Source organism: Thamnophis sirtalis, unplaced genomic scaffold (genome assembly GCF_051295495.1).
Source record: "Thamnophis sirtalis isolate CommonGarterSnake01/CBP01778 unplaced genomic scaffold, rThaSir2_p1.2 scaffold_9, whole genome shotgun sequence".
NCBI classification, from domain to species: domain Eukaryota; kingdom Metazoa; phylum Chordata; class Lepidosauria; order Squamata; family Natricidae; genus Thamnophis; species Thamnophis sirtalis.
In genome coordinates, this window is record NW_028261389.1 from 5,944,258 (window position 1) to 6,016,346 (window position 72,089).

General features: G+C 44.1%; 2 protein-coding genes across 2 annotated transcripts in view; one reads left to right on the forward strand and one right to left on the reverse strand.

Annotated features, from left to right (window-relative positions):
• Positions 1–954: 954 nt before the first annotated feature.
• Positions 955–43,673, reverse strand: SFMBT2 (Scm like with four mbt domains 2). The gene is given in 21 exon segments (XM_087722708.1): positions 955–2,416; positions 4,601–4,726; positions 6,377–6,604; positions 10,935–11,116; positions 12,925–12,955; positions 12,957–13,101; positions 15,154–15,263; positions 16,027–16,166; positions 17,687–17,754; positions 18,481–18,523; positions 19,233–19,349; positions 20,333–20,459; positions 21,218–21,300; positions 24,723–24,870; positions 26,080–26,181; positions 26,930–27,027; positions 30,377–30,623; positions 30,919–31,007; positions 35,777–36,017; positions 39,094–39,191; positions 43,463–43,673. Coding segments are annotated over 21 exon segments (2,673 nt in total). The 5' UTR covers positions 43,572–43,673; the 3' UTR covers positions 955–2,275.
• Positions 43,674–61,157: 17,484 nt separating this feature from the next.
• LOC148044026 (store-operated calcium entry regulator STIMATE-like) overlaps positions 61,158–72,089 on the forward strand; it is a 32,903-nt gene continuing 21,971 nt past the window's right edge. The window contains 4 exon segments of the mRNA XM_087722527.1: positions 61,158–61,305; positions 66,667–66,715; positions 67,880–67,975; positions 69,724–69,845. Coding sequence (XP_087578653.1) covers positions 61,158–61,305; positions 66,667–66,715; positions 67,880–67,975; positions 69,724–69,845 — 415 coding nt within the window.

Genomic DNA, 72,089 nt, shown 5'->3' on the forward strand with positions numbered 1-72,089 from the left:
GGGTATTTTTGCCTTTCCCCAGCCCTGCTGAAGCCTGCAGAGTGCTGCTAGGGGCTGGGGGAAGGCAAAAATGGAGTGTTTTTCACCCATTTTCTTTGCAAAATTGGGATGCGGGGACGGGCGCTTCGGGAGGCCAAAAATGGCTGTATTTGGTGTATAAGATGCACCAACATTTCCACGCTCTTTTAGGAGGGGGAAAGGGTGCGTCTTATACTCCAAAAAATATGGTAGTAACACAGTTGTTAAGGGAATCTGGCTTCCTCATTGACTTCCCTTAGGCACAGAAATAGATGCTCTTTCTAGCTAATAGCTGTATTTCTTTTAAATCCAGCCCGTGAACACCTTCAGTCTTCCAGGGTGAATAAAGAAACAACAGCAAAAAAGCATAATCTCTCAGCCAAGATTTTACAGAAAGCAACCGAGTATCCCTATTTCCCTTATACAATCTTCTATATGATCATAGTTGTAATGCTTATAAGCCTTGTGTGTGTGTGTGTGTGTTAATCTTTAATCAAATGTGGCGGTCGTTAAGCGAACTCATGGCTCACGACGGTGCGTTTCTGCCCAAAATCAAAATGTTTTGGTTAAACCATCGTAAAACCGAGTCACATGACTGCAGAACATCACCAAAGGCTGTCCTTGGGGACTGTTTTGTGGGAAGCCTGAAATGAGGTCATGTGACTGTGAGGTGATGAGGGTGACCGTCGTAATTTTGAATCCAAGTCATAGGTCCCCCCTTTTTTCCCCCAGGACCGTCATAATTTTGAATGGTTGCTAAGCAACCGGTTGTTAAGTTGAGGACTACTTGTAAGAGGAACACTAATTTCGGAATGGATTTTCGGTCAGAGAATGTGGCAGCCATCTTTGCAATCTTCAGTTGATGCACAAAATATATATATATATTGCAACGAAGGGAGGAAGACGATGGAGAAAGAAGAGAATAAGGAACACAGATGCTTTTGAAGGACTTTATTAACAATTCAGCTTATGCCTCTCTCTCTTCCAAGTAAAAATTTGGTCTGAATAAAAATTAAAATATAACTCTGAATATATAGACCTCCCCCTCTATTTACATAGAATCCTATTGGATAGATTTGTGTCTCTTTATTTACAGATATAGAGTCCTGTACAAAGAATTTTTTTTTAAAAATCAGATTTTAACAGCACATTTTGGTTGTTAAAATGAACAACTTGCTTTTCTGTTGCTTTTTTAAAGAAAATGGTGAACCAGTCTGTCCTTTCATGCTTACTTTTTTGTTTTTTAGCCAAAAAATTTAAGCCCAACCAATTCGTCACCATGTCAGCAAACATGCTTCCTGGGTTTTTCCAAGGTATTTTAAACAAAGACCCCCAAGCAGAGTAAAAAGTGCAATTCTAGACAGAGAGAACAAAAATAATGCATCTTTGCATTAAATTTAATAGGCACTGCATCCCTTCAACTATTCCACGTGAAGTTTTAAATGCCGTTAGATCTCCAGGCAAGGTAGCCACTGCTGAGAATTCTGGGAATTGAAGTTCACATCCTTCTATCCTGCTCAAATAGGGCAATTTTTCTTTTCTTGCAAGTTGCTTTCCTCTCTCTCTAAAGTTAACATCCCCATCAAAAACCTAGACACACGAACTGCATTTGAGACCTTAATTTCCCCCTCAAACTAATTTTTAAAGTATCCTAAAACTCTGGCCTGATTGCTTTCAAAAGTTGTGGGGGGGCTCCGTTTCTGGAAGCTTTCAAAAAGAGAACCATTTGCCTCCTGCTTGAGCAGGGGGTTGGACTAGAAGACCTCCAAGGTCCCTTCCAACTCTTATTATTCTGTTTCTTCTTCATGGGGCCCTCTTCAATTTGTTAAAGGCAGGAACTTCAACATGCCCAAACCTTGCAGGATTTCAATGATGTCTGATGAAGATTTGGTTGAAGAAGTCAATTATTTTAGGATATGTTGAGTGAAAATGCCAATGTTGGGGTTTTTTTGGGGCTAGGATGACTGATGACCTTGGGCACGAGTTAATCTTGCAAGCTTTGGTGAATTTCAAACTTTTCTTTTATTAAGAGCCGGTTGTCTGCCTGAATCACTTCTTGGTCATACAAGGGTGCCCAGCACCTTAAAATATTTTGGCTTCAGCTCAAGATCTTCATTTGGTTCATTTTGTGAGCACTTCTGTGCATACCCAGAGGCTCCATGTTTCCAAAGACCAAGTGTTGAGAGAAAAAGGGAATTGTAGGCAAGGCCTTAAAAAAGTAAGAAAGCAGAGGCAGAAAATCTGCAGAGGGTAGTTGTCAGTTGGCATACTGTGCATAAAAAGCCAGCTTCACCCGTTCAATCTGGTGGCACAGTTTGATGGCTGGGCCTAGCTTCAATTCCATGCACTCCTGGACTGTGGGGAGCGTCAGCAGGAGAAGGGCTTGTCCATCAATATCCTGCGAAAGGGAGGAATAGGGGTAAATATATATATTTTAGTTAATAGCAATGGCACTTAGACTTATATACTGCTTCATAGTGCTTTTACAGCCCTCCCTAAGTGTTCTGACCGAGGCTTCCCGAGAGCAGGAAGCAAACTCCTTGTCCTGACAAAAAAACCCTTTTATTAATTGACTGTGAATTCTGCTCATTCACATCCAGCAAAGTCTTTCGAGGGAGGATTTACAGTCACAGACCTTATCTGGCTTGGAGAGTTTCCAGGCCCATATCCGCAGAACTTGGCAAGGAGTCTCGGGGAGTCATGAATCAATTAAGCGAATTAATTGTCTCCTGCAAACTCCACTCCCCTTTCGCTCCTCTTTTATTCCCTCTGCGAAGGGCCATTCACCGTCCACCTGTGGCCGTACTCCCAAGTCGACCCCTGTTCTTTAGCTGTTCCCTTCGTCTGGCAACTCTGCGCATGCGCACACTGGGAACAGGCTCCAGCTGTTCTTCTGCCTCACTGATGTCTGACTCTCAAGGTAGCTGATAACTGGCATATGGCCCTGGCCCCCTCTCTGCCTCCGACGCAGAGCCCTCATCCGAGCCTTCCCCAGACTCCAGGACTGGCCCAGGTACCTCCCAAACCTCCTCACTGTCCTAATCTGCTGCCAGCTTCGCTGTCTGCTGATGGGCCACAACACTAAGTGATTTACAGAGTCAGTCTCTTGCCCCCAACAATCTGGGTCCTCATTTTACCCACCTCAGAAGGATGGAAGGCTGAGTCAACCTTGAGCCTGGTGAGATTCGAACTGCCGAACTGCAGCTAGCAAGTCAGCTGAAGTAGCCTGCACTGCTGCATTCTAACCACTGCGCCACCTCGGTTGTAGTTTCAAAACACTGGATTGTGGGGCTTTTATACAGATTGATCCAGGGATAAAACACCCCTGGGTGACTGTTAATTGAACATAGGATTTGGCCCAAATAAAAGGAAATTAATGGGAAGACGAAGGTTACAAAAAGGTTAAAAAAATTCCCTCTCGGTTTTACTTTGCTTGTCGTTGCCAACTCTAGTGGGTGGTGTGCATCTCTGTTTCACCGTCATTGAGCCAGTGCTGTCCCAAGATATTTCCACGGTTATATGGCTAACATGATATCATGGAGAGCTGTTACCTTCCCACGGAAGTGGTACCTCCTGATCTGCTATTGATCTATAGAAGACCTCTAAAGTCCCTCCCACCCTATCAGTCTATATGTCTTCTGCCAATGCAAATCTGATCCTGTAACAGGAAGTGCTTCAGAAGAAAGAAAGAAAGAAAGAAAGAAAGAAAGAAAGAAAGAAAGAAAGAAAGAAAGAAAGAAAGAAAGAAAGAGAAAGAGTAAGGGGGAAAAGAAAGAAAGAAGGATAGGGGAAGGATGGGAAAAAGAAAGAAAGAAAGAAAGAAAGAAAGAAAGAAAGAAAGAAAGAAAGAAAGAAAGAAAGAGAAAGAGTAAGGGGGAAAAGAAAAAAAGAAGGATAGGGGAAGGATGGGAAAAAGAAAGAAAGAAAGAAAGAAAGAGGAAGGGGGAAAAGAAAGAAAGAAGGATAGGGAAAGGATGGAAGGATGGGGAAAAAAAGAAAAAGAAAGAAAGAAAGGGGGAAATAAAGAAAGAAAGAAAGAAAAAGAAAGGGGAGGAAGGAAGGAAGAAGGAAAGGGGGAAAGGAAAGGAAGGAATGGAGAAAGAAAGAAAGAAGAAAAAGAAAGAAAGAAAGAAAGAGGAAGGGGAAAAAGAAAGAAAGAAGGAAAGGGGAAGGATGGAAGGATGGGAAAAAGAAAGAAAGAAAGAAAGAAAGAGGAAAATAAATAAATAAAGAAAGAAAGAAAGAAAGAAAGAAAGAAAGAAAGAAAGAAGAAAGGGGGAGGAAGGAAGGAAGGAAGAAGGAAAGGGGGAAAGGAGAGGAAGGAAAGGAAAAAGAAAGAAAGAAAGAAAGAAAGAAAGAAAGAAAGAAAGAAAGAAAGAAAGAAAGAAAAGGAGAAGGTAGGGAAAAATAAAGAAAGAAGAAGGAAAGGAAAAAAAGAAAGAAAGGAATGAAGGTATAAAGAAAGACAAAAAGTAAGTAAGTAAGTAAGTAAGTAAGTAAGTAAGTAAGTAAGAAATAGAAAGGGAGGGAGGAAGGAAAATAGGGAGGGAGAGAGGAAGGAAGGAATTAAGGAAGGAAGGACCTGTTCCTGAAAGATTTTGGCCAGGGGAGCGCAGTCAGTCAGCCGGAGGAATTGCACCACATCGGTCACTGTCCATTCCAAGGGGTTGCTCTCTAGGATGAGCTTCTCTTCCACAGCCTGTTTGATCTGCAACGAAGCAAAATTGAGATCACACAATGAGGACTGTTCTGTGTGATCGAGCCTGCCTCCTTTCCTAGTTAGGAAGCCCTCTGATATGTTTTATAATATACCTGAAGTAATTAATATAAAGTTAGTCCTTGACTTACAAGTCTGTTTAGAAACCATTGGAAGTTATGACGACACTGAAAAAAATTGATTTATGGCCATTTTTCACTATTAACCACTGTTACCGTATCCCCATGGTCACAGGATCGAAATTCATAAACTGGACAACTGATTTATGACAGTTGCAATGCCCAGGGACCTTCTGACAAGCCAAGTCCACAGGGAAACCGATTCACTTAACAACTGTGTTACTAGCTGAACAACTGCAGTGATTCACTTAACAACGGCGGCAAGAAAGGTGGTAAAACGGGGGCAAAACTCACTTCACAAATGTTTCACTTAGCACAGAAGTGTTAGGCTCAGTTGCGGTTATAAGGCAGCGATTCCCTTAACAACTGTGACAAATAAGGTCATTAAATGGGGAAAAATGGACTCAACAACTATCTCGCTTAGCAACAGAAATTTTGGACTCAGCTGTGATCGTAACTCAAGGACCACCTGTAGTATTGGAAATAGTATTTCTTTAGATGGCTTAGAATCTTTCCCTGTTTCCATTTATTTGTACTCTGTTCCTTTCTTTCTTTTATATGTTTTGCACCCATTTTTGCTTGTATTTCTTTTAAGTTCAATACTGCCCACAAGATCGGGGCTCCAGGATCACCACAGATGGGGACTGCAACCAAGAAATTAAAAGACACTTGCACCTGGGGAGGAAAGCGATGGCAAATCTAAACAGCATCCTAAAAAGCAAAGACATCACCCTGCCAACAAAAGTGCGTATAGTCAAGGCTCTGATTTTCCCAGTTGCAATGGATGGCTGTGAAGCTTGGACCATAAGGAAGGCTGAGGGTCAAAGAATGGAGGCCTTTGAACTCTGGTGCTGGAGAAGACTCCTGCATTGAGTCCCTTGGACTGCAAGGCCATCCAACCGGTCAGTCCTAGAGGAGATCAACCCTGACTGCTCCTTAGAAGGCCAGATCCTGAAGAGGAAACTCAAGTGCTTTGGCCACCCAATGTGAAGGAAGGACTCCCTGGAGAAGAGCCTCATGCTGGGAAGGATGGAGGACAAAAGAAGAAGGGGACGAGAGAGAATGAGGTGGCTGGATGGAGTCACCAAAGCAGTCGGCTTGAGCTTAAATGGACTCCAGAGGATGGTAGAGGACAGGAAGGCCTGGAGGAACGTTGTCCATGGGGTTGCGATGAGTCGGACACAACTTCGCAACTAACAACAACTACCCCCAAAAGAACAGTGTTTCTCAACCTTGGCAACTTGAAGATGTCTGGACTTCAATTCCCAGAATTCCCCAGCCAGCCTTCCTTAGGTCCTTTCCTAAATAAGCATAAGTTGGTTGCTCCCTGGTGGAAAGTGGCCTTGGATAGATAGACCACGTAAAGATGGATGTGGCCTTCTAGCCTCCTAAAAAATCCCCAGGAAGCTAAGGAACAAGGCCTACAAGACAGAAAACCAATAATTTCCAAGGGTCTGTTTTGGGAGTTGTTCAAATGTTGGAGACCCATCAAAAAGGAAGGTATGGCTATCCAGCCACTTACCTGCCTGGCTCGCTCACTTTTGGCACGCAGGAAGGAAAGCGCCTTCTGGGCTTGGCTGTCCCTTTCAGGCCGAGCCCCATGGATGGAGCCTCTGCTGCTGCGTAACTGCATTGTGGTCATTGGTATGGCCAGAGGGATGTCCTCTGAAGAGATGTCCGTTAGATCATCCTGCAATTCTGGGTTGGTTTCCTCGCTCCATGGGGTGTCTGCTTCTTCCTCATCACTCTCCTGCCACGGAATTGAATTACAATACAATACAATAGCAGCGTTGGAAGGGACCTTGGAGATCCTAAGAGCCAAGGTGGCGCAGTGGTTAAATGCAGCACTGCAAGCTACTGCTAGATCAGCAGGTCAGCGGTTCAAATCTCACCGGCTCAGGGTTGACTCAGCCTTCCATCCTTCCGAGGTGGGTAAAATGAGGACCCAGATTGTTGGGGGCAATATGCTGACTCTCTGTAAACCGCTTAGAGAGGCCTGAAAGGCCTATGAAGCGGTATATAAGTCTACTGCTATTGCTATTGCTATCTTCTAGTTCAACCCCCTGCCTAGGCAGGAAACCCTATACTGTTTCAGACAAATGGCTATCCAACATCTTCTTAAAGACTTCCAGTGTTGGGGCATTCAAACTTCTGAAAGCAAGCTGTTCCATTGATTAATTAATTAATTAATTAATTTAGATAGATAGATAGATGATAGATAGATAGATGATAGATAGATAGATAGATAGCGTAGGTAGGTAGGTAGGTAGGTAGGTAGGTAGGTAGGTAGGTAGGTAGGTAGATAGATAGATAGATAGATAGATAGATAGATAGATAGATAGATAGATAGATAGATAGATAGATACAATACAATACAATAGCAGAGTTGGAAGGCATCTTGGAGGTCTTCTAGTTCAACCCCCTGCCTAGGCAGGAAACCCTATACCGTTTCAGACAAATGGCTATCCAACATCTTCTTAAAAACTTCCAGTGTTGGGGCATTCACAACTTCTGGAGGCAACTTCTGTTCCACTGATTAATTGTTCTGTCAGGAAATTCCTCCTCAGTTCTAAGTTGCTTCTCTCCTTGATTAGTTTCCACCCATTGCTTCTTGTCCTGCCTTCAGGTGCTATGGAGAATAGTTTGACTCCCTCTTCTTTGTGGCAACCCCTGAGATATTGGAAGACTGCTATCATGTCTCCCCTAGTCCTTCTTTCTCTTAAACTAGACATACCCAGTTCCTGCAACCGTTCTTCATATGTTTCAATCCCCTAATCATCTTTGTTGCTCTTCTCTGCACTCTTTCTAGAGTCTCCACATCTGAATTGATGGGTTGTGTTTGAATGCCCTCTGTAGGAGGTGACCATACTGAGCCGAGGGAGGGGTCAAATGCGTTATCAGTCTTGAGTCCCTACGTGCCCACAAGAGAGCTAAATCCAGCCTACCTTGAATTCCTGTGACTCTTAAAGCTAAAGGTTCCCCTCACACATCTGTGCTAGTCGTTCCCGACTCCAGGGGGTGGTGCTCATCTCTGTTTCAAAGCTGAAGAGCCAGCGCTGTCCAAAGACGTCTCCGTGGTCATGTGGCTGGCATAACTAAATGCCGAAGGCGCATGGAATACTTTTATCTTCCCACCAAAGGTGGTTCCTATTTTTCCCCTTGCGTTTTTTATGTGCTTTAGAACTGCTAGGTTGGCGGAAGCTGGGACAAGTAACAGGAGCTCACTCCTTTACACAGCACTAGGGATTCGAACTGCTGAACTGCCGACCTTTCTGATCGACAAGCTCAGAGTCTGAGTCACCGCGTCACTCTGAGCCACTGTGTCCCGTGACTCTTATCTATTGCCAATTTGTTTTGACCATGAGTAGTTCAGATTCTTGAGTGGTGCGGTGGTCTAGAGGTGGAACTCTCGCCTCACAATCAGACGGCCATGAGTTTGATCCTAGGTAGAAATAGATATTTCTCTATATGAGAATATATCTGCTGCAAACTCTGCATTGGCAACAGGAAGGGCAGTAAACACTCAGCTTCATTCAATTGCCCCGACTGAAGGGATTATGGGGTCATTAAACAACCAAGAAGAAGAAGATTAGTAGTTCAGATTCTTGTAGAGAGTTTAAGCTTGCAATAAATTCTTATATTTATTGCACGCTTAAGCTTAAGATTTTTTTTGCAATAAATTCTTATATTCATTTGAACTGGCTGGCTTTCCTGATCTCCGCACTTCTCACTCCCAAATTAAACAAAGGACTCCCAGCAGAAAACCACATTAAGAGAAATCAGCACACTAATCAGCTTCTCTCCTACCTACAACGTGATAATTAATAACAAATAGCTGTTAATAAGGAGGATGGAAGGTAATCGGATGAAACTAATTATCCGATAAAAACCCAGAGGGGGCATAACCAAGTGTTTCTTGGGAGAGAACCGTTTTGCACTAATTTCCATTAAATCAAACAGACAGAAACATAGCTAGACGCCGAAGACAGGTTATTCCATGAAATAGGAGCCAAGAGAGAGAAACAACCTTTTGTTATAATCAGTGCTTTCCAACTTGGCCACGTTCTGTTCTACGGAGGAATGATTGAGTCTCTCATCAGCACCTCCATAACTGTCTGGTTTGTCTCTGCAACCCAACAAGACAGACACGGACTTCAGAGGAGAATCAGAACTGCAGAAAAACAATGGCTACCAATCTGCCTTCCATTGAGGACCTGTAACACTGCAGGAGTCAAAAAGAGGGCTGTGAAAATATCAACAGACTCCTCGCATCCTGGACGTAAATTGTTTCACCTCCTACCCTCAAAAGGACACTATAGGGCACTGCACACCAGAACAACTAGCAATAGCAGTAGACTTATATACCGCTTCATAGGGCTTTCAGCCCTCTCTAAGCGGTTTACAGAGAGTCAGCATATTGCCCCCAACAACAATCCGGGTCCTCATTTTACCCACCTCGGAAGGATGGAAGGCTGAGTCAACCCTGAGCCGGTGAGATTTGAACCGCTGAACTGCTGATCTAGCAGTAGCCTGCAGTGCTGCATTTAACCACTGCGCCACCTCGGCTCTTATACAACTAGACACAAGGGCAGTTTTTCCCTGTATGGCATCACTCTGCTAAGCAACTAATCTCCACAACACAGTCATGTTACCTAATAAGACTGTATTACTATTATTCTTCTCTTCCTTCTTAGTACTTACCTCTTTCCACTTATGACTATAACCAAGTTGCTTCCTTGTATCTTTAAAATTTATATTTGTATTTGTTTCCTGTTTTCCTGAAAATAAGCCCTCCCCGGATAATAAGCTCTGTTAGCTTTTGAGCGCATGCGCCAAAATAAGCCCTTCCCCCAAAAATATTGCAACACAGCAGCAGCCATGAGGTGACCACGCTCGCTGCCTCCTGCACCTCAAAAATAATAAGACCTCCCCGAAAATAAGACCAAGTGCTTATTTCGGGGGGGTGGGGTGGTCAAAAGAAAATAAGACCCTGTCTTATTTTTGGGGAAACCCATGACTATCACTAAGTATTGTATCTTATGATTCTTGATGACTGTATTCTATTCTTATTTTTCTTTATGGACACTGAGAGCATGTGCGCCAAAGACAAATTCCTTGTGTGTCCAATCACACTTGGCCAATGAAGAATTCTATTCTATTTAAGACGTGTGGACTTGAACTCCCAGAATTCCCCAGCCAGGTTGGCTGGGGAATTCTGGGAGTTGAAGTCCACACGTCTTAAAAGTTGTCTGGTTTGCAAAACACGGCTCTGGACAGCACTGTAGTTGATTGCTCTCACATTAATCTAATATAGAAAAGATGCCGAGGCTAGAAAGAACACAGAGAAGAACAACAAAGAGGGTTAGGGGACTGGAGGCTGAAATATATGAAGAACGGTTGCAGGAACTGGGTATGTCTAGTTTAATGAAAAGAAGGACTAGGGGAGACATGATAGCAGAGTTCCAATATCTCAGGGGTTGCCACAAAGAAGAGGGAGTCAAAGTATTCTCCAAAGCACCTGAGGGTAGAACAAGAAGTAATGGGTGGAAAGTAATCAAGGAGAACCTAGAACTAAGATGAAATTTCCTGACTGCGAGAACAATTAACCAGTGGAACGACTTGCCTCCAGAAGTTGTGAATGCTCCAACGCTGGAGGTTTTCAAGAAGAGAACGGACGACCGTTCGTCTCGAAGGGTACAGGGTTTCCTGCCTGAGCAGGGGGTTGGACTAGAAGACCTCCAAAGTCCCTTCCTGTTATTCTGTTAGCTTCCTAACCTATTCCGCCTCCCGTGCATATAATTTTTATTTATTTATTTATTAAACTTATATACCGCTTCATAGGGCTTTCAGCCCTCTCTAAGCGGTTTACAAATTTTTTAGCAAATTGAGTCAGCAACTTGCCCCCATAGTCCGGGTCCTCATTTCACCCACCTCGGAAGGATGGAAGGCTGAGTCGACCTTGAGCCGGTGAGATTTGAACCGCTGAACTGCAGATCACAGTCAGCTAAAGTGGCCTGCAGTACTGCACCCTAACCACTGCGCCACCTCGGCTTCTTTTCACGAGGGAAGCCAAATCTCACCTCTGACGATCCTGCTCCATCATTCAGATCCGCGGAGGAGGGAGCCCTTTTCTTCGGCGTGAAACCTGTTTTCCGCATCGTACTGTAATCAGACCACTTCTTATGTCTGCTCTCCAGGCTGTCAGGGTTTTCTTCACTGGGAGAGGACTTAAGGACTTTCCTCCGTTTCCCATAATAGTACGCTGGAGAAGGGACAATCCGGTTAAAAAAATCAAACCATTGAATTCTATAGGCACTCCTCGACTTTTCATTCTTTCAGTGACTGTTTGAAGTTACGACAACCCTCAAAGAAGTGACTCACAACGGTTTTCACACTTACACTGTTGTAGCACCCCCATGGTCAGGGGATCAAAATCTGAATGCTTGGCAACTGGTTCATACTTATGATGGTTGCAGCGTCCCAGGGTTATGTGATCCCCTTTTGCGACCGTCTAACAAACTGATAGGATAGGATAGAGAGTGGAGTGGAGTGAAGAATAGAGTGGAATGTAACAGAACAGAAGGGATCTTGGAGGTCTTCTAGTCCAACCCCTTGCTCAGGCTGGAAACCCTAGGCCTATTGTCAGGCCTGCAATTATATTCCTTTTAGAATTTTGGCCTGCCACACTTTCTCTTATTTCATTATGCTGTTTCATTAGTATAGTTGATGGGACGGGGGAATAGAAGGAGTAGGATTGTGAAATGTATTGTTTTTCATTCTTTACTAGAAGCCAAGGTCATCCTTTGTCTCCGCACCAGTACACCTGACCGGAAGAAGTTGGGTGTGGATGCCAGCGTGGAAGAAGATTGGACCATGTGATGGATTGTGGGTGTGGGGACAAGATCATGAACTTTTAACCGGGTGGAATTCTGATGTCATTTCCAGTATTGGGATTAACACAGATGTGCCTAAGATGTCTGTTTTATTAAATTGGAACAAAAGGGATCGTCTTGCCTTGGACTCTGATTTAATTCTACATGATACTTGGAACTCTGACACCTATACCATTTCAGACAAATGGGGAAGCCGGATTCACTTAACAAATGTGTTACAATTAACAACTGTGGTGGTTCACTTAACAGTTGTGGCAAGAAAGATTCTAATATGGGGGAAAACTCATTTAAGAACGGTCTCACTTAGCAACAGAAATGTTGTGTCAGCCCTCAGGCTGCCATCATGGCACTTTACAGTATTTAGTAGTTTGGAAGGGATACCCGTTTACAGACGCATCGTGGGTGAGGGGTGGAATTGTGGGTGGAGCTGGGTGGGGTAATGATACATACATACATACATACATACATACATACATACATATATGGGTGATGGTGTTAACTTTGTTAGAACTGACTTGGATTTGATTACCTTTGTATCATTGTCATTTAGTGCTGGTTATCATGTAGTTTCTTAGATGGAGATAAAAGTTTTTCACCAAACAAACTGAATCTCTGTTTGTATGCAACATGAACACTGGAACGTGACACGTTGGACTCAACTTTGGTCGTAAGTCCAGGACTACCTGGGTTTCTTTCCTCAGCCAGAATCCAAGGAATTCTGATGGCTTCCCCAATGTTGTTCTTCAGAGTCAATCCTAGATTGTCAGTGATGGGCTTCCATCAGCGAATGCCAAGACCAAATATGATTTATTTGCAGCGTTCTAGATTATCCCAATCATAATACTCCAGGCAATGTAGAGTTGGAGCTCTGGCCTCACAACCAGGAGGCTGTGAGTTCAATCCTGGGTAGAGGCTGATATTTCTCTCTTTGGGCACAATGAGAATGTATCTGCTGCAAAATTCCGCATTGCGACAGGGAAAGGCATCCGGCCAGTAAACACACAGCTCCATTCAGTTGCCCTGACTCCACCCCGCCAAGGGATTTTGGGGTCATTTAACAACACAACAAAAACAAAAAAACCCCACCCAATAATAATCCAGGCAATGAAGGAGAAACAAAATCCACACAAACAAAAAACATACCAAGTTCTGCCGCACAGCTGCCAGGTGCACTTACCGTATTTTGTCTTGGTGTGACTGGAACAGTTTTTCAGGGCAATTTTCGGCGACCGGAACAGGGCCGAATAAATTGGGGCAGCATTCCAGTTTCGCGCACACCTTCCGGCAGAAATTGGAGACTTGGTCAGACGTCCGAACTATCTTGACCATTGCCCTGTACGTTTTCCCTCGGTATCTGTCATGGTGGGTTGCAACAACAGGACAAATGTTACGTTATGAATCAAGATTTTGGGAGAGAGATTTTTTACCTCAGTTGGATGTTATATCCTCACAAAGACAGCGCACAGGGATACAAACTGAGTGTCAACTCGGTTTGCATCCCTGACCTGCTCTCGAGTTGCCATAGGACAGGGGGATGGGAAATAAACTCTGCAGCCGCATGTCAGTCAAAACCAAAACCAAAGCAAAAGCAAAGCACGTCAGTCAAAACAAAAGCACATTCCAGTCATATCTCCCTCAAGGCCGTCTCCAAGGTTACCCACAGTGGCCGGAGGGAAGTGATCTCTACAACCCACGAAATTGCTTCCTTGGAGAATATGACTGATGACACACCTTTGGGGGGGGAACAAGGTCAGAACTGGAATGTAAATTACGTGGGATCAGAGTTGGCTGCACTTGGAACGTGAGGACATGACGCTCCTAATAAATAACTGGATTTCTTTTGAAACTTGGCTCGAGGCTCATGATTAATTAGGGCAGCCCTGACACTGAGATTTAGGAAGGTTAACCTATTTCCACCTCGGAAAGGTGGTCAGGTTGATACGTTCAAAGGTTCATCCAGCTTGGAAGCCATCTTGACTTTTTTGACCCATATTCTGCAGAAATTTCGGGTGCAAACTATTTCTTTATCAGATAGAGAAACAATTTTTCCATAATGCAAATATTGGACTTCGGAACTCACAGAAACGTAGAAAACTGATGTGAGAAAAAGAGCCATTATCCATCAAGTCTGCCCTTTGAATTTTTAAAATATATTTTAATGTAAGAGTTCAATGCAATTGCTTCAGTGTAATTGAGATTGTAAACCTGTACGTCTAACCTCGGCAACTTTAAGACTTGTGGACTTCAAGTCCTAGAATTCTGAGAGTTGAAGTCCACAAGTCTTAAAGTTGCCAAGGTTGGATATCTCCATGTTACTGTATGATTCCACCACTTTCTGGAAAATTTGTGGCCTGAATTCCCTAAGGAACCCTTTGGCAAACACCAAAATGAAGCTTGAGAGCTTGGGTTGTTGTTTTTTTAAAAAAAATAAGGCATCTTTGGCAGGCATCCAGCCCATAAGAGCCAACCTGAGCTCACAGCCATCAAATGGGTATCCTTTGCAATAACATCATTTTTCAAGTATTCCACTGCGTAGTTGTTCCAATAACATTTTCATTTTACCAGTCACATTGAGGGAGTTTAAAAAAAAAATACATCCAAACCTATTAGCTTGAAATTTTTAAGATGTGATAGTTTACCGAGCTTTGTATCCGTCTGGAAGATCAGAAATTCCCCGAGCAAAATTCATTTTGCTTTCCTAATGAAATGTGACATCATAACTGAAGTGGTAGAAGCAGGGATGAAAAATCTCCAAAGGGCTGCTTTACAAAAAACCTCGGAAAGAATGCACCAAAACTTTTTTTTTCCTGAGCATATAAGCTATAACAGGTAGCCCTTGACTTACAACAAGGGGGCCCCAAATTTCTGTTGTTAAGCAAGACCGTTGTTAAGTGAATCACTGCAGTTGTGAAGTCAGTAACCTAGCTATTAAATGAATCTGGCTTCCTCGTTAACTTTGCTCGTCATGAATGTAAAAGAGCAAAGGCCAACTGCCAAGATTTTAATCATATGACTCTGTGTGTGTGTGTGTGTATGTATGTATGTATGTATGTTCCATGCCTCGAGCAATTTCAACCAAACTTGATACACAGATGACTTACTCTCTGGAAACAAATACTGTGGGGGTAAGACACCCCTAACACCTCTCAGGGTGTGTGTCCTGTTAAGATACAGCCTGTTGTGCCTTAAAATGGCTTCTACCATACTGCTATAAAATGGCTTCCACTGTACAGCACAGTGGAGTTGCCATGGTAGCGGGTTGATAGATAGATAGATAGATAGATAGATAGATAGATAGATAGATAGATAGATAGATAGATAGATACCCGGGGAATGCCAGGTTGTCAGCTAGTTCATAAATAACAAACAGTCTGGTTTTTAATTCCTTTTAGAAACAAGTCCTTACTTTGCTTTGAGATTCTCTTCTTGAAAGTTCCACCGGGGGTCATCAACAAGTTGCAACTCTCGCAAAATGCTTCTGGGTTTGTAGGCTGAGTTGATCACCATACGAAGCATCTGAGCAGAGCAAAAACACTGGGCATGAAGCTGTGAACTCCACGATCAAGGCTAATACCAGCCCTATGAGGTAGGGCAAGTTAGGAAACAGCCCCCCCCCCCCCAAAAAAAAGCACTAGAAACTGAATAATAAAATGGAATAACAGAATAACAGAGTTTGAAGGGCACTTGGAGACCTTTCTAGTCCAACCGCCTGCTCGAGCAGGAGACCCAATATCATTTCGGACAAATGGCAGCTGCCTTTGGAGGCTGAGATGAGTGTGGAGGATGAACAGCTGGGGCCTGATCCACGCGGAAGTATGCGCAGAGCTGTTAGGAGAGGTGAGCAATGGAGGACAATGAGTCGACTGGGGAAGCAGAGCACACGTGGATGCTGAATGGCCCTTCCCTGGCTGGGGAATAAATAGAAGGAAAGGGGAGGGGTGGTCGTAGGAGACAACAGTTCGTATTTCTGAAGATTTTGCTCATTGGGTTTCGTGCCACCAAGACTGCTTGCCAGAACTTCATTTGCAGCCTTTGGGCTAGGAGCTCACGGCCTTGCAATTATCACAAGGAACTGATAAGGTCTGTTACTGCCGTAAAGATTTTGAAGGACCATTGCCTGGACTTTTCAGCGTATGAATGCCATCAATTCACGGGAGATATAAAGAGGGTTTTTTTTGTGATAAGGAGTCTATTTCTTGCTTCTGCTAAGGCTGGGTCAGAACATCAGGATCCTCCCATTCCTAGTAGGGCACAGGATACGTCCCATAATCATCCTTACCTCTTTAAGAACCAGAACGCATTTCCCTGGCCCAACAGACTGCGGCAGTTCTGCCAATCTGCCTTTGTTGAGATGTGGGCCTGAGAAACAGCGATGGTTGATGAAGAGCACGGGGCAGTTGTATCTCCCATTGATGGGCCCTGCAGAGAAGAAACCAGAAACCAATTCCATCTTCTTCCAGCATCCCATCTGGGCCGCATTTCCTCTCTATCCTCCTCCTTTCCACCATCTTGGGACATAAACAACAACTGTGTGTTTATGGACTTTATCTATCCTTTTCCACTTCCAACCAATATGGGGATCTGGGTGCAGAGGTGGTATTCAGCTGGTTCAGATTGGTTCAACCCGCACCGGTAGTGGAAATCACGGGTGGGCCCGCGAGCGCTCACATTTGCGAACCGGTAGGGAAAATACCGTATTTTTCGGAGTATAAGACACACTTTTCCCTAAAAAAAAGAGGCTGAAAATTTGGGTGCGTCTTATACACTGAATACATCATTTTTTGCCTGCTGAAACCCCGCCCCTTCACCAAAATGGCCGTGCAGAGCCTGTAGGAGGCTTTCAGAGAGCTCCTGGGGGCTGGGGAAGGCAGAAATGAGTGAAAAACGGGCCTTTTTTTTCTCAATGTTGACCCTCCTAGCCCCCAGGAGTACTCTATAAGCCTCCTAAAGGCTATCCATGCCCTCTTTTTTTGACAAAAAATGGGCCTGTTTTCATGAAAAACGGACAGTTTTTTGCTCTTTTTTGGGGGGGCAGCCCCCCGGAGCATTTTGCAAGCCTCCTAAAGGCTATTCATGCCTTTTTGGGGGGGGGGAAACAGGTCCGTTTTCGTGAAAAACGGGCCGTTTTTAGGAGGTTTGCAGAGTGCAAACACTTTTTTTAAAAAAATTGCCTCTTCAAAACCTTGGTGCATCTTATACTCGGGTGCATCTTATACTCCGAAAAATACGGTAAGTGAATACCACCCCTACCTGGGTGTGTGGGAATTATAATCCAGCATTGATTTGGACAATGCAGGTAATCCTCCATTTACGGCTACCATCCAGTTTCTGTTGCTGAGTGAGACAGTGGTTAAACGGGTTTTGCCCCATGTTACGACCTGTGTCGCCACCAGGGTTACGCGAATCACTGCCGTTGTTAAGTTAGTCACATGGTTGTGAAGTGAATTTGGCTTCTGTAGTAACTTCGCTTGTCTGAAGGTCGCAAAAAGGGGATCACATGACCCCCCCTCCCAGGACACTGCAATCGTCATAAATAGGAGTCAGTTGCCAAGCGTCAGAATTTTGATCGTCTGACCATGGGGAAGGTGCAATAGTCGTAAGTATGAAAAATAGTCGCAATGCCAACTTTTTTCGATGCCGTTGTAACTTTGAACGGTCACTAAATGAACTGTCGTAAGTCGAAGACTACCTGTATTGCACCGGGAGTACCAATTCAAAAATATTTATGATGAACGCGGGAATGCAGTGTTTTTTTCTTCAAAGTTAGCAACTTTAAGATGGATGGACTTCAAATCCCAGAATTCATCAGCCAGTCTGATTGGCTGAGGATTTCTGGGAGCTGAAGTCCACCTATGTTAAAGGTCTTGATTTAATCAAGATTTGATTTGAAAATGGTGATCTAAATTAGAAAACCGATTGCCTTTTCCCCTCAAACTCACCCGTCATGTCCATCTGGGGAAAACAGTGAGGATTCTGAATTTTTACTATAGGCACTCCGGCAGGTAACCTAATAATAGGACCAAAAAAACAACGCCATTCAGAATACAAAACTGCAGTCCTCATTTTTCAACTGACCCATTTAGTGACTATTAAGAGGAACTGATCCTTAAGATACCGCATTTCCCCGTAAATAAGACAGGGTCTCATTTTCTTTTGACCCCCTAAATAAGCGCTTGGCCTGATTTTCAGGGAGGTCTTATTGTTTTTGAGGTGCAGGAGGGGGCGAGCATGGTCACCTCATGGCTGCTGCTGTGTTGCAATATCTTCGGGGAGGGCTTATTTTAGCGCATGCGCTCAGAAGCTCGATTGGGCCTATTATCCAGGGAGGTCTTATTTTCGGGGAAACAGGCTAACTCTACAATCAATCCTCGCATTTATGGCCTTGGTAGGTCTGTAAAGCAAAGGAAACCTGAAGTAAGACCATTAGCTGTTACGAGTGCCCGGTTCCAACTGTGGTCACTAAGCGAGGACTAGTGATACTTGAATGGAAGGGAGGGGTGTTGTCCAGAGAGGAGGGTAAAAAAGGTGGCAGCCACAACCATGTAATGAAAGCAGAAGACTACATATTTTAAAGTCGCTGAGAAACACTGGATGGGTAGACGGATAAGTATATATATTGATTTATTGAGCTAGAAATAGAGTAGTCCTCTATTTATGACAACACTTTTATTTATAAATAAAAAATGATCATGATAAAACTGTGCGGTAATTGACATTTTAAGGGCGTACTCACTGTTTTTCCGGCTGGACGATTGCAATCTTTCTCTTCCTTTGCGCTGGAAAACGAGGACAAGGAAAAGGGTTAATCTGGCAATGTCTGTTTGCAAGTGTACAGGGAGTGATTCCCAACAGGAAAATTAAAGATTCTCTCATCCTTTTCGAATTTACAGGTGGTCCTCAACTTATTACACGCCTGTTGTGAAATGAGACATTTGTTGAGTGAGTTTTTGCCCCCTTTTACGACCTTTCTTGCCAGTGTCGTTAAGTGAATTGCTGCAGTGGATAAATCAGTAACCCAGTTGTTCAATAAATCTGGCTTCTGACTGACTTGGCTTGTCCTAGAACCGGGATGGCGAAGGTGGCAATGCGGAGCCCTCTCTTCGGGCACGCGAGCTGCCGCCTCAGCTCCACCGCGCAGGTGTGCGTGCCTCCCGCTGGCCAGCTGATTTCCGGGCCTCTGCTGCACATGCGCTGGGGGGCGGGGCACATGCAGGGGATGCACCCATATGCACACCGGAGGGGGTGCAACGCCCCCTGCGCCCCGTTTTTGGTCCCAGGGAGACCTGCTGGGCCCAAAATGGGGTGTGTGTGTGGGTCATATGTGCATGCGCGGGGGGAGCGCAGGAGGTCATGCATGCATGCATAGGGGGTGGGGCATGGCCACGTCCACTCTGGCCCCACACACACACACACACACACACACACACACCCCTAAACGATTATTGCAAAACTTAGCAATCGAAATTTATTCTACCGGGTACCTACCGGGGTTTTTATGCGGTGCCAAGAGCTTGTAACCGTTTGCTTCGCACCAGCCCACGGGGAAGATGTCCATCGATTCTACATCGACTATATATTCGGAAGGAGGTGCATGAGGTAGACCTATCGATGCATTATAATGCATTAGAAACGTCAGAAAGAAGAGAAATTTGCAACCTAAATGCTGGAGATGTGATTGTGCTGATGCTACATACTATCATATATGGTGGACTTGTAAAAAGGTTAAAGCATTTTGGATAAAAATATGTTGGATTATGCAAAATGTTCTTTAAAAAAGGATAAAGTTTACCCCTCAGTTATTCTTAATTACTGATTGTACAGTTATAGAGAGTAACTTGATTTTGCATTTAATAACCGCAGCAAGACTGCTGGTGGCGCAATACTGGAAGAAGGAAGATTTGCCTACTATTCAAGAATGGACATTAAAAGTAACAAACCTAGCAGAGATGGCTAAAATATCAGCATATCTCAAGGACCATTGCAATGAGAGATATAAACTGGAGTGGAGAAGATGGATTGACTATACTCAAAATAAACATGGGACTAAGAAATTCCAGATAGTTTATGACTGAAGAAACAAGGAATGATATAATCTGTTTAGAGTTAGCCTAGCAAAGAGGAGTTACAGCTCAAATGAAAGATGATACTAACTTTTTTTAAAGTTTATTTTAGAATATCTTTGTTAAAGATTTATACCCTGTATTGGTTCTGGGAAGTCGGGGGGGGGGGGGGAGGTTGGGTGGTGGTGGGGTTGGGTGGGGAGGGTAGGGGGAGGGAGGTAAACATTTGTAAAAGTTTTTTTTTCCCAAAAAATTTCAATTAAAAAAAAGAAAGAAGAGAAATGGATGGGGGGGGGAGGGAGGAAGGAAGGAAAGGAAGGAAGGAAGACGAAGGAAAGGAAGGAAGGAAGGATGGATGAAAGAAAGAAGGAAAGAAAGAAAGAAAGAAAGAAAGAAAGAAAGAAAGAAAGAAAGAAAGAAAGAAAGAAAGAAGAAAGAAAGTTAGTTAGTTAGTTAGTTAGTTTCAGGAATTCAGCAGGAATCAAGTAGGACATGATTTCCCCTGCAGACAGCTTTCTAATGTACCTTCAAAAGAGAGCCACATTAGGTGGCCTTTTACGGAAGTGACAGCTGCCACGCAGATCTCAGCCAGATTCTGGGGGTTCACTGCTTCAAGCATCATGTTTTTCATAAAAGCTCGATTGCAGAATGCCTGAATGGGATAAAGAGAAAACAAAAATAGAACATAAAACAACAGGGTTGGTACGGACCTGTGCAGTCATCTGGGACCTGGAAAGGAAAGAAAGAGGGAGAGAGGGAAGTTGGGAGGAAGGAAATAGGGGCGGGTGGAGGGAGGAAGAGAAGAAATAGAGGAGGAAGGGAAAAAGGAAAAAAAGAAATAGAGGGAGGAGGAATGAAAAGGCAAAATAGAGGAAGAAGGGCGAAAGAAGAGGAAAAATAGAGGAAGGAGGGAGGAAGGAAAGAAAGAAATAGAGGAGGCGGAGGAAGAAAGGAGAAATAGAAGAGGAAAGTGAGGAAGGAAAGAAAAAAATAGAGGGAGAGGAATGAAAAGGTGAAATAGAGGAGGAAGGGAGGAAGGAAGAGGAGAAATAGAGGAGGGAGGTAGGAAGGAAAGAAAGAAAGAAATGGAGGAGAGAGGAAGAGGAGAAATCGAGGAGGAAGGTAGGAAAGAAAGAAGGAAAGAAATAGAGGAAGAGGAGAAATCGAGGGAAGGAGGAAGGCAGATAGAAGGAAGGAAAGAAAGAAAGAAAGAAAGAAAGAAAGAAGGAAGGAAGGAAGGAAGGAAGGAAGGAAGGAAGGAAGGAAGGAAGGAAGGAAGGAGTGCTGTGACCCCAACCTCTTTGACCTTAATTAGTGGTGTTTCTCTGGGTAAGAATACATACAACGAAGGACCGTTAATGGCAACGGGCACAGGATGAGAAAGATCACGAAAAGAAAACCAGATCTTACATTTCTGAAGCAGCCCTCAGGAGCTGCCTCCGCTCCGCACTGCTTCTGATAATCCGCCCAGTCAAAATCCAGATTAGAATAACCTGCAGGAAATCCCGGGAAACAAACAAAAAATTCTTTTATCCCATTTTTTTCCGGGTGAAGACAGAAGTGGACAGCCTGACAGCACCCCACCCCCAAGTATACAATACAATACAATACAATACAATACAATACAATACAATACAATACAATACAATACAATAGCAGAGTTGGAAGGGACCTTGGAGGTCGTCTAGTCCAACCCCCTGCCTAGGCAGGAAACCCTTCACCACTTCAGACAAATGGCTATCCAACATCTTCTTAAAGACTTGCAGTATTGGGGCATTCACAACTTCTGGAGGCAAGTAGTTCCACTGATTAATTGTTCTCACTGTCTGGAAATTTCTCCTCAGTTCTAAGTCTCTTCTCTCCTTGATTAGTTTCCACCCATTGCTTCTTGTTCTGCCCTCAGAACAAGAGGCCTTGGAGAATAGCTTGACTCCCTCTTCTTTGGGGCAACCCCTGAGATATTGGAACACTGCTATCATGTCTCCCCTGGTCTTTCTTTCTCTTAAACTAAACATACCCAGTTCCTGCAACCGTTCTTCCTATGTTTTAGCCTCCATTCCCCTAATCCTCTTTGTTGCTCTTCTCTGCACTCTTTCTAGAGTCTCAACATCTTTTTTACATTGTGGCGACTGAAAATGAATGCAGTATTCCAAGTAGAATAGATGTGTTTTCGAACTGCTAGGATGGCAGAAGGTGGGACAAGGAACGGGAGCTCATTCTGTTACGCAGCACTAAGGATTCGAACCGCCTAACTGCTGACCTTTCTGATCGACAAGCTCAGCATCTTAGCCACTGAGCCACCGCATCCCTTGTCTCGGAGTTATAAGCTTTAATTCTGCACCGCACCTCTTAGGAAAATGCTGGGCATTCTCTATCCGCAAAAGGATGCCTCCTCAGCCTGGCCCAGACAAAAATAACTGTGAAAAAATCTTTATCATTTGCTGAGAGTTTACATATTCCTGTGTGCTACAGGGCAGGGAACTTGCCGCTTTGAAGCCTTTTCATTTTGGGTGGGGAAATCTCCCTCTTGAATTTCTGCCTGGTCTGCCCCCATACTGGGCCTACGCCCCCCCCCCCCAAACTTTCAAATATAAATATTTAATTGCTTTGGAAATGGCACTTGCTGGGATGAAGCGGCAGCGAAACAGAAGGTGCCACACACAACGCCAATGCAGAAATCAGCCAGCAAAAAGAGAGAGAAATCTTCCCCACAGCTGTGAACGCTTAAGGAAAAAGAAGTCTATAAATCTAGCTGTCAGCAATATAAATAGTGTCAACGGAGCGCTTTCATATGGTGGGGAATTAATGGATATTAATTTGCTGGCTGGCATCAAATAAAGCACGTCTTTTTTTCTCCTTAGGGAATCTAAACAGCTCTTCCGAGCGTACGTTAATGTGTACATTAAAAGCAATGTGTGCGTCACTCCCCAATTATTATTCTATTTTGGCCATGTCTTGGAAGGAGGAGGAGAAATTCCCTTAGAAGCCAGGAGCCTTATCAGCAGTTTGTTGATCCAATGCGGTAGCATCGATGGTTTTTATATTGCTCGAAAGATTTGAGTTTTGCGGACAAGGAGCAAAAGGCTGTGAAAGGATATAGGGCTGGGATGGCAGGCGTGTCACAGGTGGCACATGAAGCATTTCTTAGGGCACACGAGGCATTGCCTGCTCAGCTCCAGCACGCACACCAGCTGATTTTGGCCTTCATTTGCAGCCGTTTTTCGCCCTCCAGAGGCTTTCCTAAAAGCCTCTGGAGCCTGGGGAGGGCGAAAAACGGACCTACCATGCCCAGCGGAAGTCAGAAAATGTCCCATTTCTGGCCTCTGGAGGGCCTCGGGGGGGTGGGGGGGAGAGGCCATTTTCGCCCTCCCCAAGCTCCAAGAAAGCCGTGTGTGAATGCACGGGGCAGCGTGTGTGTGTGTATGAGTCATGTGTGCATGTGCAGGGGGTAGAGGGCACAGCATGGGGGGGTCACGGGGGCATGCGCAATAGTGCGCACACTCAAGCCAAGGCGAAACAAGTTTGCCATCACTGATATAAGGTTTCCTGCTTGAGCAGGGGGTTGGACTAGAAGACCTCCAAGGTCTCTTGCAACTCTGCTATTCTATTCTATTCTGTATTTCTATTCTGTTCTGTATTTCTATTCTATTCTATTCTGTAATTCTATTCTATTCTGTAATTCTATTCTATTCTGTATTTCTATCCTATTCTATTCTGTAATTCTATTCTATTCTGTATTTCTATTCTATTCTGTATTTCTATTCTATTTTTCTATTCTATTCTATTTTTCTATTCTATATTTCTATTCTATTCTGTATTTCTATTCTATTCTATTCTGTAATTCTATTCTATTCTGTAATTCTATTCTATTCTGTAATTCTATTCTATTCTGTAATTCTATTCTATCCTATTCTGTATTTTTATCCTATTCTGTATTTCTATCCTGTATTTCTATTCTATATTTCTATTCTATTTTTCTATTCTATTCTATTTTTCTATTCTATTCTATATTTCTATTCTATTCTGTATTTCTATTCTATTCTATTCTGTATTTCTATTCTATTCTATATTTCTATTCTATTCTGTAATTCTATTCTATTCTATTCTATATTTCTATCCTATTATGTATTTCTATCCTATTCTGTATTTCTATTCTATTCTATTCTGTATTTCTATTCTATTCTATTCTGTATTTCTATTCTATTCTATTCTGTAATTCTATTCTATCCTATTCTGTATTTCTATCCTATTCTGTATTTCTATCCTATTCTGTATTTCTATCCTATTCTGTATTTCTATTCTATTTTTCTATTCTATTCTATTCTGTATTTGTATTCTATTCTGTATTTCTATTTTATTTTTCTATTCTATTCTATTTTTCTATTCTATTCTGTATTTCTATCCTATTCTGTATTTCTATTCTATTCTATTCTAATTATTCCAAATCTTTTCCTACCGTTCTATGAGAGTGCCCTCGGTGTCAGCACTGGTGAGCTTAGCTGTTATTTTAGCTCAAACAAGGGAATATAGGACAGAGAACGATGGGGGAGGAGGGGGGGGGGCAACCAGAGGTGGTATTTGCCAGCTCTCCGAACTACTCAAAATTTGCGCTACCAGTTTGCCTGGTCCAAATACCACTTCTGATTCTATTCTATTCTATTCCCCATTCCATTCTTATTTGTTTCTGTTCTGTTCTGTTCTATTCTATTCTATTCTATTCTATTCTATTCTAGTGTCTCTCTCTGTCACTCCTCTGCCATTTTAGCTTTAAAACAGCCCTGTGAGATACCTGAGGTTCAAGAAAGCATGAAACATGGACAAAATCACTCATTTGAGGATTATGTTTATATGTTCCAACCTTGTTCTTGCACCTCCAACAAATATTTGTATATTTTTACACATACACAAGACAAACCTTTGGGAGGGGTGAGATGAACTCCGTTTTTAAGGCACCATTGCACTGGCAGGAGGCCCAGGGAATCGGCGTGGCAAAGCATCGACGTGTTGCATGGTTCGGGGCTGAGGTCGTCCAGAGTGACTTGCACAAATTGGTGGTTGAAAACCTACATGGAAGCAAGTGGAGGAGTTTATCTATTTATTTAGCACTTAATTATTCAGCATTTGTAGGCAGCCGGGAGGCAGCAGAAGTAGCCTGCAGTACTGCATTCTAACTATGTGCCACTATAGTTTTTCCTTCCTTCCTTCCTTCCTTCCTTCCTTCCTTCCTTCCTTCCTTCCTTCCTTCCTTCCTTCTTTCTTTCCTACCTACCTACCTACCTACCTACCTACCTACCTTCCTTAGCATTTAGCAATAGCACTTATATGCCGCTTCGCAATGATTTACAGCCCTCTCTAAGCAGTTTTACAGACTCATCATATTGTCCCCAACAATTTCCTCATTTTACCGACCTCGGAAGAATGGAGGGCTGAGTCAACCTTCAGCCTGTGAGATTCGAACTGCCAAATTGCAGGCAGCTAGTAGTCAGCAGAAGCAGCCTGCAGTAACTGCACTCTGATCACTGCACCCCCACAGCTCTTTATGGTCTCTAGTGGTAAATTCAGAGCAGGGGTCGCAAAAGAGGTCAACCCCTGGATGGATGGAAGGATGGATGGATGAAACAAATCTATGTTGCATCTGGACCTCCCTGTGCTGACCAAGGCTTCCCGAGAGCCTGAAGCAAACTCCTTGTCCTGACAAAAAACCTTTTTATTAATTGACTGTGAATTCTGCTCATTCACATCCAGCAAAGCCTTTCAAGGGAGGATTTACAGTCACAGACCTTATCTGGCTTGGAGAGCTGCCAGGCCGATATCTGCAAAACTTGGCAAGGAGTGTCAGAGGGTCACAAACCCATTAAGCGAACTAATTGCTTCCTGCAAACTCCACTCCCCTTTCGCTCCTCTTTTATTCCCTCTGGGAGGGGCCATTCATCGTCCACCTGTGGCCTTACTCCCAAGTCGACCCCTGTTCTTTAGCTGTTCCCATCGTCTGGTAACTCTGTGCAGGCGCACACTGGGAACAGGCTCCAGCTGTTGGTCTGCCCCACTGATGTCTGACTCCGAAGGCAGCTGATAACTGGCATACGGCCCTGGCCCCCTCTCTGCCTCCAACACAGAGCCCTTGTTCTCCAGGACTGGCCCATGTTCCTCCCCAACTGCTTCGCTGACCATTGGCGGGCCACAAGACACCCTGGGAGACTTCAAACCCTCATGCCTTGCCTTGACTGTGGAAGATCTGGTTTTAATTCTCAATCCCATTTTGGATTCCTCACCTTAGTTATAGTAGCCGGACAAATCGCGACTGGTTCTTGTTGATCCACTGCTTCCAACTTCATCCCTGCCGTGAACGAGTGGTTCCTCAAATCGGCGTGATCCTGGGAAAACCAAGCAGAGAACTTGGCATCACGGCCAAGACTTTGGTCCATCCTGCCAGGGACAGCGTACTCAGGTGGCCCTCGACTTACGACCCCAGTCGAGCACAAAATTTCCACTGCTAAGCGAGACAGGGGTTAAGAGAGTTTTGTCCTAGTTTGTTAAAATATTCATGACCGGGAGAGACATGGGAACAAGGTCAGCCAATGAATAGGCATAGCAAGTAAGTCAGCCAATGGGAGCTTAAACAGATCTGAGTCTGTGCAGAGAATTGAAACAGAAACCTACGCAGTCTGCTGCTCTGAGAAGTAAACTAGCAGTCAGTCTGGGCTTGTCTGCTGAAATGAAACTGCTTGTGTTTGCCTCTAACTCTCCTGCCTTGTGTTTACTCGGAAGAACCAACTGTTGGTATTGTACATTTATTCATCTATTCGTATGTATATAAGAGAGAGAGAGGAGAGAGAGAGGGATGGAGGGAGGGAGAAAGAGAGAGACAGACAGACAGAGAGAGACAGACAGAGACAGACAGACACACACACACACACACACACAGACAGTGAGCAAGACAGAGCGAGACAGAGAGAGTGATTAAAAGCAAGCTTTAAAAAGGAATATCTACCATTTCTAATGCTTAATTCTCTCTTGGTAGATTCAAATCTGAAAATCAAAGGATGTCAGGGCGGCAAATTAAATGGCTCAAAGAAGAAATCATGGTGTATTAAGAAGAAACCAGGGTTTATTACGGTTTACCTTGAAGACTTCCATGGGAAGGGAACGTTTTTCTGCCTCGGCCAGAGCCGTGTTTAGCGCTGTTCGCCATTCAGACGCAGTCTTCAGCGAAGAGATTTCTGCGGTGAAAAGCATGGGAAATTCCACGACGGATTAAATCAGCTGCACACATTCAATGATCCCGCATGCTGATACGAGCGGTCCTTGACTTACGGCCACAACTGAGCCCCAAATTTCTGTCACTAAGTGAGACGTTTGTTAAGTGAGCTTGGTCCCATTTTACAACCTTCCTTGCCACAGTTGTTAAGCGATTCACTGCAGTTGTTAGGTTGCTAACACGGTTATTAATTGAATCTGACTTTTCCAAACCTTGCTTGTCAGAAGGTTGCAAAAAGTGATCACAGGATCCCAAGACATTACAATCGTCGTAAGTATGAGTAGGTTGCTGAGCATCTGAATTCTGATCACATGACCATGGGAATGCTGCAATGGTCATAAGTGTGAAAAAGTCACTTTTTTCACCGCTGGCATATCTTCGAATGGTCAGTAAATCATCTTCCTTTAACGATCCCATAATCCCTTGTGGGGTGGAGTCTGGGCTACTGAATGGAGCTGTTTTATTGGCCGGATGCCCTTCCTGTCACCAATGCGCAGTTACATTCAGCAGATATATTCTCATTGTGCCCAGAGACTTAAGTATCGGCCTCTACCCAGGATCGAACTCACTTCCTCCTGATTGTGAGATGAGAGTTCCACCTCTAGGCCACTGCACTCTACACATCGAATGGCCACAAAAAGGAACTGTTTGTAAGTCGAGTATTAAATATTTATATTTGCACTTTTCATAAATGTCTGGCTATGAAGTCTCCTTCGAACTGAACTTGTGGGAGTCTCTGGAGTTTAAGATGGGGATTCCTTGTAGTAATTTAAGTAAAACTTAACTCTTTTCACAGAGAAAAGTAATTTACCGTACTATGCGTAGTTTGAGACGCACTTCCCCACCCAGAAGAGGGTGAAAAATATGGTGCGTCTTATACACCGAAGCCTTGCCCACCCGCCGGCCCCAACTCTTTGGCTGTTCTCGGCCTCCGTGCGTTGTGTTTTCAGCCTCTGCATACCCCGTTTTTGACCCGTCTGCAGTGATTGCCACAGCACATCGCCGCTGATCGCCACCGCCCCGTGTCGCGTTTTTGACCTCTGCGTGGTGCATTTTTTGGCCCCCACACACCCTGTTTTTGCCCCCCCCCCCGCATCGCATTTTCAGCTGGTTCCAAGTGGTGGGTATTGGTGGCGATGGCAGCAATTCCCACAGCCTGGAATCGGCCGAAAATGTGACATGCGAAGGCCAAAAACGGGGTGTGCGGAGGCCGAAAACGCAACATGAAGAGGCGGCGATCGGCAGCGATGTGCTGTGGCAATCCCGGTAGCCTGGAACGAGTCTAAAATGGAGCGTCCCAGAGGCCGAAAACGCAATGTGCGGAGGTGGCAATGGACTGTCACGACCCCTGCAGCCTGGAACAGCTGATTGGCGGTATTCCGGGAGGTGGATCCAAGCACCAATCAGCTGATCTTGCTGAATCAGCCTGCGCTGTTTGCTGCAAGGACACTATCCAGATGAATACCAATGGATGCTGGTAGGCAGAGGCTGAATCCCCCCCCTTTATTTTCCTCCCAAAAAACGAATGTGTGTCTTATACTCTGGAGTGTCTTATACTCCGAAAAATATGGTAGATATTTTTTCCCCCCCTAGCTGTTCTCTTGTACTCTGTTGAGGATTTCACTCCTCCATGCCCCGTCCAGAAGGAACCATGATGGGAAAGTGAAAAGGGTTGTTTGATTTGAGGAAACCTGGTTCCTCTCTGTAGAGAAAAAAAAGAAGTCAATTTAATTGTTAATGAAGACAAAAAGCTCAGATGCCTGGCATTTTGCCCTAAACTAGCTTTTACTGTGTCACGCTGGCCTTTTCGCAGCAATGCAGCTCATTTTGGTGAGAAAAACAGGGGAGCCATAATCTGGTTAGTTTCAAAGCAGTGTTTTCTCAGCCCTGGAAATTTTAAAAAACTGTGGACTTCAACTCCCGGAATTCCCCAGCCAGCCTGCCTGATGTCAAAAAAGGAAATTTGACAAAGCAAAGTCACAAACACTTTAAAATCCGTATTGTTAAGACACAAGGCAGCTGCTTAAAATAAGATTAGGGGAAGTAAAGGCTCCCTTGAATCAACTTCATCTCTTTATTATTTTTTAAATAAGACTTTATTAAAAGTTTTGAGAGAAGATTGATGATCGCGCAGAGATATTCATCTGTTTCTTCCAGGAAAATTACAGCCCTTAAGGGTGGTGGCTTACTCCTACACATAGCCCACTAAATTTAATCCTACTTGGCTTTTCAAGATCAGCCAAAGATGTGCAGATGTTGTTTGCCTTAAATGAAGGCTGCTTTGAGCTAAGTTGGCTCCTGTTGACATTGAGACACACCGAGTTTGTTTTCTTTGCAACAGTAGCCTTTTTCTAGGGTGGTGTGTGTGTGTGTGTGTGTGTGTGTGTGTGTGCGCGCGTGCATGTGCGCTTTTGCATTGCCAATTTAGCCTGAGATTTCCCTGGCCTCCTATCCAAAGACTACCCAACTTTGCTTAGCTTTTCTCAAGATGAATCAAATGACATTAACACATTGGATGAATGGATGGATGGATTTATGAATGGATACATCGATTTATGCATGGGTGTATGGATAGATGGAGGAGTTCATGGATGGAGGGAAGGATGAATGGATGCATGGATTTATGCATGGACGGATGGATGCATGTTGGTTAGATGGATGGGTGAATGAATGGATAGATGGAGGGGTTCATGGATGGATGGATGCATGGATTTATGCATGGTTTGATGGTTGAACGGTTGGTTAGATGGATGGCTCAATGGATGGAAGGATGGATGCATGTTGGTTAGATGGATGGATGAAGGAATGGATAGATGGAGGAGTTCATGGATGAGGGAAGGATGGAGGGATGCATGGATTTATGCATGGAGGGATGGTTGAACGGTTGGTTAGATGGATGGCTCAATGGATGGAAAGATGGATGCATGTTGATTAGATGGATGGGTTAATGAATGGATAGATGGAGGGGTTCATGGATGGAGGGAAGGATGGAGGGAAGGATGGAGGGATGCATGGATTTATGCATGGAGGGATGGTTGAACGGTTGGTTAGATGGATGGCTCAATGGAGGGAAGAACGGATGCATGTTAGTTAGATGGGTGGATGGCTAGATGGATGAGATGGAGGGGTGCATGGATGAATGGAAAGATGAATGGACAGATTTATGAATGGATGGATTTATGAATGGACGGAAGGATGCATGCATGTATGAATTTATTCATGGATGGATGGTGGAATAATTGGTTAGTTGGATGGATGAATGGATGGAAACATGGACGGGTGATAGGTGAATAGATAGTAATTTCTGGTACCTGCAGGTGGTTCCAGCTGGTATTTATTCTCTTGACACCAGCCCACTGGTCGAAGTCTACAATCCAAGTAAAACAGCCACTGGTCGTAAGAATCAGTTTCCTCCAATCCTGTGTAGCGAAGGCGCAATCGTCCGCCGACATTCTCAACCACGCTCACTATCCAGAACCGAAAGGGACTCTGGCTATCCTGCAGCTCTATTAAGGAATCCAGGGTAAGGAGATCTACAGCATTTTTCCCTCGCAGAGGCTGTTGGAACAGAAGCAACACGCCTTGTTACTTAAACGTCACGGAACATGTCACACTTTGCTTGTCAGAAGGTCGCGAGAGGGGATCACCCGACCCGTTGTAAATATGAACCCGTTGCTGAGTCATAAGTCACTTTTTTCAGCACCGCTGTAACTTCGAACAGTCATTAAATGAACTGCTGTAAGTCGAGGACTACCCGTATCCCATCCCTTATTTTCTGCTGGGTGGCAAACCTACAGTAAACAACACTATAAACACAGCAGCCCTTGGGAACAGAAATTAAGTCAATACCTACGCCTTCTAGTAAATTTGCAGGCACTGTTCGGGAACCTGTCAAATCACGTATGAGGAACTCTGTCCAGTCTGAGTATTTCTCTTTGATAGCTGGAAAATAGAAGAGGAAGATGTGATTATTTGAAGGACATGATAACTAATCTCTTTCTTTAAGAACCATACTTTTGGAGTATAAGACGCACCGGAGTATAAGACGCACCAAGGTTTTGAAGAGGCAAATTAAAAAAAAGTTTTTGCACTCTGCAAACCTCCCAAAACTGGCCCATTTTTTGTGAAAACTGGCCCATTTTTTGTCAAAAAAGGGGCATGGAAAGCCTTTAGGAGGCTTATAGAGTGCTCCTGGGGGCTGGAGGAGCAAAACAATGGTCTTTTTTTGCTCATTTCTACCTTCCCCAGCCCCCAGGAGCTCTCTGAAAGCCTCCATAAGGCTATGCACAGCCATTTTGGTGAAGGGAGTGGGGTTTGGGGAGGCAAAAAATGCTGTATTCGGTGTATAACGCACTCAGATTTTCAGCCTCTTTTTTGAGGGAAAAAGGTGCGTCTTATACTCCAAAAAATACGGTAATTGAATGTAAGGAGATCCCCAGGAAGGAGGGGCTGCATCCCAAAGGAGGAAGAGGCAACTCAGCCCAGATATTATGTGTGAGAGAAAGAGGGTGAGGACAGTCTCTCCCTAACAGTTCCCAGATTATATTGGAAATGCAGACTGGAGAGTTTTTCACTTTGGCAAGATTTTGTCTGTAGGTGTGAAAGAGTAAAGGGCTGAGCTCGGGAAGAATCACAACGTGTCATTCCTGATTTTGGGGCCTGTGCAAAGGTGGATTCCTACCGGTTCAGCCCAGTTTGGCCAAGTAGGTAGTAACTCGGCCGGATACGCACCTGAACCGGTTCTATCCTCGGCGACGCCATCTTGATTATGCAAAAATGTATTGTTTTTTCTTTTCTAATGTTGTGCGCATGCACAGACCTTTTAAGGGTCAAATGCGCACACGCCTCTGCCATGTGTGTGAGCGAAGCAATCCCACGCGCACACAAAAATTTGCGCGCCAAACGGCCGGCAGCAACCCACCCTGGTATTCGGCCAGTTCTCACTGGTTCGGGCGAACCGGTAGTGGTGGTGGCACGAGGCTCCGCCCATCCACCCAGACGTCATCACTGACCTTCCGCGCATGCGCTGCCATTACTGAACCGGTAGTGAAGATAAGAGGATACCATTACTGGGCCTGTCCACTTCCGAAACAGATTCAAAGCAATGATTTCTCACAATCTGGATTCTGGGAACCTGTTATTATATCCACAAATCGTGTTTGCATTTTGAACAATACTACTGTGGTGACTCATAAAGAGTTGGTTAATTTTCAATTTATAATGTACTGGAACATCCAGAAATTACTACTAACTCCTACTAACTCAAGTGTCTCTATTATTCTGTATGGTGCTAAGGCCTTCCTTCTCTGCATTTTTTCCTCCCTCCCTTCCTCTTCTTCCCATCCCTGCAATCCTTCCTCCCTCCCTTCTTTCTCCCTTCTCTGCCTTTTTCCTTCCTTCCTTCCTCCCTCTTCTTCCTTTCCTGCCTTCCCTCTAATCCTTCCTTCCTCCCTCCTTCTCTGCCTTTTTCCTTCCTTCCTTCCCTCCTCCGTCTGTCTTTTTTCTTTCCTCTCTTCCTCCCTCCCTTATTCCCTTCCCTTTCCTGCCTTCCTTCTAATCCTCCCTCCCTTCTTCTCCATTCTCTGCTTTTTCCTTCCTTCCTTCCCTCCCTCCTCCTTCTCTGCCTTTTTTCTTCCCTTCCTTCCTCCCTCTTCTTCCCTTCCCTCTGATCCTTCCTCATTAGAGCCAAGGTGGCGCAGTGGTTAAATGCAGCACTGCAGGCTACTGCTAGATCAGCAGGTCAGCGGTTCAAATCTCACCGGCTCAGGGTTGACTCAGCCTTCCATCCTTCCGAGGTGGGTAAAATGAGGACCCAGATTGTTGGGGGCAATATGCTGACTCTCTGTAAACTGCTTAGAGAGGCCTGAAAGGCCTATGAAGCGGTATATAAGTCTACTGCTATTGCTTAAGTCTACTGCTATTAAAGATTTACTATACTACCTCTGTTTTGGCAGCCTGGCTTTGCAACGTCTCTCCCGGAGGAGAGCCTTCTCTGTGGCTGCTCCGACCCTGTGGAATCAGCTACCCCCAGAGGTCCGGACCTTACCCACTCTCATGGCCTTCAGGAAAGCCGTTAAAACCTGGCTGTTCCGGAAGGCCTGGGGCTGTTGACCTTAGTGTTAAAGTCCAGCCCCGATTAGAACGTATGCGTGTTGTGAATTTTAAACTATTTTTTTACTTATTTTGTTTTTCTTTTTTCTTCTTTCATTGTGAGCCGCCCGGAGTCCTCCTGGATTGGGCGGCCTATAAATTTAATAAATGAAATGAAATGAAACGTCTTCTACAAGGAAGCTCACAGCCCCAATCTTTGGGGTGTCTTCTAAATATCCTTCTTAGTTGCTCTCTCAAAGCTGCTGTTTCTCCAGCTTCATCCAAACAGATCCAATCGATTTCCTTAACACAGCTGATTGCAAAATAAATCTCTCCATTCGCCAAGGGGATGGTGGAGAAACACAGGCAATTTTCATCAAATTACACAAGCCAAACACACAGCTCAATACTTTAATTGTAATAGCGGCCATAGAAAACAGAGAAAAGCACTCAACTCAAAATGCAACGCACACACACACACACACACACACAAACCAAAAGCCACCACACCAAGTTTCAAAGTTGCTTGGAGAAATTGATAAAATTAGCTGCATTTAAGCCCATTCACAAAACCTCTTAGCTGTTTTGTTTTTAACTAACTTGTGTGTCACTGAAAAAAACCCCTGTATTAGCACAAAATGGGTACTCGTTCATTCTTCCATAAATGTCTACTCTGGCATTTCAGCGCGCGCAAAATATTATTTGGAAATAGTTATGGGCCATTAACTTGCTTCTTGCCGCCTGAAGCCAAATTGTACATTTTCTTGCCATTGTTTGCTTTACCCACAGGTTATTTGGAAGTTGCTAGGATACTGGGAGCATTTCTCCAAAGAAAATAAAACAAAAATGAAGCTTTAAAAAGGCCCAGAGAGATTTGCCGAACATTTCATAAGGGAAAGTGAGGCAGGTCTAAAACTTAATATCACGGAGTAAAAACCACACTTTTCAAATGGCTGATGTAAGTCTAATAAAACACAATGGGGGAAAAAAAACACAATGGGAAAAACAAAAACAAAATAAAAGCTGGAAATGAGTGGAATAAAGTAGAAAAGTTCAAATTTCATATTGCCCGGATAGAACAGTGAAGAATCTGACTTTTTTTAAACTTAAAAAGTCTTCCCTCGTCAGTGGATTCTAGTTATGTCTGACCACAACACCCAGAATTGCAAATGTCTTCATCATCAGGACTAGAAGCTTAATAAATTAATCCCACGGACAATCGGGAGGCACTGTGTAATCGGCTTCCTCCTGATGTAGGTAGCCACGTTCCTGGCAAAGGGACAACATTTTTTTTTCATTGTCTGGGTTAGATAATGTTTCCAGGAATGGAAAAATATAACCGGCATTCAGCGGTGCCAATAATCACATGTTCAGACAGATGTTAAAAAAAAACTACCAGAATAATTGCAGCAGGCCTGCAGAATCTTTCTGAAAAAGGATTTTTTTTCTGGGATCAAAAGAAGAATATTTGTGCAGACAAGGAATGGAAAATAGAATAGAATAGAATAGAATAACAGAGTTGGAAGGGACCTCAGAGGTCTTCTAGTCCAACCCCCTGCTCAGTTGGGGCTACTAATGACGACTAACCTTTTTGTTGTCGCATGCCGAAAGCATATGCACGCCCCACACCCATAATGCAATGAGTGGGCGACACACACACACACACACACCTGCCCCCCTGCTTTTTTTCAAAAGGCAACTGGACTTTCTGTTGTTGTTTTTTCTTTGAAGAGGTTTTGCTTCTCATCCAAGAAGCTTCTTCAGCTCTGACTGAATGGTGTGGAATGGAAGGAGAATCCAGTCAGAGCTGAAGAAGCTTCTTGGATGAGAAGCAAAACCTCTTCAAAGAAAAACGAGAAAGTCCAGCTGCTTCTTGAAAAAAAAAGCACCTTTGGGGCAACCAAGAGGACTGGAGGATTGAGAATTTCCACAGACTTTCACAGACCTGCACACACTTGTCAAACCAAGCCTTCTGTAATGACCAAGGCTTCCAAGAGCATGAAGCAAACTCCTGGTCCCGACAAAAGCTTCTTTTATTAATTGATTGTGAATTCTGCTCATTCACATCCAGCGAAGTCTTTCAAGGAGGATTTACAGTCACAGACCTTATCTGGCTTGGAGAGCTGCCAGGCCGATACCTGCAAAACTTGGCAAGGAATCTCGGAGAGTCACAAACCAATTAAGCGAATTAATTGTCTCCTGCAAACTCCAGTCCCCTTTCGCTCCTCTTTTATTTCCTCTGGGAGGGGCGTTTCATCGTCCACCTGTGGCTTTACTCCCAAGTCGAACCTTGTTCTTTAGCTGTTCCCTTTGTCTGGCAACTCTGCGCATGCGCACACTGGGAACAGGCTCCAGCTGTTCTTCTGCCTCACTGATGTCTGACTCTGAAGGCAGCTGATAACTGGCTTAGGGCCCTGGCCCCATCTCTGCCTCCGACACGGAGCTCTCATCAGAGCCTTCCCCAGACTCCAGGACTGGCCCATCTTCCTCCCCAACCTCCTCACTGTCTGAATCTGTTGCCACAACACCTTCTAAACACACCCTGCTCCGCCAAACATTTCTCCCTAGGTGATGGTGCATCATCACACAATTTGAGACCCGCAACACAGCTTCGGCCTCACCATCCGGGGGCATCAACACTTTCCCGTTCTGCGTGCACCAGCCTACAGGGTGGAGGTCAGCGGTCATCACATCACACCAGAAGTCAGCGCGGCGGTCGTCTTCGTAACCACAGTAACGCAGCAACAGCAGCTGGCCACAGGTGGTGATGGTAGTGGCCACCCAGTAGGTGTCTACGTTGTGCTTGTTGGCCACTTCAAGTTTCATACCAGGCTGCAAACTGCTCTGAAGGCTGATTTCCACCTGGAGAAGGGAGACACGGAGGTAAATGGCATTTGGGAAGGCAGCACAGGGAGGAGGAGGAGAAAGGTCAGCAATCTGTAATATGGATTACACTAATTTGAGCAACTACATTCCAAACCAATACAGATGCTTCTTGATTTACAGACACAATTGAGATCAATATTTCTGTTGCTAAGCAAGGCAGCTTGTGAGTTCTGCTTCGTGTTACGACCTTTCTCGCCACAGTTAAGTGAATCACTGCAGTCGTTGTTGAGTAACACAGTTGTTAAGCGTTCAAGTGTGCGACTGTCTTAAAGGCATGGCAGCTTGGTGTGAAAAACATTTTTTTTTTAATGTGCCATTGTAACTTCAGAATCAAATTCTAAGCAATTGGAGAAATTAGATTCACTTAACAACCTTGTTACTAACTTAAGACGTCAGTGTCCCAAAGGTGCTTTTTCGGGAGGGAACTGGACTGTTTTGTTTTTTCTTCTGAAGATGTTTTACTTCTCATCCGAGACGCTTCTTCAGCTCTGACTGGATGGTGGCGAATGGAAGGATTGATATTCCTTGCAGATAGCTGGTCATTTGCATCCTTTTAAAGAGTCCTTGAGGCCACCTGGAGGTTGATCTCTGTCCTCAGGGTCACCTTAGTTAGTGCTTCTGGTTCCTGTAGTCTGCAATTTTTCCTCTGGAAATCCATTCCTACTCCCACACCATTCAAAGGGTGTCCATCCCAAATTGTGTAGCTAAAAGTCTGTAGAGATTCTCAGTCCTCCAAGTCACGGTTGTCCCAAAGGTGCTTTTTCAGGAGGCAACTGGACTGTCTTGTTTTTTCTTTTTTTCTTTTGAAGACGTTTCCTTCCATTCCAGATCCGAAGAAGCTTCTTGGATGAGAAGCAAAATGTCTTCAAAAGAAAAAAACAAGAAAGTCCAGTGGCTTTCCGAAAAAGCACCTTTGGGACAACCATGACCTGGATGACTGAGAATCTCTGCAGACTCTAAGAACTAACAACTGTAGCAAAAATGAGGCAAAACTCACAGAATAATTTAGCAACAGAAATTTGGGGTCCAATTGTGATCGGAAGTCCAGGGCTGCTGTATAGATGTAGATTTCATAAAGATCCTTACAATGAAATAGTCACCTTTTATTGAAACCACACACAGACATACATGCAGGGGAAGCTGTGATGTGAATATCTACTGTTGTTCCTTTCTAATTTTTTTTCCTTTCACTCTTCTTTTCCACCGCTTGTAAAGATAAAATAATTAGCTCATTCTAGTCACCATTGACCTTTACTTAATTATTATAGCTGCATCGTTTTCATCAATTTTAAAGTTTCACTGTAATCAGTAATCTCTCTCTCTCTCTCTTTATCTATCTATAATCTATCTATCTATCTATCTATCTATCTATCTATCTATCTATCTATCTATCTATCCATCCACCCACTTAACTACCTGCCTACCTAACTACCTATCCATCCATCCATCCATCCATCCATCCATCTATATTTATCAAATCTATCTATCTATCTATCTATCTATCTATCTATCTATCTATCTATCTATCTATCTATCTATCTCTATCTACCTACCTACCTACCTACCTACCTACCTACCTATCATCTATCTATCTATCTATCTATCTATCTATCTATCTATCTATCTATCTATCTATCTATCTATCTATCTATCTATATCTATATCACATATATATATCTATATCATATATATCTATATCTATATCTATATATATCTGTGTGTGTTTGTCTGTGTGTATGTTCCAACATAACTCTGAGCAACTCTCAACCAAACTTGGTAGACAGATGACTTACTCTCTGGAAAAAAACACCGTGGGGGTAAGACACCCCTAAAACCCCTCAGTGTGTGTGTTCTGTTAATATATAGCCTGTTGTGCCTTAAAATGGTTTCTACTGTACTGCTGAAAAATGGCTTCTACTGTACAGCGCAGTGGAGTTGCCATGGTAACGGCTTCACAGTGCTCCACAAGGGGGCTCCCTCTGGTAAGGGGGAAAATCCAACATTAGAAATTAGACTTCTGGAGGGCACAGGGGAAACATTTTTAAGTAATTTAATTGTCGCCAAAATCAGGGCTCAGGGAGAAGTTGCTCTTGCCATAGCCTCTTTGGGAATTGCAACGATGTTCACGGAAGAAGGGAGGACAGCCCCTTCTGTGCTGACGTTGCCACTTGACATCACCATTCCTGTCTAATGCAGGATTGGGATAAGTCAGTGGTTCCCAAACTTGGCAACTTTAAGACTTGTGGACTTCAACTCCCAGAATTCTCCAGCCAGCAGAGCTGGCTGGAGACTTCTGGGAGTTGAAGTCCACAAGTCTTAAAGTTTCCAAGTTTGGGAACCACTGGGATAAGTAAATATCTGGACAACGCCGGGTTATCAACTAGTACAAAATACATTTACAAAGCTTTTTTAAAAAAAACAACAACAGAAGTCTTGTCTGGATCGCAAAAACCAAAGCTGTAACCAATTTGTCCAATAATACCATGCGAGTCTTCCTTTTCTTTATACTAATAAGGTCCCTGTTATTGTTCAAATATGTTCTTCTATTTTATTATAGAGCTTTGAATTTTAGAAACCGCCATGATCAATTCCCTGTCATGCCAGCTAGATGCCTTTCAACTCTCTCTTTGGCCAAAACGAAAGATTCCCAGGCTAAACTTCGCAAAGCATTTTCCCACTAATTTGCAGGCTTAAGTTGAATATGCGTGTCTCTTTATCTTTCTCTGCCTTAATTTCACAGCTGAACAGTTGCAGGGAAAAAAAATTGGCTTCTATCCAGCCAATTTAAGCTTCTTCTTTTTTTTTTGGCTAGTTCCTTAACTGAGCTCCTTTTCCCATGTCCTGCCCATTTAAACCAAGACTAGAATCTCTATGCAATTTCAAATATCAGTATCCAGCAGCTAATGAACAGAAATAATGGGAAGTGTAGTCCACATTGGGTAGCCCGGGGATTCCTGAATGCAACAGAAATTACTTTTAAGTAAACAGAATTGTGCCGTTTCTAAAATCTCAATGAGGACTAGAAACCCTACCGTTCAGGCAATGCGCTTACATGCTTAAATAAGGAGTGTGGAGCTGCTGTAGAGCCTGTCTCTTCCAGGTATTCATCCCAACTGAAGACAGCCTCCTCGGGGTTGGAGCTTTCATCTGCTTTAAATGATAATGATGATTAAAAAAAAAATATTAAAAAAAAATATTTATCTTTGATTGTTTGAATTCTTTGAATGCTGAAAGTTCTGAAACAAGACGGGCGGCAAGTAAAATAGAAATAATAAAAATAATATAAACGTCATTGGAATTGACAAACTCCCCATCAGTCAATTGCAAAACGCAGCACAGAACGGCTTACGAAGGACTTGAAAATTGCAAAAAAAAAACCACCCAAATCCAGTCTGAACATTTGGCTTACTCCGTGACCGACCAAAATAATAATATAAGAAACAAACAAATGAGCAATGTTACATTTTACAAAATGTGTCTATGCTGATGCTTTATTTAAGCTGAGCTTTGTATTTGTAGGTACAATGTTTTATTAATGTTGCATATCATTGATTCCATGACCTCTATAGATGCATACGCTAAATAATAATAATTTAAAAAAATGTTCTCACTATGTTTGGATAAGTTAAACCTTTAAAGATATAACAGAAAAACAAGTTGATGTCAATAATAAATGTTTATGAACACTAAGGCCTTAGATCTTTCTGGAATTGGGTATGTCTAGTTTAATGAAAAGAAGGACTAGGGGTGACATGATAGCAGTCTTCCAATATCTCAGAGGCTGCCACAAAAAAGAGGGAGTCAAGCTATTCTCCAAAGAACCAGAGGGAAGGACAAGAAGCAATGGGTGGAAACTAATCAAGGAGAGAAGCAACCTAGAACTAAGGAGAAATTTCCTGACAGTTAGAACAATTAACCAGTGGAACAGCTTGCCTCCAGAAGTTGTGAATGCCCCAACACTGGAAGTCTTTAAGAAGATGTTGGATAGCCATTTGTCTGAAACGGTATAGGGTTTCCTCCCTAAGCTGGGGGTTGGACTAGAAGACCTCCAAGGTCCCTTCCAACTCTGTTATTCTATTACTCTACCTTGGCCTTTGTCCCCATGTCTAATCTCATTGGAGCAGAGCTGTAAAGGACCTTGGAGGTCTTCTAGTCCAACCCCCTGCTCAAGCGGGAGACCATTAAGATCAATAAGGGACCATTAAAGTGATCACTAAGGGTCTTTTAACACTCCACCAGCCATTAAAATAACAAGGGCCTCCATTCATACCTTGTGAATCGTCATTTATAACCACAGTTGATCAAGAATAAGCCTCATTTCCTTCATCTCACCTTCCCCTAAGCTCCTTCTTCTCTTATGATGAGGATCAGGACAAAATTTCAGAGCCTAAGACATTATCCAAGAATTAACCAGTGGAACAGCTTGCCTCCAGAAGTTGTGGGTGCTCCATCCCTGGAGTTTTTTTTAAAAGATCATTGGACAGCCATTTGTCTGAAATGGTATAGGCTTTCCTGCCTGAGCAGGAGGTGGACTAGAAGACCTCCAAGGTCCCTTCCAACTCTGTTATTCTGTTAGATGCTATACAATAAGTGTTTATAATTGCTGTGCAAAGTAATGGTAGTAATAAATTATTAGGGTCTGGAAGGATGAGATGATCTGAAGACTTTGCAGACCCAGCCAATATTTGCACCAGTTTTTCCTCAATCATGGCAATTTGAAGATGTGTGAACTTCAACTCCCAGAATACCCCAGCCAGCTGGGGAATTCTGGGAACCACCTATCTTCAAGTTCCCACGGTTGAGAAATGCTGAATTAGATACAGATATACCGTATTTTTCAGAGTATAAGACACACCTTTTTCCCTCAAAAGAGGCTGAAAATCTGGGTGCGTCTTACACACTGAATACAGCATTTTTTGCCTCCTGGAACCCCGACCCCTTCACCAAAATGGCCGTGAATAGCCCCCAAGAGTACTCTGCAAGCCTCCTAAAGGCTATGCATGCCCTTTTTTTTGACGAAAAACGGACCGTTTTTGGGAGGTCTGCAGAGTGCAAAACCTTTTTTTAAAAATTTGCCTCTTTAAAATCTTGGTGCATCTTATACTCCGAAAAATACATTCAATATCACGGGAAATCTTGTTCTTTCTTTCCGTCTTCTTCTGAACGCAACTTTTCTTGCAACTCGTCCAAGAAAAGATTGGATAAACCAAAATATCTGAATACAGAAGAATGAACCCACTGCTTTCTCCCTCATCTTTGGAAACACCGAACGTAATCAACTCAGCTTTGAGCAATATGCTTTGCTAAGCCTTTAAAATCCATGCTTCCTGTGCGCTGCAGGAAAATATCATCCCCGAGGATTTAAGGTTGTCGAGACAAAAGTGCCCGAAGCAACAACTTCGCCAGACGGATCTTTAAAAGGTACATCAACAATAACCCCCGTAGTGCTCTTTATTATTTCATAGGAATAGAAAAGCACCGTTTGCAAACATGTAAGTGTTAAAAAGGGCATTTTTGAAGCACAACCTTGTCAATTTTCAATCGGATAAGGATATATAAATAGATCGAGATGGAGTTTCATGTTGTCCCTTTTTCAAAGACAGTGTGAGTTGGTTTTTTTTTTTTTTTAAAGGAGCAGCATTCCTGGATAGGGGGAAAAAATCATTTCTCACTTCTTGGTTCTATTGCCTATCCCCGAACTCCCAAATTACAGGAAGGCCTCAACTTATGACTAAAATTGAGCCCCAAATGACTGCTGCTAATTGAGGCATTTGTTAAGTGAGTTTTCCACTGTTTTACGACCTTTCTGGTCAGTTGTTAAGTGAAGCATTGCAGTTGTTAAGTTAGCACAGTTGTTAAGTGAATCTGACTTCCCCATTGACTTTGCTTGTCAGAAGGTCGCAAAAGGGGATCACGTGATCCCTGGGCAGTGCAGCCATCATAAATATGAGTCAGCTGCCAAACATCTGAATTTTGATCATGCAACATGGGGATGGTGCAACAGTCGTAAGTGTGACAAATGGTCAAAAGTCCCTTTTTTTCAGTGTGGTTGTAACTTTGAACGGTCATTAAATGAACTATTGTAACTCGAGGGCTGTCTCTACTCCACTTTTACCAGTGAATGGTTTAGATTGTCAGGACAACTCACGATCACCCCCCATTTGCAGGTAATCCTCAACTTACGACCAAAATTTATCTTGTCAAGTCAGAAATTTGTTAAGTGAGTTTTGCCCCGTTTTACAACTTTCCTTGCCACACTTGTTAAGTGAATCACTAAAGTTATTCAGTCGTTAAGTGAATCTGGCTTCCACATCGATTTTGCTTGTCAAAAGGTCGCAAAAGATGACACTGCAGCCGTCATAAATATGAGTCAATTGTCAAGTGTCCCGAATTCTGATCACATGATCACGAGGTTGCTACAACAGTTGTAAGTGTGAAAAACGATCCTGTCACTTTTTTCAGTGCCGTTATACCATATTTTTCGGACTATATGACACACTTTTCGTCTCCCAAAAGGGGGTTAAAATGTATGCGTGTCTTATAGACTGAATATTGCTGAAGCCCCACCACCCGGTGGCCATTTTTTGGCCTCTGTATGCCCCATTTTTGGGCCTATTTTCAGCCTTTTTCAGCCCGTTTTCGGGACTTTTTTCCACCCCGTTTTTAAGGCTTTTTTCAACCCATTTTTGGGGGGTTTTCCTTGGCCAATTTTTGAGGCTTTTTTGGCCAATTTTTGAGGCTTTTTTCAGCCCATTTATTTTGGAAAAAACGGGCCAAAAAGCCCCCAAAATGGGCCAAGAAGCATCAAAAAAGGGGCTGAAAAAAGGCTACAAAATGGGTAGAAAAAAGGCTGGAAAAGGTCAGAAAAAAGACCCCCAAAAGGGCCTAAAATGGGGCGCACAAAAGCCAAAACCTTTTTTTGTTGTTTCCTTCTTCTAAATTTAGATGCGTCTTATAGTCAGGTGCATCTTATAACCCGAAAAATACGGTAGCTTCAAACAGTCACAAAATGAATGATTGCAAGTTGAGGACTGTATTTGTTTGGGCACGTCAAAGGTTAAATATTTGCTATTTATTTATTAAGAAAAATGTATATGCCTGCCGGACTCACGGCGATTGAAAAATAACTAACAAATAAAATAATGAAAATAACTGGGAAAAGGCAATCCTTCCAAGAACCTTGTCTGAAGCCACATAGGACTTAAGAGGTGACAACAGCACCTTGAACCCGAGACAATTTGCAGCCAACGCAGCTGCTGCAAGACATTTGCACACAAATTTGCACACGTGTGAAAATTTAAGACTGGCACCAAACCACATTTTAAATCAATCGAAACTGCTGGATAATTTCCCATTCATTGCAGCAGTCAAAAGTCATCAATAGGTTGCAAGGTTGAATAGGGAAATGTTTTAAAAAGCACCTGAATGAAAGCATTCCTTGTTGCCGTTAGCTGCTGGGCTGGGATGCTTTTCCAGAGGGAGGTGATGCGAATCCTCCATCTTAAGGATCAGAGGTGTCCCATTCTCCATCACTCAGGCCAAAGTTGGTTTGATCTTCAACCCAGAGAGTGACATTCCTGTAGAAATAAAGACAAGAGCTTTAAAAGAAACTTTTCTCATTGAAAAATCCTTTCCTTTCGCTCTTTTTTTGGGGCCTATCTAAGAAAATGAAATTCAATGTAGAGAAAAGTTAAGTCCTTAGGTAAGAAAAACCAAAAGGACACATATAGACTGGGTGAAACCAGGCTTAATAACAGTGACTGGGAGAGGGATCTTGGAGTGTTAGTGGACAACCAGCTAAATAGGAGCCAATAGTGTGCAGCGGCAGCCAAAAAAGCCAACACAATCCTAAATTGCATTAATGAAGATGAAGGGAGGTACCAATACCACTCTATAAAGCCCTAGTAAGACCACACCTGGAGTACTGTATCAAGTTTTGGTGACCACACTATAAAAAAAGATGATGAGACTCTAGAAAAAGGGTTCCACCACAAAACCGCGTTCGACTAAAGGGCGCTCGACGAAACCGCGTAGCTGTCATCACAGCGCAACAAAAGCGCGGAGACAGAAGCACGCTGTAAACGCTAAACCTAAAATTAACCCCTAAACCTAACCCCCCTAAACCTAATCCTAAACCTAACCCTTAACCTAACTGTTAACCTAACCCTAAACCTAACCCTAAACCTAACCCTTAACCTAACCCTTAACCTAACCCTAACCCTTAACCTAACCCTAACCCTTAACCTAACCCTTAACCTAACCCTAAACCTAACCCTAACCCTAACCCTTACCTTAAGTTGAATCGGCTTGCTTTCAAAGCGCTATTTAAAGCGCCCTTCTTTCTCCGTGCTCGCTGTTGTCGCCCTGTTGATGACATCAGCGACGCGGTTTAATTGGGCACGCTTTAGTCGAGCGCGGTTTTGTCAGGCAACGTAGAAAAAGTGCAGAGAAGAGCAATCAGGATGATTAGGGGGGCTGGAGGCCAAAACATTGCAGGAACTGGGCCTGGCTAGTCTAGTGAAGAGAAGGACCAGGGGAGACAGGATAGCAGTGATCCAATATTTGAGGGGCTGCCACAGAGAGGCGGGGGGGTCAAGCTATTTTCCAAAGCACCTGAAGGTCGGACAAAAAAAAAGCACCAATTTGCTTTTGCATTTCTCTCTCTCCCTTAAAGCATAGCAATTAAAGTACTGAAGCGGGCAAAGTCTCTGTCTCTTTTTTAAAATTTGTTTTTCCTTTTCTCTGTGTTTTCTTTTCTTAGGTGGGTGACATAATTTGAAATTAAGACAGAATAGGAAGAAAAAGCCTTTTCATAAAGGGTGACAGGACTAAAGCTAGAATAAGTGATAGAAATAAGAGAAGGGGAAATATTAGTGTATGCAGGTACATTTTTATATAAAAGTAATAACAAGAGAAAAAAGGGAATAATTGAATAACGATAGATTGCAGCATAATATAAATGTGTATTATTATTATTAGAAAAGCATAAATTGATTGAATGCAATAATTATGACTAACTTTATCAGTTTTTACTTGTGTTAGAATGTATGATGCCCAGGTACCACCACACTGTTCACACATTGATTCGATATATTTGTAATAAATAAATAAAAAATAAAAAAACTTGGGGGGAGAAAATGAAAAGCACTTTTGAGACTACAAGGACTTGGATGATTGAGAATTTCCAGGCTTCTGGTTGCTTTGACTTGGGACTCCTGACCCTGCTTTAAGAATCGACTTTCAATCTGATGAGTAGATTCTCTAAAAGAGGTTTGGAAGGAAACCAGCCAATTTTAAAGTGCTGTGCTGGCATTGGTTCTTTGGAATCATTTTCAAAGCGTGCACATAGCTGTAATATGCAAATGTGTGTGTTTGTGTGTGTGTGTGTGAGAGAGAGAGAGGGAGGGAGGGAGAGAGAGAGAGAGAGAGAGCAGCACTGTGAAGTGGTATATAAGTCAAGTGCTATTGATAGGAGTGAAAGCCAGCTGGAGCCATCCATTCACCCATCCATCTAGGTTGACTCAGCATTCCATCCTCCCAGGGTGGGTAAAATGAAGACCCAGATTGTTGGGAGCAATAGGCTGACTCTGTAAACTGCTTAGAGAGGGCTGCAAATCACTGTGAAGCGGTATATAAATCTAAGTGCTGTTGGTAGCAGTGAAAGCCAACTGGATCCATCCATTCACCCAACCACCCACCCAGATTGTTGGGGGCAATGTGCTGGCAGTAAGGTACTAAGAAGTGGTATATAAGTCTAAGTGCAAGTGCTATTTTAGCCTAGATTGGCATGTTGTGAATTCCCAGTCAGTCTGTCTGTCTGTCTCTCTCTTTCTCCCCCTCTCTCTCTTTTCTTCTCTTGCTCCCTCTTTCTCTCTCTCTCTCTCTCTCACACACAGACACCTAATACATGTCTCCAATGCTTTCCGGCTAATTTCTCTGTAAGCGATCTGTAATCTGAGAAAGATTCCCATTCCGCATTTGCTTGCCAAAGGAGAAAACACACAGACAGAGAGTCTCCCTCTTTCTCTCACAGTCTCTCTCACAGTCTCTCTCTCTCTCTCACACACACACACACAGTCACACAGTCTCTCTCTCACACAGAGACAGTCTCTCTCTCTCACACACACACAGTCTCTCAGTCTCTCTCTCACACAGTCTCTAACAGTCTCTCTCTCACACATAGTATCTCTCAGTCTTTCTCTCAGTTTCTCTCTCACACACAGTCTCTCTCACACAGTCCCTCACACAGTCTCTCTTACAGTCTCTCTCACACAGTCTCTCAGTCTCTCTCTCAGTCTCTCACAGTCTCTCTCTCTCACACACAGTCTCTCTCTCACACAGTCTATCAGTCTCTCTCACACACAGTGTCTCTCTCACACACAGTCTCTCTCTCATAGTTTCTCTCACACACACTCTCCCTCTCACAGTCTCAGTCTCTCTCTCACACACAGTCTCTCTCACACACACAGTCTCTCTCTCATATACACACACACAGTCTCTCTCTCATATACACACACACAGTCTCTCTCTCATATACACACACACTCTCTCTCACAGTCTCTCCCTCTATCTCTCAGTCTCACACACAGTCTCTTTCTCTCTCAGTCTCTCAGTATCTCACACAGTCTCTCTCTCTCACAGTCTCTCACTCTCAGTCTCTCACAGTCTCTCTCTCACACAGTCTCTCTCTCTCTCATATACACACAGTCTCTCTCACACACAGTCTCTCTAACACACTCTCTCTCACACACAGTCTCTCTCTGTCTCTCACAGTCTCTCTCACATGCACAGTCTCTCTCACACACACAGTCTCTCTCTCACACACAGTCTCTCTCTCATATACACACAGTCTCACTCTCATATACACACACAGTCTCTCTCACACACTCTCACACACAGTCTCTCTATCTCACACACAGTCTCTCTAACACACACTCTCTCACAGTCTCTCTCTCTCACACACAGTCTCTCACACAGTCTCTCTCACACACACAGTCTCTCTCTCATATACACAGTCTCTCTCTCTCTCACACACACTCTCTCTCACACACACACCACAAACCTTCCCGATTTTCCAACCACACGCCCCGCTCCCCACTTCTCCCTCCCCTTCCCGCCCTTCTTTTGCAAAAAGAAACAGAAAAAAGGGAGGATCCTTCCTTTGCACGAGGCGCTGGCGGGGGCGCGCGCAGTTCAAACCTCCGCTGCCTTCTCCGGGCCCCTTTTTTCCCGGTCCCCGGGAAGCTCGTCTCGCTCCACCCCGGTCGAATCCTGCATCCACACGTGCGCGGGAACCGGAGACCAACGTGGCCTTCCCGAATGCAGGCGCGGAATCCACGCCGCGCCCACCCGCGCGCGCGCGCCTGGAATAAACCGCCCCGTTTTTTTACAAACCACCAATCCTTGCTTGCCAAGCCTTCATTCGCCTGAGTTAATTGACTGGCTTGCTTTATTCTGCGGATGGGGGGTCCCCAGCCTGCATGCCAAGCCTGCTCAGTGCGGGTTTTTGTCGTGCAGACTCAGAGGAAATGCGTTGAACTTGCGGGTTATGCGGGTTGTGTGAACGCAGCTAGTCAGCCGACCCACCCGCACCGACCTACCCATCCCGGCATTCTGCCGGGAGGCAGCGATCTCTTGGCTTAACGCGATCTCCGCGTTTGGTCGCAATTTTTATGGATGCGCGCAGGAGGCCCGGACCTCCCACTCCTCCCTTTCAAACACGCTTTCCAGAAATGAGAAGAAAAGAGGCCCCGTAACAAGTGACCGTCGGGATCGGTCCGAATTGCAATTCTAGCGTTGGCAGGTATCCAAGCCAACTTTAAATCCTTCTTCTCGAATGGGTTTTCCCCCCCCCCGGGGGTCTGTAGAGTCTGTACCCCTTTGGGACCACCGTGACCTGGATGGAACCATCATCATCAGCCCTACTCAGGTGACCCTGAGGACAGAGATAAACCTCCAAGTGCTTCAAGGACCCCCTAGAAGGATGCAAATGACCAGCTGTCTGCAAGGAATATAAATCCTTCCATTTCTCACCATCCAGTCAGAGCTGAAGAAGCTTCTTGGGTAAGAAGCAAAACGTCTTCAAAAGAAAAAAACAAGAAAATCCAGTTGCCTCCTGAAAAAAGCACCTTTGGGACAACCACGACTTGGATGGCTGAGAATCCCTACATACTTTTAGCTATACAATTTGGGATGAACACCCTTGGTGGGTGTAGGAATGGATTGCTAGAGGAAAACATTGCAGGCTGCAGGAACCATTTGCACTACTCAGGTGACCCTGAGGACAGAGATAAACCTCCAAGTGCTTCAAGGACCCTCTAAAAGGGTATATTTGTAATTCTACATTCCCTATTCTATTATTTCTATTTCATTCTATTCTACATTTTATTCTATTCTTATTCCATTCTATTCTATTCCAAACTGTTCCGTTTCATTCCATTCTGCATTTTCTATTCTATTCTATTTCTATTTCATTCTATTCTATGTTCTATTCTATTCTTATTCCATTCTATTCTATTCCAAACAGTTCCGTTTCATTCCATTCTATTCCATTCCATTCTACATTCTCTATTCTATTCTATTTCATTCTATTCTACATTCTATTCTATTCTTATTCCATTCTATTCTATTCCAAACTGTTCCGTTTCATTCCATTCTGCATTTTCTATTCTATTCTATTTCTATTTCATTCTATTCTATGTTCTATTCTATTCTTATTCCATTCTATTCTATTCCAAACAGTTCCGTTTCATTCCATTCTATTCCATTCCATTCTACATTCTCTATTCTATTCTATTTCATTCTATTCTACATTCTATTCTATTCTTATTCCATTCTATTCTATTCTTATTCCATTCTATTCTATTCCAAACTGTTCCGTTTCATTCCATTCTGCATTTTCTATTCTATTCTATTTCTATTTCATTCTATTCTATGTTCTATTCTATTCTTATTCCATTCTATTTCATTCCATTCCATTCTGCATTTTCTATTCTATTTCTATTTCATTCTATTCTATGTTCTATTCTTTCTTATTCTAATTCTATTCTATTCTGTTCCATTCTATTCTATTCTAATGACAGGAACTCCTGAGGCTCAAGGTCGTTTTTCAACTTTCTCCCTCTGGATCTGGATGAGCTGGACTACATTTCCCATCATTTGCACACCGTATAAACGCCACGGAAAACATTGCAGACTGCAGGAACCATTTGCACTACTCAGGTGACCCTGAGGACAGAGATAAACCTCCAAATGCTTCAAGGACCCTCTAAAAGGGTCTATTTATAATTCTACATTCTCTATTCTATTCTATTTCTATTTCATTCTATTCTATTCCAAACCGTTCCGTTTCATTCCATTCTATTTCATTCCATTCCATTCTGCATTTTCTATTCTATTCTATTTCTATTTCATTCTATTCTATGTTCTATTCTATTCTTTCTTATTCTATTTCTTATTCTTTTCTTTTCTTTTCTATTCTGTTCCATTCTATTCTATTCCATTCTATTCTAATGACAGGAACTCCTGCAGACTTAAGGTCGTTTTCCAACTTTCTCCCTCTGGATCTGGATGAGCTGGACTACATTTCCCATCATTTGCACACAGTATAAACGCCACGGAAAACATTGCAGACTGCAGGAACCATTTGCCACTACTCAGGTGACCCTGAGGACACAGGTAAACCTCCAAGGGCTTCCACCCCCCACCATTCGGTCGGAGCTGAAGAAACTTCTTGGATGAGAAGCGAAATGTCTTCAAAAGAAAAAACAAGAGACAGTCCAGTTGCTTCCTTAAAAAAAAGCACCTTTGGGTTTTTCCTTGGTGTTTTATCTCTTAGTCCGGTCTGCAGCTCCGGGATTTCTATGTGGTCACCCCTCCCAACTACCACTGTAATTGCATCAGACCCTTCTTTGCCTTCAAAGTTATTGGGTGTCAGCGCTGGACTTCCTACAATCTGGATTTACTTGAAAGTAAAGCCCCAATCGAAAAGGTGCTTAATCCCAGCTCAAGGGGCCCAGAATTGGTCCATTTAATTTTTTTATAAACCCACCCAAATCCCATGAATGCAACGAGACCTCGCCTGGATTCACAAGAGCCTCTGAGCCTCTGAATGAAGCCCCAGTTCCTTGGGTTAGGATACGCTGCCAAACCCCAGCGTTCATTAACCCAAGCCTTTAGCATAAGTTGTGTGGATACGCGGTCCAGAGTCACAGCACTGGCATGACGCATTTCGAGTCTTCAGAATATCTGGGACGTTAAACCTATCGCCCATCTCCTCCCACTTATGACTGCAGGGCTGTAATTTTGTTGCTTGTATCCTTACGATTTATATTGAGACTGATGGTTTCCTGATTGCTTATTTGTACCCTATGACTATCATGAAGTGTTGCACCTGATGATTCTTGACGAATGTATCTTGTCTTTTTACGTCCACTGAGAGCATCTGCACCAAAGACAAATTCCTTATGTGTCTAATCACACTTGGCCAATAAAGAATTCTATTCTATTCTCCTCCTCTCCTCACCTATTCTCCTCTCCTATTCTATTCTATTCTATTCTACTCCCCTATTCTACTCTACTCTCCTATTTTCTCCTATCCTATTCTCCTCTCCTCTACTCTCCTCTTCTCCTCTCCTCTTCTCCTATTCTATTCTATTATCCCCTATTCTATTCTACTCTCCTATCCTATTCTCTCCTTTCCTCTCCTCTTCTCCTCTCCTATTCTCCCCTATTCTATTCTCCTTTCCTTTCCTCTCCTATTCTATTCTATTCTTCTATTCTATTCTCCTCCCCTATTCTACTCTCCTCTCCTATTCTTCCCTATCCTATTCTCTTCTACTTTCCTCTCCTCTTCTCCTCTCCTCTTCTCCTATTCTATTCTGTTCTATTCTCCCCTATTCTATTCTACTCTCCTATCCTATTCTCTCCTATTCTATTCTATTATCTCCTTTCCTCTCCTCTCCTATTCTATTCTCCTATTCTATTCTACTCTATTCTCCTCCCCTATTCTACTCTCCTCTCCTATTCTTCCCTATTCTATTCTCCTTTCCTCTCCTATTCTATTCTTCTATTCTATTCTTCTATTCTATTCTCCTCTCCTCTCCTATTCTATTCTATTCTATTCTCCTCCCCTATTCTACTCTACTCTCCTATTCTCCCCTATCCTATTCTCCTCTACTTTCCTCTCCTCTCCTCTTCTATTTTCCTATTCTATTCTATTCTATTCTCCCCTATTCTACTCTCTTCTCCTATTCTCTCCTATTCTATTCTATTCTCTCCTTTCCTCTCCTCTCCTATTCTATTCTACTCTATTCTCCTCCCCTATTCTCCTCTCCTCTCCTATTCTCTCCTATTCTATTCTCCTCTCCTTTCCTTTCCTATTCTATTCTAATCTATTCTCCTATTCTATTCTACTCTCCTATTCTCCTCTCCTCTGCTATTCTATTCTATACGAAGAGGCTCTGACTGTGCCTCACTGATCTTGGAAGTCTGCTAGAGATCATGAGCCGGCAGGCTCCCAATTTAAGGCTTCAATCCTGTCCCGATTGCTTGTTCACACGAGACGTCTAAACCCGCCTTTAAACCAAAAGACACATTCCTGCCCTCCTATGAAACGCCTTGATAAATTGGCTTTATGGACACCGCACGCGAATCCAAAGACTGAGTTCTCTCCCAACTCGCTCCGAGTCAGCCTAGTCGGTCGTGTGAACTCCTCCCCTCCCCTTTCCCCCCGCTGCTTCTACTGAAACCAACGGCACTCGCTTAACAACGAGGGTTGGGGGAGAATAGGTTACGGCCGAGTAACTTGCCTTTTTCGCCGAACCGCGGTTCCCCCAATGCCCCGCCCCCCCCCCGCTCCCAGAACGTGTGAACGAGTCCCAGGATGGAAATTAGCCGGATCCACCCCTGAAGGAATGCGTGGCGGAGCTTCAAGTGTTTTAGGATCGCATCCTGCGACTTCCCACCACACGGTCCCGATCCCCGCTCTTGTGGATTCAGTAGACCTGGAAGGGGGGGGGGAGTTCCTGCTCTCTCCCCATCTTCTCCGTTTAATAACGTGATTATTTTCCGTTTTCTGAGCCCGCCATGTTGAAATAACATGCCTTATTTCCATGCAGGGCATAGAATTTATGAAAACCGTGGATGAGTCTCTTGGAGTTATTTCTGTACGTTTGTGCACGTGTATGTGCCGCATTCCCACAACACATTTCTCCTGCTTACAGAACTGACCGTTCTCTGGGTTCGCAGACACTCAGGATCTCACCAAACCAGCAGGGGTGAGTGCGAACTTAAGTCTCTCTCCCGCCCCCAATGTTAAACAGAGTTAAGAACTAATGAAGATTAGCGCGTTGGGCGAACGGAGCCTGGTGTCTTTCGTTTTCCCGGGTTAAGAGCGTCGTGGGGACGAGTCATTCTAGCCACCATCCCTCCGTTTCACAAGCCACATCGTCCTCCTACATTGACTTTTCCCCCAAGCAACCAAAAGCAGCCAACCTTTGCTGTTGCTGCGTTCCTGACACCATCCCCGAGAGCCAAGGATGATGGGGACTGTAATCCAATGCGCCTGGAAAGAAGGCGGGTCTGGGGAAGGACGGACACACACACACACACACACACACACACACCTGTCAACTCGGGAGACACCAACCAAAGCGCATCTTCAAACATACCCAGTCGAAAAAAAAGGTCATCCAAATCTCAGAGATGCGCGGCACACCAGAAGCGATCCAATACGGTCCCGTTAGGGAGGGGCTGCAGACTCCCTCCCCCACCCCCCTCTCCTTCCCGGGAACCAAAATCCGCGCAATGTCCCCGCAGTCTTCAGAGCCCTTAAGGCGTGGATTTGGGCGCAACATCTCTGGATCGGGTCTAACCCCCCCCCCCAGGGCTGCCCACTCGTCTCTTAAAAGGGAGGCTGCGGATCTAAGGAGAGTCGGGGCGGCCACCCGGGAGCAGGGAGCCCTGCGGAGGAGCCCAGGGGCGCCCGCGCTTCTCCTGCGCAAACCGGGGCTGGCTGCTTGCGCGTCCGGCCAGGCAGATCCTGGAGGAACCCCGAGCCCCACGGAGGGGAAACCTCCACCCGAAAAGGCAGGCGGACCCCGGAGTCCCCAACCCACCCCCCGGTCCGAATTCGAGACGGCCAAGCCGGGAGAGGCGCGCCGGATCTCCCTTTCCCTGCCCGCAACTCGCCTGTTAATAAACCTGTGCCAAAAAGGGGATCGTGGAAAAAAAGGGGGCGGAGGGAGAGAGAAAAAACCCAGCCGCGCCACCCAGGCATCGTTCTCCCCCAGCCACCCACCCACCCACCCGAGATCTCGCGTCCTGCGTGGCATCCCCTTCCCTTTCGGGGCCAGCGGAGGGGCAGCCTTTACCTTACCTGCGTGAAGTTTGCGATCCTAGCTTTCTTGCCCTCCGGCGGGGGGGAACAAAAAAAAAACCAAAACGACGGAGCCCCCCCCTCCGCGCGCACTCGCTTCCACTCCCCTCCTCTTCCACTTCGACACCCTGGTTCCAATATGGCATCCGCGCACTGCGCATGTGTGTGCCTGCCTCGGCTCGGGGGGCTGCTGGACTCCCCGCTTGCGTGTCTGTCTGTGTGTCTGTGTGTGTGTGTGAGAGAGAGTGAATGGGAGCGCGGAGCGCGTGCCTCCTTTGGCAGCCCTTGGCCAACATTTGCTTTGCGCAAAAAAAGAAAAGAAGAAGTGACACCTCCCCACCCCACGCTCTCTCCCCGCTGGGATCTGCCCACCCCGTGCGAGGATTCCGCGGTGCACGCGTGGGCGCGCCTGAACGGGCAAAGCGCGGGGCTTTCAATTGACGGCGGTCGCGCACGTGTGAAAAGGTGCGGCGGGCAAACCTCGGAGGAGGCGAAGAAGTCTGGTTCTAAGCGGGTTCGGGCATCCTCCTTGCTTGTCTGAAATGGTATAAACTAGAAGACCTCCAAGGTCCCCTCCAACTCTGTTATTCTATTCTATTCTATTCTATTCTATTCTATTCTATTCTATTCTATTCTATTCTATTCCATTCCACTCCACTCTGTTCTACATTCTCTATTCTATTCTATTTCATTCTAATTTCTATTCTATTTCATTCTATTTTATATTCTATTCTATTCTATTTCTTATTCTATTCTATTCTATTTCATTCTATTCCCGTTATTTCACACAAATAAGTAAAAAAATAGTTGTTCAGAAGATAAAGAATGTTGACATCAATAGTGTTTCAACCAACTATGCTTCAATATCACCACATCCTACAAAGTTAGGTAGTGAGTGGTGTGGTGGCTTAGAGGTGGAGCTCTTGCCTCACAATCAGGAGTCTATGAGTTCAATCCTAGGTAGAGATGGATATTTTTCTCCGGGCACAATGAGAATATATTTGCTGAACAAAACTCCACATTGGCAACAGGAAAGGCATCTGGCCAGTAAACATTCAGTTCCATTCAATTGCCCAGACTCCACCCCGCAATGGATTATGAGATCATTAAAAGATGATGATGATGATGATAATAAGCTATGTTGTGTTTTAATGACATTTTGTTATAACATAGAATTCCATGCACCATGCTAAAGCATAAATCTAGTTTTTCAGCTAGGCATCCATCCCTCGGAATGTGAAGTTAGGATAATGTGCTGTTTTAACATTTCTGCATTGGAAGCATGTTTGCGCATAATTTAGCCCTTCTCTTCCTATTCACAGTCCTTTGGTTCACGTTGTTTATATTGTAGATCCTTATTACAAATTATAATTTTCCTTAAGTGCTTTGCTAGATAGACAGAAAGTATGGAGATGCAGTCAAAACACAAATAAGTCATAAAACAGGTTATATCATTCCAGTATAAGAACTAAAAAAAAACACCAAGGTGAAAGATAGAACAGAGAGATGTGCTGAAAATGGCTAGAGGGGACAATTTAAAGGGTGCAGTTGATAATTCCTGAATGCCTAGATGGGTGTTTTTCAAATAACCCCTTTAAGACATGTGGACTTCAACTCCCAGAATACCTCAGCCAGCATGCTTTAAGACATGCGGACTTCAACTCCCAGAATACCTCAGCCACCATGTTTTAAGACATGCGGACTTCAACTCCCACAATACCTCAGCCACCATGCTTTAAGCCATGTGGACTTCAACTCCCAGAATACCTCAGCAGGCATGATTCCAGAATTCCTTTAAACATGCTGGCTACAGAATTCTGGGACTTGAAGTCTACACATCTTAAAGTGGCCAAGTTTGAAAAACACTGGCCTAGATAAACAAGAATAGCCTTTCCTTGTTTAAGTTTTAGGGTGCTCAATATTGCCTGGAAGTCTCAGTTTTATCTCTGCTCACTTGAAGCTGATCCTGTTCCAGCATTGGGCTGTGCTTTAGAAGTTTCCATAGGATCTGATCATCATCATCTGCTTTTAATGACTGCATAATCCCCTTGTGGGGTGGAGTCTGGACATCTGACTGAAGCTGAGTGTTTAGTGGCCGGATGCCCTTCCTGTCACCAATGCGGAGTTATATTCAGTGGATATATTCTCAACGTGCCCAGAGATCAAAATATCTGCCTCTACCTAGGATCGAACTCACATTATCCTGATTGTGAGGTGAGAGCACCACCTCTAGGCCACCACACTACTTAAGATCTGATGCTTTCATCAAAATGTTTCTCTGTATGTATGTACGGAGTACTGGAGAACTAGAAGACTGGAAAAGATCTGACGTAGTTCCCATCTTCAAAAAAGGGAAAAAAACAGATCCAGGAAAGTACAGACCTATCAGCCTGACCTCAATACCAGGAAAGATTCTGGAAAAGATAATCAAGCAATGAATTAGCGAACACCTAGAAGCAAACAAAGTAATAGCCAAAAGCCAACATGGGTTTGTCAAAAAGAGATCATGCCAGACTGACCTTATTGCATTCTTTGACAAAGTGACAAAATTAGTGGACCAGAGGAATGCCATCGATATAGTTTACTTGGACTTCAGTAAGGCATTTGATAAGGTAGACCATAACCTACTGCTAGATAAAGTAGAAGAATGTGGGTTGGACAGCATCACTACCAGATGGATTTGTAACTGGCTGACCAACCGCACTCAACGTGTAGTCCTCAATGGAACTGGATCTTCATGGAGGGAAGTATGCAGTGGAGGACCCCAAGGCTCTGTTTTGGGCCCAGTACTCTTCAACATCTTCATCAATGATCAGGATTTCAGAAACGGTTTGCCCTTGCCGTTGTCTTATTCCCAGGGCTGAAAGAGAATGAGTTTGGAAGACCCGCTGGCTTTGGGCCTAAGGCAGGACTAGAACTCACAGTCTGCAGGTTTCCAGGCCACCAGCCAAACCACTATTGTTTTACTGCAGGCTTCTCTCTCTCTCTCTCCCTCCCTCCCTCCCTCCCTCCCTCCCTCCCTCCCTCTCTCTCTCTGGGTCCCTCCAGATGTTTTGGATTCCAATTCCCATCATTCCAAACCATCTGGAAATAGCTGAGTGAAGAAAGTGACTTTTAGAAGCATTTAATACAATACAATAGCAGAGTTGGAAGGGGCCTTGGAGGTCTTCTAGTCCAACCCCCTGCCTAGGCAGGAAACCCTATACTGTTCCAGACAAATGGCTATCCAACATCTTCTTAAAGGCTTCCAGTGTTGGGGCTTTCACAACTTCTGGAGGCAAGTTGTTTCACTGATTAATTGTTCTGACTGTCAGGAAATTCCTCCTCAGTTCTAAGTTGCTTCTCTCCTGGATTAGTTTCCACCCATTGCTTCTTGTTCTACCCTCAGGTGCCTTGGAGAGTGACGTTACAAGGGCCGGGCGAACTGAGGCTGTTTGGTTAATTCAATAAACCCTGATTCACTTAAGCATGGAGTAGCATGTTGTGGGAGCATAGAAAATGCTGCAAAATGAAGAATTGACTCTGGGGTGTCTGCAGAGCATGAGCAAAACAGCCAAGATGGTCGCCGTGACTGTGTGATTGAAGCTCCACCCACTTTTAATGGACTTTAATGAACCATAGACCAGTGTTTCTCAACCTTGGCAACTTGAAGATGCCCGGACTTCAACTCCCAGAATTCCCCAGCCAGCGAATGCTGGCTGGGGAATTCTGGGAGTTGAAGTCCGGACATCTTCAAATTGCCAAGGTTGAGAAACACTGCCATAGACACCATCTTCTTCTTTTTTATCACATCTTGCAAACTTTCCCAATCTCCTTTTCTGATCTTAAGTTTTGCCTGCCACACTTTTCTCCAATGCAACAAGGAAGAAACTTTATCAGACAGATGAGGCCCTGGGATCCTTTCTCACACATCCCAGCAATATATGGAATGCTCAAGGGATTGTGGGAATTGTAGTTCAGCAACACCCAGAAGGCTGAAAGTTCCCCACAGCTTTTTTTATATACAGCCTTTGAGAACACAAACAACCCCCAAGACTGCTCCCATTAAACAACCCCCAAGACCCCTCCCACCAAACAATCCCCAAGACCACTCCTACCAATCCTGACAGGGCAAACCACTAAGAATATAAAAGCAGAGTAAAAACCATTCCTTTGTAGCACTGATGGTGTTAGCTAGTTGGGTTATGAAATGTCTCCAAGAAGACAATTAAGCTGGGGGAGCGCCAAGGACCCATCCTTATCCAAACGGCTAGTAAACCCTACTGCAGCTGTCTCCAAACTTGCCAACTTTTTGACTTGGGCCTGGCTGGGGAATTCTGGGAGTTGAAGTCCACAAGTCTTAAAAGTGGCCAACTTTGGAAAACCCTGCTCTCTTGGGATAACGTAATCCCCCTTTTCAGGCCCAGTGATATATTTCCTCTCCATATGGAGGATCCATCAGTGGTTTACCGGGACATCCTCCTGTTTCTACTCCCCAGCACATCTGGAAAAACTCTTGAGCCATCAGAAACTGATCCGCCAATCAATTATGCAGTCTATGGGGACTGAATTTCTCTTTTTATTCTCTTTGCGTTTTGCAGCACGCAAGACTCTGCAGCCCTGGGGCCCCAAATTCAAATCCAAATTGGGGGTGGGGACAGAAACCCCCAAATTCAAATCCAAATTGGGGGTGGGGACAGAACCCCCCCCCTTTCCCCAAACCAGTCCCGCGCATTGCGAACCAGCCTTTGCAGCAAATCCAACCCAGATAGTTCCCTAATAAACCATGATTCGGTCAGTGGCCCATTTGATCATGTATAAAGCTGTATAAAGAAAAGCAACTGATTATAGAGGCCTGGAGGCTAAAACACATGAAGAACGGTTGCAGGATTTTGCTTTGCCTAGTCTAGAGCAGGGGTGTTAAACTCGATTGCCTCGAGGGCCGCATCTGATCTGGGGAGGGTGGCTAGCAGAGGTGGGTTCCTACCAGTTCGCACCTATTCGGTAGAACCGGTTCGTCAAATCTACCGAACCAGTTAGAAGAGGTTCCACCGGTGGACCCGGAAAGCAGGCCACACCTATAGAAGAGGTTCCAAAAATTTTTGAAACCCACCACTGGTGGGTGTGTAATGTCCCGCAGTTATCTACGCATTAATAATGATCTAGTAATATTTCCTTATACATTTTAGGGACCTTTCCTTGCGTAATTAGTGTTTTCTTTCATACTTTTGGATTTCTAATTTCTGTTTCCCTTAGTTGGCAATTGCTAAAAGCAATCCCATGTGAAAAAGTATTCAAAGCCTTCTTGATTTTAATTGTCAATTTATTTATTCCTGCACATTGTAATATTTATTCATTTACATATCTCTGTTTTTCCACTGTTGTGCAAACACAATTCCAGCAGCTGCTAACATGTGTAAAATTAAATATATATTATACTCCCTTTCAAACAGCCAACAAAATATTTCTGGTTTTAATTCCATATCTTGCTTTATGCTTGCTTCTAACCACTAACTTCTGAATAGCTACTTGGACCGAACTAAATACTAATTCATAATTTCATATCTGGTCACATGGGCGGCAAGCCACTCCCATCCGGTCACATGGGCAGCAAGCCACTCCCATCCAGTCACATGGGTGGCAAACCACTCCCACAAAGGAGGCCACACCCACAGAGTAGGTTCCAACAATTTTTGAAACCCACCAATGGTGGCTAGGGTGGGTGTGGCCAGCATGACATCACTCATGTCAGGGGTGGGGAGTGCGCCTGTAGCGGCCTGAATACTCTGCCCTTGAAAACAGACTCCCGCGCTCCGTTTTCGCCTGGAACGGTCTCCTGCAAACCCTCTGCCAGCGGAAACGGAGCTCGGAAGGGTCTTGCAAACTCCATTTTTGCTGGCAGAGGCACCGCGGGGGCTGGTCCATCGCTGTTTCCGGGGCGGCCCTGCGGACCAGATCTAAGCACCCCGCACGCCGGACCTGGCCCTTGGTTTGACACCCTGGTCTAGAGAAAAGACGGACTAGTCGGGACATGATACCAGTATTTGAGGAGCTGCCACAAAGAGGAGGGGGGTCAACTTATATTCCTTTTTTTGTAAAAGTTTTTTTTTTATTTTTTTCCCCTTTCAAACAATTCATTAATCAGTTGTGTCATCTGAATATAATTTTTTTTGTGTCATAATAGTTATAGTTCCAACAATTAATCAGTGGAACGACTTGCCTTCAGAAGTTGTGGATGCTCCAACACTGGAAGTTTTTAAGAAGATGTTGGATAGCCATTTGTCTGGAAGAGTATCGGGTTTCCTGCCTAGGCAGGGGGTTGGACTAGAAGACCTCCAAGGTTCCTTCCAAATCTGCTATTGTATTGTATTGTATAATAGCTTACCACCAAATTCTTTATATACATCTATTCTTATTTTAACATTACAACTTAACATATCTCCTGTTATAACATTTCTCTTCCTAAATTATTTAATTTAATATTTTTATCCATATTCATTTTCTAACCAATGATAAAAATGAATATGGATAAAAATATAAAATTAATTTAGGAAGAGAAATGTTATAACAGAAGATATATTGAGTTGTAATGTTAAAATAAGAATAGGTGTATATAAAGAATTCGGTGGTAAGCTATAATACAATACAATACAATAGCAGATGTCTGTCTGTCTGTCTGTGTGTTATTTTATATTACAATCAGATTCGTCTTTCCTTTAATTGCTGGTGTAAATCTACTCATTTTCTGCACAATCTAATATTTTCTTAATCACCTTTTCATCTTTAAGGATTTCTTCAGCTTTCCAATTTTGTGCAAATACAATTCCAGTCACAGTTGTTACACGTAACATGATTTATGCTAGAAGTGCATATTGAAATATTGGATAATGAAAAAAAGGAAGGATGACGTCTTTAAATATTAGAATGATAGGGGAAGGGGGAAAAAAGGAAGGGCTAAAATAGAGGTAGAAATAAGAAGGGGAAAATGGCAAAAACAGATGTTAAGATGACACAGTGTATGGTAGAACTATGAGAAGGTTTAGAATTGAAAGATGATAGTAGAAATTACGTGTTAGTAAAACTAAACATGAAAATGAAATATAATTACTAGGAATAATACTGTCATGTTTATTGGTATTGAATTGTATGACTGACACCCAGGAATCAAACCATTCATGCAATGAGAGGTATGAAAATAAAATAAAAAACTTTATTAATAAAAAATAAGAAACAACGGATGGAAGCTAACCAAGGAGAGAAGCAACTTGGAATTAAGGAGAAACGTCCTAAGAGTGAGGGCAATGAACCAGTGGAACAACTTGCCACCAGAAGTGGTGGGGGCTTCACCGCTGAAGGTTTTTAAGAAGAGACTGGACAGTCACTTGCCTGAAATGGTGTAGAATCTCCTGCTTGATCAGGGGGCTGGACTAGACGACCTCCAAGGTCCCTTCCGGCTCTATTCTGATTCTGTCGTGGGGAAGAACAAGCCAACTTTCGTGGCTTGCCTTGAAAGCAGCTGGGACCTCCTGGCGCCCCCCCCCCCACCCCGCCATCCGGTGGAGGGGGGGGACCCCGCAATCCTCCAAGCCCCAAGTCCTGCTGCGCGGGGCGGCCTCCCTCCGAGCCGCGCCCTCCCCCGGGGGAGCGATATTAGCCCCTCCCCGAGGAAGCGTCTCTGGCTACTTTGAGCCTCCCGGGAAGGGAGCATCGCGGCGTCCGCTGTTGCTGCCGCGCCGCTTCGGGCTCGCCTTCGCTCCGGGATGGCGCTGCTTTCCGACGAGCTCCCGGCGCCCAACTTGACGCGCGTCAGGATCCGCCCGCAGGGCTGCGGCTCCGGGGCGCTGCTTGACCGCTTCGGGGTCTTTGTCCAGGCGCTGCTGGCCTTGGTCGCCTTCAGCACGCTGATGCGTGAGTGGCTTTGCTTTTTCTTTTCCCTCTCTTTTCCCTCCTTCCCTTTCTTGCTTCTCGCGTTTTTCTCTCTGCTCCTTTCTCCTTGCTTCTTTCCTTTTACTTTGAGCTTCTTTCTCTTTTCTTTCTGGTTTCTCTCTTATTCTGCCCCGTCCCGTCCCCCCCACCTTTCCCCTTCCTTCTTTCTCTGTCCTGCCTTTTTCTCTGCTTTCCTTGTTTCTTTCTTGTTTCTTTTCCCCCATTTCTTTGCTCCTTTCTCCTTCCCTTCCTTTCTCTTTTTCCCCCTCCTGTCTTTCTCACTTCTTCCCTTTCCTTTCTCCTTCCTGGCTCATTTCCCGATTCCTTCCTTCCTGTCTTTCTATCTTCTTCCCTTCCCTTCCTCACTTTCTTTTCTCCCTCTGTTTTCTCTTTGTTTTTTTCACTTCTGCTTTTCCCTTTCTGTTTCTTTTTCTCCCTTTTTCTCTGCCCCTTATCCTTTTCTTCTTTCTGGTCTTTCTCGCTTCTTTCCTTCCCTTTCTCCTTTTTTCATCTCTCTCTCTCTCATCTCTCCCTCTTCCTCTCCCCCCTCTCTCTTCTCTCTCTCTCTCTCCTCTCTCTCCCACCTTCTCTCTCTCTCTCTCTCTCCCAACTTCCTTCCTTTCTCTGCTTTCTTCTCCTCCGCTTGTCTTCCAGGCACAGTATTTGCCTTGCTTCCGATAACCAAAGATCTTTCCAAATTTCTGAGATGGAGAACATGAACAGAGTGACACCAGAAGGCCACTTTGTGTAGAGAAATGATGGGCAGTCAGTGGGTTAGGTGGAACTCGGTAGGCAAAATGTGCTGGTTCCTTTGATATATCTGAGAAAATCCTTTCTTTTCTTTTTCTATAAACTTTCACCAATCCTCACTGCTACTCGCTTTGGTCTGCCGCCAATCAATCAATTTTCGGGGAAAACTTGACCTCATCCTGGGCCTTTAATTGATGGCGGTTACTCTTATTCTGTGTATGGGGTTCGAATGAAATCCATTTGGTTTCATTGGTTGCTTTTGAACAGTTTCTTTTTTTAAAAAAAAATCCCGCTTTAAAGCAAGGAATGTAAAAATAATCAAAATAATCTCAGATTTCGAATGAGTACTGCTCCCCAATCCTGTAATACTCCTAGCATAATAGAAACTTTTGAAATTTGAGTTATTCTTCTTTCTATAATCTTGAGATCTAGAAGCTTGATTGTTTAAACTGAATCTTGTCTTTTTGGTTCTATCTACCCCCCCCCCCCTCTCTCTCTCTCTCCCTCCCTCCCTCCCTCCCTCCCTCTCCCTCCATCCACCCTTCCATCCATCTATCTGTCTGTCTGTCTGTCTCTATCCATCTATCTCTATCTATCTATCCATCCATCTATCCATCTATCCATCCATCCATTTGCCATCCATCCATCCATTATCCATGTCTATGTGTCTGTCTGTCTGTCTGTCTGTCTGTCTATCTCTATCCGTCTATCTATCTCTATCAGTCTATCTATCTCCATCCATCCATCCATCCATCCATCCACCCCCCATCCATCCAACCATCCATCGCTATCTCGGTCTATCTGTTACATTTCTAGTTCTCTTTATCTACCTTCAGTTATTTATCTACATCTCTATCCGTCCATCCATCCATCCATCCATCCATCCATCAATCATCCATATCTTTGTATGTCAGACTGTCTGTGTGTGTGTGTGTGTGTCTGTCTGTCTATCTATCTATCATCTATCTATCATCTATCTATCATTTATCTATCATCTATATCTATCTATCTATCTATCTATCTATCTATCTATCTATGTATCTATCTATCTCTATCCATCTATCACTATCTATCTATCCATCCACCTATCCATCCATCCATCCATCCATCCATCCATCCATCCATCCATCCATCCATTGCTATCTCTATCTATCTGTCACGTATCTCGTTCTATCTTTAATCTATCTTCAATTATTTAACTACATCTCTCTCCATCCATCCATCCGCCCATCCATCCATGAATCTCTCTCTCTCTTTATCATACTTAAGAACTGCTCATCTCCCTCACTCTGGCACTCCGGGCAGTGTACAATTTTAGGGCTTCCATTTATTGTTTTATGGAAGGTTTTAAGAGATCAAATGTGGCTTTTCTGTGGCAAAGACGGTCCGGGATCTTTGCCTCTTATTGGGCCAAAGGTAGTGAAAACTCCAAAGCCACAAACTTTTTCTCTCCCCCCCCCCCCCTGCCACATCGTGTCGGCCCGGCCTTCCTTTCCTAGGCCTCCCTGCCAGATTTGGCATCTCGGCTTTGGCAATGTGAGGCTGTGTGCCGGCTGGCGGCTTTTCTGTGGCGCAGCTGCTCCGGCGTCTTTAGCCATTGTTTCACCCACTTGGCCATCTGGAGAAGCTGAGCTGAATGGGAGTGGGAGACGAGAGGGGGGGGGGAATGTGGTCCCTGGGGCTGGGTTGAAGAAGCCCTGCGGCCTGCTACATGTCTGGAACTTTTTAGCGCCCTTCCCTCCCCTGGGGGGTTTTTCCCAACAAAATAAAGTTTAGGGCCCTTTGGCGTGGTGAGGATGCTAAACAGCAGCCTTGCTGGGCACCAAAAGATGTATCTGGCGTAGCATCTTGTTCCCACACAGTGACTTATCAGAGAGGTCCAGAAAGTCTATGAACTGGACACCAGAATTACCGTGTTTCCCCGAAAATAAGACAGGGACTTATTATAGCAATAGCAATATATCAGTTAGACTTATATACCGCTTCATAGGGCTTTCAGCCCTCTCTAAGCGGTTTACAGAGTCAGCATATCGCCCCCAACAGTCTGGGTCCTCATTTCACCCACCTCGGAAGGATGGAAGGCTGAGTCAACCCTGAGCCGGTGAGATTTGAACCGCTGAACTGCAGATAGCAGTCAGCTGAAGTAGCCTGCAGTACTGCACCCTAACCACTGCGCCACCTCGGCTCTTTTGACCTCTGAAATAAGCGCTTGGCCTTATTTTCACGGGGGTCTTCTTTTTTATTTTTTTATTTTGTAAATGTGTTTTATTTTCCATTTCATTTCGTACAGTCACATATATACTGTGCATAACCGGGGCCATATAACATTAAACAATAAACACAGCCATCCCTCTTGTCAACAATACCCCCCAAAATACAAACCCAATGTACCACTTCGACCCTCCATACACCCTTTCTTTCGCCCCCCTCCAACTTTCCTTCTTCCCTCCAACATTCCCCTCTACCCTACTTCCCCTCCCCCTTTATCACTCCTCTCTCCCAGTACACTCCCTCCCTTCCTTCTCACCCTCCCTCCAATCCTCTCTCCCACCCTCTCTACCCCTCTTTCTTCTTTCTCTCTACTCCTCCCTTCGCTGTATTTGTACTATCTATCAATATATTCAGCTTGTCCTATTTTTACACTAGAATTAAAGAGCAACAGTATACAAGTGCAATCGTGTTACTTTAAAATCTAGCACATACTATATTTCCCCCCTCCCCCCTAAGACCCCACTCCCTTCCCCCCCCCCCGACTTCCCAGAGCCCGTACACGGTGTATTTTCAGGGGGGTCTTCTTATTTTTGAGGTGCAGGAGACGGCGAGCGTGGGAGGGAGGGCTTATTTTAGTGCATGGGCTCGAAAGCCCCGATTGGTCTTATTATCCAGGGAGGCCTTATTTTCGGGGGTGAAAACAGGGTAGCATTCTTCACTCTGCGTTTTGAGCAAAGTGGCTGGGCGGAAACCTCAAATACCCACGAGAGCTGCAATCTTTTTTTTTTTTTTTTTACATTTAATTTTCAAACCTGCTTCCAAATAGGACCGACTGCAACCAGCCTGCCTTCCCATTGAGGGCCCGTATATGCTGCAGAAAATATCCACAGACACCCCCCCCCCTCAACGTCCTGGACGTGAACGGTTTCCACTTCTCCCTTCTGGACACTGCTATCGGGCAGGGATGGCTAACCTTTTTTGGCTCGGGGGCCAAAAATACGCAGGCATGCACGATAGTGAGCATGAGCGTGCCCGCACCCATAACTCAATACCCCCCATGCACCCCCCCACGCATGCACGCACAACCTCCCTCACCCTTCAGAAGCCTGGGGAAGGCAAAAACCGTGACCCGTCAAAACCGCGGTCCACAAAAGCGCGCTCGACAAAAGCGCGCATTTGACGTCATCACAGCGCGACAAAAAAAATTAAAAAATGAAATAAAAATAAAATTAAAGCAAGCCGATTCACATAAAGGTAAGGATTAGGGTTAGGATTAGGGTTAGGGTTAGGTTAAGGGTTAGGGTTAGGTTTAGAGCGTTAGAGTTACGTTTAGCGTTAGGTTAAGGGTTAGCATTAGGTTTAGGGTTAGGTTAAGGGTTAGGTTTAGGGTTAGATTTAGGGTTAGGTTTAGGGTTAGGTTTAGGGTTAGGTTTAGGGTTAGGTTTGGGGGGGTTAGGGTAAGGTTTTTGCTTTATTTTTACATTTATCGATCACAGCGCGATGTTTTCGTCGCGCTGTGATGACGTCACGTACGCGCTTTCGTCGAGCGCGATTTTGTCGTCCGCGGTTTTGTGGTGGAACCGGCAAAAACAGCCTCCCCCAGCCCCACAAAAGCTCTCCAGAAGCCGGAAACAGCCCGTTTTTGAACTTTCGGTAGGCCCGTTTTTCACCCTCCCCAGGCTTCGGAGGTTTTCCTGAAGCCTGAGGAGGGTGAAAACGGCATGCCCCGGCCCCCGGAGGCTCTCCGGAAGCCAGAAATGGACTGTTTATTTGGAGGTTTACTGTGTAAGTTTTAGGGGTCACACCCAGATGCAATTGGTTCGGCACTGGCCAATAGTTATAGTGTTCTGGGTCATGTGATCGCAATTTATGCCTTTTTGGGGGGCCAATGTCCGCCTTTTTCGGCTGGTTTCTTAGAAAAAGAATGTAGTTAGGAATATATTGATTTGCTTAACCGCCGCTACAAAAACATTGTTTAATTAGGTCCAATTATTGGGTAACTCAACTTAGAATGGAGATTAAAAAGGTAGCCTGTCCAATCATTTCTGACTCATCTGTTTCTTGACTAAGGGAGCCAAGACATTTTCCGTGGTCATGTGGCCAGACTCACATGACACAGTTACCTTCCCACCAAAGTGGTACCTATTTATCTACTTGCATTTGCATGCTTTTTGAACTGCTAGGTGGGCAGGAGAGTGGAAGATTATTCATGTCGAACCCTGGGTCTCGGGAAGGTCATAAGATCTAAGTAAGGAACATCCAGTTTAACAGACTGAATGCAACATATTTAAGGCTCATCCAGCCAGATGGTTTTGTTAAATATATTTTTCCATTTATCATATTTTCAAAAAATAAAAATAAAAAAATATTTTCTTTTCACAGTCAAACGATTTAAGGAGCCCAAAGAAGAGAGGCGATCTTGGAGAATATGGTAAGATATATGTGTGGATGGGTGGATGGATGGATAGATAGATATAGATATGGATGGATAGAAAGATAGATGATGATGGATGGATAGATAGATTGGTGGATGGGTAGATGGATAATGGATGGATGAATAGATAGATATAGATATGGATGGATAGATAGATAGATAGATAGATAGATAGATAGATAGATAGATAGATAGATAGATGATGGATAGATAGATAGATAGATAGATAGATAGATAGATAGATAGATAGATAGATTGGTGGATGGGTAGATGGATAATGGATACATGGATGGATAGATGATGGATGGATGGGTGGATAGATAGATAGATATAGATATGGATGGATAGAAAGATAGATAGATGATGATGGTTGGATGGTTGGATGGATGGATAGATAGATAGATATAGATATGGATGGATAGAAAGATAGATAGATGATGATGGATGGATGGATAGATGATGGATGGATGGATGGATAGATAGATTGGTGGATGGGTAGATGGATAATGGATACATGGATGGATAGATGATGGATGGATAGAGAAATATAGATATAGATATAGATGTAGATGATATAGATATAGATATAGATGGATGGATAGATGATGGATGGATGGATGGATGGATGGATGGATAAATAGATAGATAGATGATAGATGGATGGATGGATAGATAGATAGATAGATAGATAGATAGATGATAGATAGATAGATAGATAGATAGATAGATAGATAGATGATAGATAGATAGATAGATAGATAGATAGATAGATAGATAGATAGATAGATAGGTGGATGGGTAGATGGATAATGGATGGATAGATAGATACTGGATGGATGGATGGATGGATGGATAGATATTGATCCCCTATTGCAACCTTCTGACGAGCAAAGTCAATGGGGAAGCCGGATTCACTTAACAACCAGGTTTACTAACTTCTCCACCGCAGCGATTCACTTAGCGGTGGTGGCAAGAAAACTCGTACAATGGGGCAAAGCTCGCTTAACAAATGTTTCACTTAGCAACAGAAATGTTGGGCTCAGTTGTGGTCGTAAGTCGGAGGACGACTTGTACTTTTCCTTTCCTGTTCTGTTTGATTAATTAAAATCCTCTCCCAAGCCTTTAAAGCACGCTTGTCTCTTGAATCCAAATTCTTTCAAGGTTTTATGACACCTCCAAGCAAGCCCTCGGAGCTGTCTTCATCCACTTTGCCAACGTCTTCTTATCTGACCTGACGGAAAACGATCCGTGTTCTCTGTGAGTTTGGCTTTTGGGTATAAAGAGTTGTGCCGTTTGTTGTTAGTTGAGAAGTCGTGTCCAACCCATCGCAGCCCCATGGACAACCTTCCTCCAGGCCTTCCTGTCCTCTACCATCCCCTGAAGTCCATTCAAGCTCACACCTTCTGCTTCGGTGACTCCATCCAGCCCCCTCATTCTCTCTCGTCCCCTTCTTCTTTTGTCCTCAATCGTTCCCAGCAAGAGGCTCTTCTCCAGGGAGTCCTTCCTTCTCATTAGGTGGCCAAAGCATTTGAGTTTCCTCTTCAGGATCCGGCCTTCTAAAGAGCAGTCAGGGTTGATCTCCTCTAGGACTGACCGGTTGGATTGCCTTGCAGTCCAAGGGACTCCCAGGAGTTGTGCCTTTAGACCTGTTCTATTTCCCTAGATTCCTGGTTTGCAGCAAATCATGGTTAGTTTTTGCATCTAAATGGGGGAACTGTGGTATATACACTCCATGGCTTTGTAACGAACGAGAATCCATAATCCGCTTCCTCCTTTGCATGGATTGGATTTATAAAGCACTCCATAGATACAGCCCAAAGTGGCTGAGTTCACATATTTATTTCATGTTTTTATTTACGAAGCTATATCTTGCCTTTATTATTATTTTGATAAATAAAGATAAGTGAATAAGAGGCCCAATGCTCCTTTTTCTTCCGATTTTGCCCACAACAATCACCCTGTGAGGTGGGTTGGGATGAAAGAGAGGGAGACCAGCCCAAAGTCACCCAGCCATCTTCCATCTTTATAGTGGGGATAGAACTCACAGTCTCCTAGTAATTGGGCCCAGAGTTATCCAGCTGGCTTTTATGCCTAAGGTAGGACTAGAACTCACCGTCTCCTGGTGATGGCCCCCAAAATCACCCAGCCAGCTTTCATGCTTAATTGGAGACTAGAACTCACAGTCTCCAGTGGGTGATGGACCCAGAGTCATCCAGCTGGCTTTTATGCCTGATGGGACTAGAACTCACAGTCTCCTGGTGATGGGCCAAAATCACTGGGTTTTATGCTTAATGCAGGACTAGAACTCACAGTCTCCTGGTGATTGGCCCATGGTCACCCAGCTGGCTTTCATGGCTAAAGTGGGACTAGAACTCACAGTCTCCTGGTAATTGGCCCATGGTCACTCAGCTGGCTTTCAGGGCTAAAGTGGGACTAGAACTCACAGTCTCCTGGTGATTGGCCCATGGTCACCCAGCTGGCTTTCATGGCTAAAGTGGGACTAGAACTCACAGTCTCCTGGTGATTGGCCCATGGTCACCCGGCTGGCTTTTATATCTAAGGTAGGACTAGAACTCACAGTCTCCTGGTGATGGGCCGAGAGTCACCCAGCTGGCTTTCATGCCTAAGGTAGGAGTAGAACTCACAGTCTCCTAGTGATTGGTCCAAAGTCACCTGGCTGGCTTTCATGCCTAAGGCAGGACTAGAACTCCCAGTCTCCTGGTGATGGGCCGAGAGTTCACCCAGCTGGCTTTCATGCCTAAGGTAGGACTAGAACTCACAATCTCCTGGTGATGGGCCGAGAGTTCACCCAGCTGGCTTTCATGCCTAAGGTAGGACTAGAACTCACAGTCTCCTAGTGATTGGTCCAAAGTCACCCAACTGGCTTTTATGGCTAAGGCAGGACTAGAACTCTCAGCCCCCTGATTTCTAGCCTTGTATTTCACCACTGGACCAGATTGGCTCTCTTAAAGTTTCCCCTTGTTTCTCTCCTGGTTCTGCCACAGTTATTTGATGAACTTCATCCTGGATGCCACTTTGGGAATGTTGCTGATCTGGCTCGGGGTGAAGACGGTCTCATGGATGGTGGTGTGGTGCCAATGTCCCTCTCTTGTCTTTGGAGAGTACGGTAAGCCAAGGCTGCTCCTGCGGCTGCCAATTTGCCCCTTATTAGCCTCTTCAGAGATGGCAAGGACAAAATTGAAAAAAAAATCAAACCAAACAAAGGAAGATAGGAAATTCTTTAATTATGGAACTCTGTTGCAGGTGGGGAGGGGGAGTAGAATGTCTAAACTCCTAGCCTGTAGGCCGGATGAGTCAAGCACTGGCCACGCCCACGCCCAAGTGGCAGTTGGAACAGAGTTCTTTTCAGGTGGGGAGGGGGAGTAGAACTTCTAACTCCTTAGCATCAGGGCGTGTTAATAATACTATTAAGAAATACTAATGCTCCAATGTTCATTTCGAAAACTCCTTCTAAGCGAGCACCTAGAAGCCAAGAGGAACATATGTGCCAAATTTCAAGTTTGTAGACTTTACGGTTTTGGAGATTTCATGATGATGCATGAGAGGTATTTCACTTTTATATATATAGATAGGCCTGTAATTGTGCAGGCTAGAAACTGCACAATTAATAAAGAATAAAAATGAAGACTTGCTAAGGCTAGGCAAAAGAGTTTTCAAATTCTTACGTGGTCTCCATGTACATAAATTTACTGGAATTTTGATTTAAGAAACTGTATGAGTAATCCTCAACTTATAACCATTTGTTTATAGTGACTGTTTGGGCTGAAAGTTACAACAGCACTGAAAAAAAAAACCCACACTTACAGCCACTGCAGCATCCTCGTGGTCACGCGATCAAAATTTGCAAAGCTTTCCTGTATGTCTTTGTAAATATTTTGGGGTCAGTTGCTAAATTGTTGTTGAATTGCTCTTTCGATTTTCCATTTGGAAGCCTTCCAGATTTGGAATTTTGAAACAAGCAATTCTGCTTAAGTTGAGCCCATGCAGTTGGTTTGTTTGTTTTAAGTATTTCTTAACGTTTTAAATTTCAGAAGAGGTCATCAAGCATAATCGCTTTTTTCCCCCCCTTCTCTTCATTTTTTATTTCTTCTTTCGTATTTTGTATTTCAGGATTCGTAGTCTAGTAAAGCCCCACCAGGGGGCAGCAGCTCCTACCAAATAGAGATAATTTTGGAGGTCCAAATTTTCTTTAAAGATTCTGACCAAGGGGATTGGCCAGAAAGGGGCCACAGAATGTCAGGACCTTTCCTAGTCTTTCAAGTCCAGGTACTAAAAACCTGTAGCTATTTAGGACTGCAGTGTTTTGGTTGCAAAAGGCAACTGATGGGCTATCAGGCCAGGAAGAGGAGGAGGAGAGGAAGGGGGAGGAGGAAGAAAAGGAATGGATGGATGGATGGAGGAGAAGGAGGAGGAGGAAGAGGATGACCGGGGGGTCCTTATGTTTTCTGAGCTTGGTTGATTTCTTGCAGCTGTTTCATTACCAAACTAGGTAACGTCATCAGTGCTAGAAAAGAGCAGAGTTGGAGGAGGAGGAGGAGGAGGGGGAGGGGGAGGAGGAAGGATGTATGGAGTGGGTTGGTGGATGGATGGGCGGTGGAGGAGGAAGAGGATGAATGTGGGGTCCTTGATGTTCTCTGAGCTTCCTCGTTTTCTTGCAGACGTTTCATTACCATACTAGGTAATGTCATCAGTTCTAGAAAAGAGCAGGGTTGGAGGAGGAGAAGGAAGCTGAAATGGGGGTGGAAGAAAAGAAGGGATGGATGGATGGAGGAGAAGGAGGAGGAGGAAGAGGATGACTGTGGGGTCCTTATGTTTTCTGGGTTCCACCACAAAAGCGCGTAGGACAAAATCGCGCTCGACAAAAGCGCGCTGTGACGTCATCACAGCGCGACGAAAAAGTTCAAAAAATGTAAAAATAAAGCGAAAACCTTACCCTAAGCCCCCCAAACCTAACCCTAAACCTAACTCTTAACCTAACCCTAAACCTAACCCTAAACCTAACCGTTAAAGTAACGAAAAACCTAACGCTAACCCTTAACCTAACCCTAACGCTAACGCTAACACTCTAAAGCTAACCCTAACCCTTAACCTAACCCTAACCCTAACTCTAAACCTAACCCTTACCTTTATGTGAATCGGCTTGCTTTAATTTAATTTTTATTAATTTTTATTTGAATTTTTCGATCTTTTTCGTCGCGCTGTGATGACGTCAAAGGCGTGATTTTGTCGATCGCGCTTTTGTCATCCGCGCTTTTGACGGGTCACGGTTTTCTGAGCTTGGTTGATTTCTTGCAGATGTTTCATTACCAAACTAGGTAACGTCATCAGTGCTAGAAAAGAGCGGAGTTGG